Below are 72,089 nucleotides of genomic sequence, written 5' to 3'. Positions count from 1 at the left end.
ACCATGGCCATTGTAATCTAACAAGGAAAGTTACTACCTATCAGCTTTGCCTTATTCTTTTATGTGCAAGTGATACTTGAGGTCAAGGACTCCCAGAGACGTCAAGGAGGGGAGAAGGGCAGTGATGATAAAATCTTTTATAGCAAAACACTTCACCATGGGTTTGGAAAGACACCGGACGTCCCCATGAAAGCATTCTTTAAGATGAGATTAACATCTAAATAAGTAGATTTCTTCACTGATCACTTCGCAGGAAGGGGAAGGTGCCCATTCAGTTCAGTGAAGGCAGTATCTAATAATACTTTTGTACCACAGAAGATATAACACCTGACAGAAAGAGCCTGAGGGAGGAGAGGTTGAAGTTGTCTTTATTTTTAGAACGATCCCTCTACCATGGCGGGGAAGGGATGGCAGAGAACACATTCATCTGTGGCAGAGGAAGCATGAGGTAGAAGCTGTTCACATCTTGAGAGATCACGATGTAAGATACAGCTGGAATATTCAGATATCCCCTCATCACAAGACTTGGGAATCACTGAGCAAAAGTCGTTCCATTCTTTCTAAGTCGTTCCATTCTTTCTTAGCACTGCAGCTGCTACCCAAAGCATTTTTGAAAGCTGAAAACAATGGCCTGCACCTAGTATCCTTAAGACTGACAGTGGTGGTTTTATCCCTGGGAGCTCTGGGGGTACTGGGTGGATCATATTGTTGTTTCTCCTATGGCACTGCAAACCCCTTCAGCTCCTTGGTCCTTTCTCCAGCTTCTCCACTGGGGACCCTGTGCTCAGTTCAATGGTTGGCCGAGAGTGTCCCCCTCTGTGTTTGTCAGTCACTGGCATTGCCTCCCAGGTGACAGCTATATCACTCTCCTGTCAGCAAGTACTTGTTGGCATTCACAATAGTGTCTGAGTTTGGTAACTGTATATGGGACAAATCCCCAGGTGGAGCAGTCTCTGGATGGTCTTTCCCTCAGTCTCTGCTTCACACTTTGTCTCTGTTTCTCTTCCTTTGCCTGTTTTGTTCCCCCTTCTAAGAAGGACCAGAGTATCCACACTTTGTTCTTCCTCCTTCTTGAGCTTCATTTGAACTGTGAATTGTGTCTTGGGCATTCCAAGTTTCTGGGTTAAACCATCAACCAAAGGGCACACATGGAGGGAGGGACTCATGGCTCCATATGCATTTGAGTAGAGAATGGCCTTGTTGGACATCAAAGGGAGGAGAGACCCTTGGTCCTGAGAAGGCTAGATGCCCCAGTATAGGGGAATGCCAGGACAGGGAAGCAGAAGTGGGTGAATTGGTGAGCAGGGGGAGTGGGGATGGGCTAGGGGATACTTTTTGGTGGAGGGGGGGGACCAGGAAAGGGGACAACATTTGAAATGTAAATGAAGACTATATCTAATAAAAAACTATTTCAAAAAAATAAAGACTGACAGTGGTGTCAGAAAGCCTTTATATGTAGAAGAAAGCAAGAAGGCAAAATTACTCTTAAGCTGTCCTTCCTGAGGTCTAAAAAATCTTACTGTTACCTTCTCTTCAATGCACCTTAACCATCAACAGAGTATGCATCAAGATGTATAGCGCAGATACCGCTGGTGGCTCTAGAATGAAGCAAAGCTAACTGGCCATAGGAGATTGAACTTCTGACCTTGGCCTCATTACTGCCAAGCGCCAAGCAACTGTTAGGCACGCATCATATTGTTTGTCTTTAAAGCTGTGCTTGACTCTGTTATATTGCTCTCTCCTTAACATCTGGTACCCAGGAACAATTTAATTGATTTCTCCTGTGTGTGTGTGTGTGTGTTTTTAATGAGCACAGAATGTCAATGAATAAGTAGTTACAAAATTAAACTTGCATTTAAAAAAAAATATAAGGAAAGAGAAACCTCTGGCTTATGAATGTGCACTTGAGCAAATGTACCTGTGATGGGCTTTCGTGTTTATAGTTGTCCCCTGTGGTAGGCATCTCAGACTGACTTGTCAAATATTGTACTATATACCTGGTATGTGAGGCAATTTGTAGAGAGTCAGACCTTGGATTTTCTAATGCACATCAACAATAAATCCTATTGCTTCATCTTGTCCAGCCTAGGAAAAATCAATGCTTTTAGGTAAAGAATGCTGATCACAAATTATTTTGAACAGTTTTCTAAAAAATACGATATCTAAGCGATAGTGATAGTTTGCCTTAAAGCCATTTAGTCGAGGATATTAAATTAAAAAGATTGCTCTGCCCTGGTGTGAGGGCTTGCAGAGACAGGGAAATGGCCATTAGCATGCAGGGTGCCAGGTGGTTAACGTGTGCAATAACATTTAATCCTCACCACAAACTAAGAAGCAAATCTTTCTATCCACAGTGCTCACAAACTTAGGGTCAGAGTAATTCAATAACATTCCCAAGGACACACAGTTCCCAGCCCGGAGCGGGAATAAAACTCAACTCTATTAACTTCATTGCCAGCTCAAGATTTTTTTTTCTGCTGTGGTCCTCCAGATAACAGCCTCATTTAGCATATATATTATATTGTTGAATCATTTCTCTTATCATAAACCCATTCTCCTTGCTTCTCACCTCCCCTAAACCTACTCTTCCCCTGACCCCTATAGCCCCATATCTCTCTCTCTCTCTCTCTCTCTCTCTCTCTCTCTCTCTCTCTCTCTCTTTCTCATGCAGTGTATGTACACACACCATTCCCAAGCATGCCTGTCACAGAGGCCCAGGAAAAAGTAGCTATTTGGGGAGCTGCGATGCCAGCTTTTACTCTGGCGTTTTAACCAAGTCACTAGCCTCTTTGGGATTCTACTTGCCAGGAGTTTGGAAAACGTTTTATGTGGTAGCTGCTTTGTGATTTATTCTCTATTGCAGCAGTTACTAAATCCTTGGTTTTTGACATTCTATTCTCTATTATTAATTCATTGGACAGCCTCCTTATGAACACTTTACAAAGCCACCAATATTGCAGAGGACTTGTGTTATGCCTCTGTGCTAAATCTTTACTTGGAACTGGGACCCTGACATAGAAATACTTCCAGTAGTTGTCTCAAGATGCAGAGGAGTCCTACCTACTACAAGACAGCTATCCTCACACCTACTGCAGAGGCATGCCTCTCCCAAGCCTTCCTCTATGCAAAGGCCAAAGGCTAAAATTCATATTCAGAGGTTCACTTAGGAATGGAGAACAGCCCAGACATGACTTTGAATGTATACATTCAGGTAAAGTTTGGGAAATCATATTTGAAAGCAGCCATGTTTAGGAACTGATAGGATATAGCTATGAGTCGCAGATCTGAGGTAAAGTTTCTAAGTCTCATTTGGTAGTGGTATCTTTGGAATGAATGTACTCTGAATTCATTTATGAGAGAAGTGGGTTCTCAGGAACTGATCATGGATCAACCATCCAAAAATGGATCCTAAAGTAAGGTGTTTTGGGAAATCAGATGCCGAAGATCTCAGTGCTTGGAGGGTGTCATCAATGTTCTTTTAATTCAAGTGGAGATAAAACAACTCAAAGAAAGGAATTATGGATGGACAATATGGCTGGAAGAAGCTCTTTTCTTTTGTTTTCAGAAGGACATGAAGGGAACTGTTGAATTTTTGCTTTGGAAGGGGTAAGATGGCCTTGATGGGCAGTGAAGTGGTCAAATATGAAGTCATTTAAATACACACATTTTACCTTAAAAAACAAAATAAAATAAAATAAAAATGGAAATGAGCAGTATTTCACTTTTTCTCTCTCACACACTGTCAGCAAATAATTCTCACTATCAAGATATATTATAGTTGCTTTTATATATTCTTTGAAATATGCCATATATTTTACACATGCTAGTCATCTGCATTTCAAGTAACCATTTTTCTTGTACTCATTTGGCTCCTGTGGCTATATAATTTCACTTTAAGGCAGGGGTGGGGAGCTACAGTTAGGTTCGGGTGCATTCCGCACTTTCCACTTTTTTTTTTATTGTTATTTTTTTTATTCGATATAATTTATTTACATTTCAAATGATTTCCCCTTTTCTAGCCCCCCCCCACTCCCCGAAAGTCCCGTAAGCCCCCTTCTCTTCCCCTGTCCTCCCTCCCACCCCTTCCCATTTCCCCGTTCTGGTTTTGCCAAATACTGTTTCACTGAGTCTTTCCAGAACCAGGGACCACTCCTGCTTTCTTCTTGTATCTCATTTGATGTGTGGATTATGTTTTGAGTATTCCAGTTTTCTAGGTTAATATCCACTTATTAGTGAGTGCATGCCATGATTCACCTTTTGAGTCTGGGTTACCTCACTTAGTATGATGTTCTCTAGCTCCATCCATTTGCCTAAGAATTTCATGAATTCATTGTTTCTAATGGCTGAATAGTACTCCATTGTGTAGATATACCACATTTTTTGCATCCACTCTTCTGTTGAGGGATACCTGGGTTCTTTCCAGCATCTGGCAATTATAAATAGGGCTGCTATGAACATAGTAGAGCATGTATCCTTATTACATGGTGGGGAATCCTCTGGGTATATGCCCAGGAGTGGTATAGCAGGATCTTCTGGAAGTGAGGTGCCCAGTTTTCGGAGGAACCGCCAGACTGATTTCCAGAGTGGTTGTACCAATTTGCAACCCCACCAGCAGTGGAGGAGTGTTCCTCTTTCTCCGCACCCTCTCCAACACCTGCTGTCTCCTGAATTTTTAATCTTAGCCATTCTAACTGGTGTAAGATGAAATCTTAGGGTTGTTTTGATTTGCATTTCCCTAATGACTAATGAAGTTGAGCATTTTTTAAGATGCTTCTCTGCCATCCGAAGTTCTTCAGGTGAGAATTCTTTGTTTAACTCTGTACCCCATTTTTAATAGGGTTGTTCGGTTTTCTGGAGTCTAACTTCTTGAGTTCTTTATATATATTGGATATTAGCCCTCTATCTGATATAGGATTGGTGAAGATCTTTTCCCAATTTGTTGGATGCCAATCTGTCCTCTTGATGGTGTCCTTTGCCTTACAGAAACTCTGTAACCTTATGAGGTCCCATTTGTCAATTCTTGCTCTTAGAGCATACGCTATTGGTGTTCTGTTCAGAAACTTTCTCCCTGTACCGATGTCCTCAAGGGTCTTCCCCAGTTTCTTTTCTATTAGCTTCAGAGTGTCTGGCTTTATGTGGAGGTCCTTGATCCATTTGGATTTGATCTTAGTACAAGGAGACAAGGATGGATCAATTCGCATTCTTCTGCATGCTGACCTCCAGTTGAACCAGCACCATTTGTTGAAAAGGCTATCTTTTTTCCATTGGATGTTTTCAGCCTCTTTGTCGAGGATCAAGTGGCCATAGGTGTGTGGGTTCATTTCTGGATCTTCAATCCTGTTCCATTGATCCTCCTGCCTGTCACTGTACCAATACCATGCAGTTTTTAACACTATTGCTCTGTAGTATTGCTTGAGGTCAGGGATACTGATTCCCCCAGATTTTCTTTTGTTGCTGAGAATAGTTTTAGCTATCCTGGGTTTTTTGTTGTTCCAGATGAATTTGATAATTGCTCTTTCTAACTCTGTGAAGAATTGAGTTGGGATTTTGATGGGTATTGCATTGAATCTGTATAGTGCTTTAGGCAAAATGGCCATTTTAACTATATTGATTCTACCGATCCATGAGCATGGGAGGTTTTCCCATTTTTTGAGGTCTTCTTCCATTTCCTTCTTCAGAGTCTTGAAGTTCTTGTCATACAGATCTTTCGCATGTTTGGTAAGAGTCACCCCAAGATACTTTATACTGTTTGTGGCTATTGTGAAGGGGGTCATTTCCATAATTTCTGTCTCAGCCTGCTTATCCTTTGAGTATAGGAAGGCCACTGATTTGCTTGAGTTGATTTTATAACCTGCCACTTTGCTGAAGTTGTTTATCAGCTGTAGGAGCTCTCTAGTGGAGTTTTTTGGGTCACTTAGGTAGACTATCATGTCGTCTGCAAATAATGATAGTTTGACTTCCTCCTTTCCAATTTGTATCCCTTTGACCTCCTTATGTTGTCGAATTGCCCGAGCTAGTACCTCAAGTACAATATTGAAAAGATAAGGAGAAAGGGGGCAGCCTTGTCTGGTCCCTGATTTCAGTGGGATTGCTTCAAGTTTCTCTCCATTTAGTTTGATGCTGGCTACCGGTTTGCTGTATATTGCTTTTACTATGTTTAGGTATGGGCCTTGAATTCCTGTTCTCTCCAAGACTTTAAGCATGAAAGGATGCTGAATTTTGTCAAATGCTTTTTCAGCATCCAATGAAATGACCATGTGGTTTTGTTCTTTGAGTTTGTTTATGTAGGGGATTGTATTGATGGATTTCCGTATATTGAACCTACCCTGCATTCCCGGGATAAAGCCTACTTGATCATGGTGGATTATCGTTTTGATGTGTTCTTGGATTCGGTTGGCAAGAATTTTATTGAGTATTTTTGCATCGATGTTCATAAGGGAAATTGGTCTGAATTTCTCTTTCTTTGTTGGATCTTTGTGTGGCTTTGGTATCAGCGTAATTGTGGCTTCGTAGAAGGAATTGGGTAGTGTTCCTTCTGTTTCTATTTTGTGGAATAGTTTGAAGAGTATTGGTGTTAACTCTTCTTTGAAGGTCTGGTAGAATTCTGCACTGAAACCATCTGGTCCTGTGCTTTTTTTGGTTGGAAGACTTTCTATGACTCCTTCTATTTCTTTAGGCTTTATGGGACTGTTCAGATGGTCTAGTTGGTCCCGATTTAATTTTGGTATTTGGTATCTGTCAAGGAAATTGTCCATTTCCTCCAGATTCTCCAGTTGTGTTGAGTACAGGCTCTTGTAGTAGGATCTGATGATTTTTTGGATTTCCTCAGTTTCCGTTGTTATGTCTCCCTTTTCATTTCTAAGTTTGTTAATTTGGATACTTTCTCTGTGCCCTTTGGTCAGTCTGGCTAAGGGTTTATCTATCTTGTTGATTTTCTCAAAGAACCAGCTCCTGGTTTTGTTGATTTTTTGTATGGTTCTCTTTGTTTCTACTTGATTGATTTCGGCCCTGAGTTTGATGATTTCCTGCCTTCTACTCCTCCTGGGTGAAATAGCTTCTTTTTGTTCTAGGGCTTTCAGGTGTGTCATTAAGTTGGTAATGTATGCTCTCTCCATTTTCTTTTTGGAGGCACTCAGGGCTATGAGTTTTCCTCTTAGCACTGCTTTCATTGTGTCCCATAGATTTGGGTATGTTGTGTTTTCATTTTCATTGTGTTCTAAAAAGTCTTTAATTTCTTTCTTTATTTCTTCCTTGACCAAGGTATCATTGAGTAGAGTATTGTTCAATTTCCACGTGTATGTGGGTTTTCTTTTGTTTCTGTTGCTATTGAAGACCACTTTTATTCCATAGTAATCAGATAGGAGGCATGGGATTAGTTCTATCTTCTTATATTTGTTGAGGTCTGTCTTGTGACCAATTATATGGTCGATTTTGGAGAAGGTACCATGAGGAGCTGAAAAAAAGGTATATTCTTTTGTTTTAGGATAGAATGTTCTATATATATCAGTTAAATCTAATTGATCCAAAGCTTCAATTAGTTTCATTGTGTCCTTGTTTAGTTTCTGTTTTCCTGATCGGTCCATTGAGGAAAGTGCAGTGTTGAAGTCACCCACAATTATTGTGTTAGGTGCAATGTGTGCTTTGAGTTTTAATAAAGTTTCTTTTATGAAAGAGGGTGCCCTTGCATTTGGAGCATAGATGTTCAGGATTGAGAGTTCTTCTTGTTGTATTTTTCCTTTGACCAGCAAGAAGTGTCCCTCAGAGTCTCTTTTGATGACTTTAGGTTGAAAGTCAATTTTATCTGATATTAAAATGGCTACTCCAGCTTGTTTCCTGAGACCATTTGCTTGTAAAATTGTCTTCCAGCCTTTTACTCTAAGGTAGTGTTTGTCTTTGACCCTGAGGTGTGTTTCCTGTAAGCAGCAAAATGTAGGGTCCTGTTTACGTATCCAGTCAGTTAGTCTGTGTCTTTTTATTGGGGCATTGAGTCCATTGATGTTAAGAGATATTAAGGAATAGTGATTGTTACTTCCTATCATTTTTGACGTTATTTTTTAAATTTGATTGCTTAACTTCTTTTGGGTTTGATGAAAGGTTACTATCTTGCTTTTTTCAGGGTGAAGTTTCCCTCCTTGTATTGGTGTTGTCCTCCTATTATCCTTTTTAGGGCTGGGTTTGTGGATAGATATTGGGTGAACTTGGTTTTGTCATGAAATATCTTAGTTTCTCCATCTATGGTGATTGAGAGTTTTGCTGGATATAGTAGTTTTGGTTGGCATTTGTGTTCTCTTAGAGTCTGCATGAGATCTGCCCAGGACCTTCTAGCCTTCATAGTCTCAGGTGAAAAGTCTGCTGTGATTCTGATAGGTCTTCCTTTATATGTTACTTGGCCTTTTTCTCTTACTGCCTTTAATATTCTTTCTTTGTTTAGAACATTTGGTGTTTTGATTATTATGTGACGGGAAGTATTTCTGTTCTGGTCCAGTCTGTTTGGAGTTCTGTAGGCTTCTTGTATATTCATGGGCATCTCTCTCTTTAGGTTAGGGAAGTTTTCTTCCATAATTTTATTGAAGATATTTGCTGGCCCTTTAAGTTGTAAATCTTCACTCTCATCTATGCCTATAATCCTTAGGTTTGGTCTTCTCATTGTGTCCTGGATTTCCTGGAAATTTTGGGTTACAAGCTTTTTGCAATTTGCATTTTCTTTAACTGTTGAGTCCATGGTTTCTATGGAATCTTCAGCATCTGAGATTCTTTCTTCTATTTCTTGTATTCTGTTGTTGATATTTGCATCTCTGTCCCCTGATTTCTTCCCAAGGCTTTCTATCTCCAAAGTTGTCTCCTTTTGAGTTTTCTTAGTTGTTTCTACTTCTGATTTTAGATCCTGGATGGTTTTGCTTAGCTCCTTCACTTGCTTGTTTGTGCTTTCCTGTAATTCTTTAAGAGATTTTTGTGTTTTTTCTTTCATGACCTCAGCCTGTTGACCAAAGTTCTCCTGTATTTCTTTAAGAGATTTTTGTGTTTCGTCTTTCATGACCTCAGCCTGTTGACCAAAGTTCTCCTGTATTTCTTTAAGTGTTTTTTGCATTTCCTCCTTGTTGGTTTTTGTATTCTCCTGGATTTCTTTCAATGATTTTTGTGTTTCCCTTGCAAGGGCTTCTAACTTTTGATCCATTTTCTCCTGAATGTCCTTCATGTGTTCCTGTACCAGCATCATGACCAGTGATTTTAAATCCAAATCTTGTTTTACTGGTGTGATGGGGTATCCAGGACTTGCTGGTAGAGGAGAATTGGGTTCAGATGTTGCCATATTGCCTTGATTTCTGTTAGTGACGTTCCTGCGTTTGCCTTTTGCCATCTAGCTCTCACTGGTGTTACTTGGTCTTGTCAGTGCTGGACTCACCAGTGCAAGCTGCCCCTTCCCCGTTGGCCTCTGGTGCACAGCTTACACCCTGCACTGCCTGTAGACAAGGTGCTGTTGTCCAGGCTATTCAGATCCCGAAGCAGGCACCTGAAGGCTCCCGCTGGGGCCCGCAGGATTTATTGGAGCACACCGACTTCTCCCAGCTGGCCGCCCGGAAGCCCCCACTAGCCTCTTGAGGGACCTGGAGATGTGGTGCGGCCACCCAGGCTGATCTGAAGCGGAGAGAGTTGACCTGAGGGCTTCTGCCTGAGGCCTTGCCCCAGATTGTGTCTGTGGACCAGATGGAGCCCGTGTGGACCCCCAGGGAGTGCCGATGGTGTATGCTGCTGTGACCTCCCCTGTGTTCCGCTCACTCTGCTGGGCAGCCGATTTCCCCAACCGTGCTGGCGCACACTAGGTTAGCCTTGTCGCCCAGGCCCTGAGTCCAGGCAAAAGCCTGGGAGGCCAAGGTCCGAGCAAAGTTCCCCTAGGGCTATGACTGTTAATTGGGTCTGCCAGGTGACCCGGATGGCGGGCGTGCAAGTCCGTGCTCCCCGAAAGTACCGGGAGAGTCTGTTGTGCTAATAACCTCCTGGGCGGGTTGACACACAGATGGCCCACCAAGCCGCCCAGTTCTTGGGGTCAGTCCTGTGCCTTTTGGGGCCTAGACCCCCATTTTGTTAGCCTCAGGCTACGCTTGTTAGCAGTCTCTGCCCTCCCGAGCACTCTGGGTCCTGTAGGCAAATGGCGGCGCGTGCGCCGGCCAGGGCAAAAAAAACTCCTGGCTGGGTTGGCGCCCCGATGGCCACTCAAACAGCCCAGGGCCTGGGTGCAGGCCAACGCCCGTCAGGCTCAGACCCCTGCGGTGTTGGGCCTAGGATTATGTTTGTGTACCTCAGTCTGTCCGATCTCTGGAGCCCGGAATCAAGATGGAGGTGAGTCTCTCCTGACTGGTGGGAAGCCGAGTTCTGAAGTGGCTTCCGTGCAGCGAAAGGCTCCGCAGAACCGCAGCTGCTTGCCGCCCGGCTGGTCAGCGAAGGTCAGTGGTCATGGGCGCAGGGCCTAACTGGACCCTGTGTCGCCTTGGTTCCACCGCTGATGGCCCTTCAGCTGGACCAGCTACTGCTGCCGCCGCCGCCACCGCCGCTTGCCCTTTCCACTTTTGTTCTTCAACAAATTTTTAAAAAGGAAAAACCACAGCCTTGGTGAAGGGCTACACACTATCAGTTGCCTCTGAGAGAGGAGAAACTAGTGTCTTCAGCAGAGATGAGCTCTATCCTTTGTTACCCAATATTTAGTGGTCAGCCCTAAGAAACATGAGGGCAAGAAATGGGCAGTGTCAAAGGTCATGTTGATATATTTATTCATATTCACAGATGCCATGAATTTGAAAGGGACCTGATGGGGAGAAGAGAGGGTTTGGAAGTTACATTTTTAAAATTATATTTTTAAATAGCAGTTCTTAACTGTGCGCAATACCGACCCATGGTCCCTCCATCTAGACATTGGAGGGTTTGTTCTGGAGTCTGAGGCAGCAGCTCCTCTGAAGTCAATCTCATGTGTTAAACCATTCCTGCAACCTGGGCAAATAGACTTGGACTTCTGCAATCCTTCTTGTCCAGGCTGATGCAGAGGTTAAAGGAGTCCAGGTATCTCACACAGCCTAGGAGAAGCAGTGCTGGAATGGGAATTCATATCTGCTCCATTCAGAGCTCACACTTATAAACACCACACCACTGGCTTTCCACTGTTATTAATATGTTATCTAGCTGGAGTCATAAGCCTTCCTTAATCCATTCCTATTGCTTACAACTATTCATTAAATGGCTGTGATGGATAACATACAAATAATAAGGACAGTCTCTGTCCTGTATTTAAGTTCATTTTTGGAAAAAAACCCAAATTTCTTATCAATTTAATTCATGAGATACAAAATGAATTAGAAAATTGAAAATTATTTTCGTCCCTTAATGAATATCAATTGCACACCAGATAATTCAGGCTTGATCCAGTTAACCCCGACTTGGCAGAAAGACAAATATTTTATATTCTTACTCTTTTCCTCAATCAAGACATTTATTACTTTTGGACATCATAAGGAGGTATTAAAATAGGTACAGGTTCAAGCATTCATAGTCTATACCTAAATTAATAAGACAACAAAGTAGTCAGTGCTTAAGTCACAATATTAATGTACTTCCACCATACTGACTGGATTGCGTAGTTTAGAACATTATGAAACCTTTTACCTGCTTTTAGCAGCATTTTCCCAAAACCCATGGGTATGTGCGTAGACCTAAGATGATCTCACTAGGTCTTATTAAACATTACAATAATTTTTTAATAAAATATCTCATATTTTAAACTGAGTCTCCTGTAGACCAGCTCTCCATCTTTGCTAATCGCTTCTGTAATTGCAATTAGGGCACAAGCCAGGTACCAGAGATGGTACTCATTTAAAGCCTCAAGTAAATATCTTTCCTTTGAGCACCTCTACACCCTTCATTATCCAGCGTTTTCTCACCAGATAGTCTATCTCCTGTTCAACCCAGGACAGCCTACTGTCTACCTAAGGAATGCTCAAAATAGTGCCAGCAACATAGTAAAAGTTTAAGTAAAGATGTGGGAATTAAATATTGTTCAGTGTGCTAAAATGCACTTGGTTCCAGGGACTGGGCAGCACCTATTCTCTCTGGAAATATGTCAGACAATCTTAGGCAGAGGCTAAGAAGCTTCAACTCTAATTCAGTTTGTGTCAGAAGGCTTCTCACTGCATTTCTAGAAAACCAAACCCCAACAGGTACACTGATTGTGATACTGTATATCTAATCCAGATCATGTTTGTCCACCTTGAATTACTTCCTTAAAAATGTATAAAACTATAGGAGAGAAAAAACTCTGTTATTCAGAGGTTCAGAGAGGAAACTAAGAAATCTTCAAACCACTAACTAGGTGTCTGAGTCAGGTTTCTATTCCTGCACAAACATCATGGCCAAGAAGCAAGTTGGAGAGGAAAGGTTTTATTCAGCTTGCACTTTCCACATTGTTGTTCATCACCAAAGGAAGTCAGGACTGGACTCAAGCAGGTCAGGAAGCAGGAGCTGATGCAGAGGCCATGGAGGAATGTTACTTACTGGCTTTCTTCCCCTGGCTTCCTCATCTTGCTCTCTTATAGAACCCAAGACTACCAGCCAGAAATGGTACCACCCACAATGGGCCCTTCCCCCTTGATCACTAATTGAGAAAATGCCTTACAGCTGGATCTCATGGAGACATTTCCTCACCTGAAACTCTGTTCTCTGTGATAACTCCAGCCTGTGTCAAGTTGACACAGAAAACCAGCCAGTACAATTGACCTTTTGTCAACTTGACACACAAACACATCACTCATCCCTAAGACACTAGGCAAACAAGAAATAAAATCTATAGAAGATTTCCAACTCCATTATTACTCCACAAAACTATCTTATTTTATCCAAGCTTTGAAGTTAGTTCCATTGGGAATGTAGTAATTGCCAATAGCAATATGATAAGTGCTGGTTATCACTCAACAATTAAATGGTGGGACAAATGGCTTGACCTTTCAGTTTAATATGCATGGATAGTTATTCATGTGTGTATATGTATTTGAATGTATGAATATTCATATGTGTTCATATTGTGTGTATAGAAGTATACATGTGTGTGAGTGGGCATGTATTGCAGGTTAGAGTTCACCCCAGGTGTTCTTTCTCAATCCCTGTCCACTTTGTTTTTTAAGTTATTTGAGCACGATGTGTAGTTGAGTTGGCTTCCTGTATCACTATCTACTTATTTTACTCACTGTTTAGCTCAAACTGTAAAAGCCGCTTAGTCCCTGCATCTGCCTGTTTCTGCTCACCCAGCATGGGTTAGAGGTGTGAGCAACCATGTGCAGCTTTTCCATGCACCCCAAGGATCCAAAACAGACCCTCATGCTTTCCCTGCAAGCACTTTATCAACCGATCTCCCTCCCAAGCTTCTGTCTTCTTCTTGTCACCACAGGGTTCTCTCACTGGCCTGGAATGCACCAAATACACTAGGTTGTTTGGGTGACAGCCTTAGCAATCCACTGTCACTGCCTTCCTAGCACTAGTACAAACCACCAATCCGCTGTTTTTATATGGGTTTTGGATAATGAACTCCTCACATCTTTACCAACTAAGCTCCCTTTAGCCCCATAAATATACTTCTAAAGAATGTTTATACACACACATACACACACACACTGTATACAGTATATTTTGTTCATATCTATCCCTCCAGCTCTACCCATCTCTTTGGGTCCACTCTATGTCTCCTTCCTGTCTCTATCAGTGTTGCCTCTGTTCACATGTAAGACCATCCACTGGATTATAAAAAACCTATGGGGGGCCACACCCCTGAATAAAACTGATACTCTCCCTCAGCAACTATTAACTGACACATAGTCCTCTGTTAGGAACCTCTCTCCTATCCACAACCTTCATTTCTAATTAATACTGAGATATACATGAAAAGTGTGCCAATTTGAACATGTGCTTTCCTACCTTTTGATTTTGCAAGATTGGTGACATTTGAACGATTCTAAGTAGACAGGTAAGCCGTGAACTTATTTCTATGCATAATTATCCAACTGACACATTTAAGGATATATCTTGAGGCTTTTCTGTCTATTCAATTATTTTTTAATTATAGAATGAAAATGCTTGCAAATACTTTTGCAGTGTCAACTAATGGTCTCCGTGTAAATAGTGTATCTCACATTAATGTGGTGGAATATATATCATTGCCTCCTCTTGGTCACGTCTAACGACAACATGTGAACTTGAAGGGAGAGTTTTCACTGCATTAGGTATTTCTATACAAATTCTACTTCTCAGAAACTACTCATTGAATTTGTTCCCTAAAACTTGTTCCTAGTTCATCTATATTGGGAAACAGAGACTTATATAAGCTACAAAAATAACTGTTTTTTTTAATGTCACCAAGGATGGTAGGTGTAAAGGTAGGAGTAGAGCTCAAAACTGTTTTCTGCTAACCCTTTATTTAGACCAGCAGTTGTCCATGGTTGATACTAAGTTCACCCTTTGTTAATGGTAAAAGTTATTTATCAATTCTCAACATTTCTAAACATCTATAAAATTTTAAAAAGTGAACTTAAAAAAGTGATTATATTTACACATATTGCCTAAGTCAGCACTTCACAGGAAAAAAAGTAAACTTCATTAATTGTGACATGCCTTTTTTGTTAGTTTTATTAGAGAAAATGTAATTTTAAAAGCAAGAGATACATTATAAACTTGCAGAATGCATGGTTGACATATTTTTGTTAAGTTGTAAGCTTTGTTAAGTTGTAATTGAATTAAAACAAGTTTATAATCACCAAATTATTTAAAATATAATGCAACTGAATAAAAATATTCATCGTTGCTATATAGATGCCTGCTTTTTCATAACCACAGAGCTCTATGTCTCTAATAACTTTAGACATAATTCACAAAAATGATTGACATTTCCATTTTGGTAACATATTGTATAGGAAGATAGCATACACAAAATCAAAATCACTTTAATCAAGTGGTAGGCTTACAGGATTGGAAAGTAGACTGTGGTATGCTGGAATTGGCACTCAAGGTAACCAGTAGATAAACATTAGATATTACAGGCTTGTTACTAACTCATAGTCAGTTGCAATTAATTATGGCTGGATCACTTAAGCCTTGGAAATTGACAAAGCACAACCCTTGGTGTCTCTTTGTCCTACTCAGGCCTGGTTTACCAGAAACTACTAACTCAGACATGTGTACTTTAAAATGCTCTCTTGAACACTTCCTAACTTACTGCCTTTGGAAAACAATCTTGTCTTTCATACCTTCAATTAAGTCAAGGAAACATATGTGATAATGTTGCTTGGTAGATTGAGTTCCCATATGCGGTTAGAATTGTTAGAATATACTTTGCCTATTAATATTAAGCCACCAAACACAAAAGGTACAACAATCAAGAGAAAAATCAGAAATGAAAAGTGAGTGAAGAATTCCAACAGTAGCTGTTTGCCGACTTGAGGCTGCCATCGACCAGTGTGTTTAAATAGAAAATGGGAAAGAAACCCATGCATGTACCTGCCCCACTTACAATGCCGAGCTTGTTAAATGCTTGTCCTGTCTCCTTCGTTCTGCTACAGGTGCTTTCTTCTTTAGCTTGCTGTGGAATTGGCTCATATATGCTCTCCATAGAGCCTTCCTGCAGTACAGAGAGTTAAAATTATTAGATGGAAATTCTTTTTCTTGAGGAAAAAAAATACCTAATTTTTCTATGCAGATTACAAAAGTCCATCTAAATTATGCTACACATGAGGATTAAGAGTCTACAGTAACTTCCAAAATCAACAGAAGAAAGAAAACAGTTTAGACTATCATAACTTGAAATTCAAAGTATATGCGGAGCATTTAGAGGTAGTCAATAAAAGAGGGACTGCTTCCAAGAGCATGATGAAGACCTCATGTTCTAAGTACTAAGGGAAAGTTCTTGGACCCAATCATAAATGATGTTGCTCCAAGACTTTAGTAACTTCACTTCTTTAATCATTTGATTAAAGAGCCAACAGTCTTCTGGACCCAGGTTTTTTAATTTAAGAGCATGAGTTTTAGGAGCTGCAAAAACTAAAGCCATTGACAACAGTGTGTGGGAAAGTGCTTACGTGAGTGGTGGAGGAACCAGGGTCAATAGGCAGAGCTTTGATGCTGTAAATACTAGGAGACTTTGAATTTCATGAGTTTGGATTTCAAACCATTACCAACTCTACCAAGGAAGCAAATGTAACGGAAGAGTTCACTTATTTTCTGTCATTTTTTTTTTTTACTAAGAACTAGTTTACTTCTAACATCATTTATAGGCAATCTTAAAGGAGAGAAGTAGATAGTTTATTCTAGCTACATAAACTATTTCTTCAACATGATGACCTTATGCTATACAAAATAGTTACAGATAAGAATTACTTCATAATGTAGCACTGAAAATAATTTCTTCTTTAAAATGTATTTTGCTGGTCATGGAGGCACATGCCTTTAATACCAATACCCAGACTCAGGTGTATCTGCCAGGTTCTAGAGAAGACAGCCCTAGATAGTGAGAAACCATCTTAAAGGCTCTTATTCATGTAAAGTGAAGTAAAGGTTGAGTGTATTGCCTACCTTTAGAACTTATAGCTAGTGTTCTTTGTATTGTTCTTCTAAATAATGTATAGTAAATTGTTAGAAAATTTATAAAGACTTAAATAAGGAATATATTGTTCGGAAATATAGTAAGAGTGTCTGGGACGAAGGTCATTGTTAGTAGAAACACAAAGATGGAGCAGAGGGCTAATCAAGCTTCCATCCAGAAGTGGACCATGGTGATGAGAGAGTCATTAAAACCTGTGCAGAAACATACAAGCACATCCTCACATGGACTAACCCAAGGGCTACAGCATGAAGGTAAACTTTTGCTGATAGCTGCAGAAACTCTTCACACTAGATAGCAGGGGACCAGGAAACAAATGAACATAGTGCCATCAAAATGGAACATGTGACAAACTACCAATGACTCAGTGCCTGGGTAGGTGGCATATCATATTATTGTGTGTAAGTTACCCAGATTCTAAATTGGGAACGCGGAGAGACTTGAGATTTATGCCTCATACATAGACAGGTACAGGTGATGAAACCTGGAAGAGAGTATAAGTCAGGGGCCTGCTGTATAAAATCAGCCGAAGCACAGAAAGAGATGAAAAGCTGTGAGGAGAGCTACCTGAACTCACTGTCTGAAATCTAAACCATTTCTTCCCAGATGAAGTTAAACTCACAAAACACATGGAGGGATGGTTTAAGAAAGAATGTTTGTAGATGTTCATAGAGCTAAGTGAAAATGTGATATCTGACTTACAAATAAATAATGTATGATGAAACAAATTATACAGAAGTGAGAAGAGCCGTTAAATATAAACATGCTAGGTGTGACAACCAGAGAAGCAGATAGGTCAGGAATGCAGTTAGGAAATCTTCTGATCTTCACTTTCCCTGCTAATCTCCAAACCCAATCCCCAATCTCCTTCCCAGCTCTGTATCAGACAACCAGCTGTGGCCTCTCCTTCCTTTCTGCCCCTATTTAAGTCACTAAGCAGAGACCGGTGGCACATCCTGCTTTCTTTGATCCTGCAGACCCTCTCAGTACCCCATCACTTCTAGCCCATCCCCATCCCTAATTGTTAGCTGGCTAATACCAAGAAACACATTCTAACAAAAACTCTCAGTAACCACAACTGTCAAGATCTCAGAGGGAAACTGTGATAAAGCAGGACACCCCAATCAGTCTGGCGGTTCCTCAGAAAACTGGGCACGTCACTTCCGGAAGATCCTGCTATACCAGTTCTGGGCATAGCTCAGAGGATTCCCCAGCATGTAATAAGGATACGTGCTCCTCTATGTTCATAGCAGTCCTATTTATAATATCCAGAAGCTGAAAAGAACCCAGGTATCCCTCAACAGAAGAATGGATGCAAAAAATATAGTGTATATATATATATATATATATATATATGTATATATATATATATATATATACATATATATATATATATATACATACATACATACAATGGACTCTTCAGCCATTAGACACAATGAATTCATGAAATTCTTAGACAAATGGATGGAGCTGGAGAACATCATACTAAGTGAGGTAACCCAGTCTCAAAAGATCAATCATGGTATGCACTCACTAATAAGTGGCTATTAGCCTGGAAACCTGGAATACCCAAAACATAATCCACACATCAAATGAGGTACAAGAAGAATGGAGGAGTGGCCTGGTTCTGGAAAGGCTCAGTGTAGCAGTATAGGGCAATAACAGAACAGGGAAGTAGGAAGGGGTAGGTGGGAGAACAGGGGGAGGGAAGGGGGCTTCTGTGACTTTCGGGGAGTAGGGCACCAGAAAAGGGGAATTCATTTTGAAATGTAAATAAAAAATACATCGAATTAAAAAAAAAACTAGAAAAAAAAGAAATACCTTGGAGTGTATACACCACACATGGACACGCTATCTTTAACATAGAATTTGACAGCCCTTTTGACAGTAATTTGAGAGAAAAGTACAAATGCGTTTTTAGGTATATAAGAAATTTTGTGCCCGTCCATGGAAATCTAAGATCTGTTCAGAAGAGCTAAGAAAAAGCTAGCCAGTGAGAAAACAACAAACAAACAGTCAAAACAAATAGAAACCTAGACCAAAGAGTCTTGAAGTCAAATATAATCACAGAAAACTATATCAAGTAATATCAAAATTTGGATTGAATCTAGATCTCTTATGGGAGAGAATCAGAAAATGCCAAAGATGTTTTTGTAGGGGAAATACAAAAAAGAGATCACGTGAACAAGCAGGCTGAGCTGCAGGAAGTACACGGAGATGAAAATCCAAGACGAAGGGAGATTCCAGGGTGGAAGTGAAGCAATGCGCTTGTCAAGGCAGAAAAACAAGACCAATTCTACTTAACATAGTTTTAAAGATTCTGTCAGGCATGTGCAACCTTTTGACTTTGTGACAGAAATTGTTATCTACCAAGTTCATCCTCAAGACCTATGCAATTGGGTTAGGAAACTGAATCACATAAACATAAAAGCCACCAAACATTTCTATATCAAGTTTCCAATTTTGAAGTTTGGACACATTCATATTTTCACTAAGGTATATGCATGTCGCAGCACAAGTTAGACATGCTTGGATAAAAATGTCACCAGAATTAAGCTTAAGGTTTTAAATATGTATATGTATATATCTGTGTGTATATGTGTTTGCATATATATATATATAAATATATATATATATATCATAATAGTCAATGTTTCATATATAATTTAACGATGATTAAACATTTAAATGTGCATTAAATATTGAAAACAGTAATTATCTCAATACAATTTTTAAGATATTTCAGAATTTTAACATATCCATTACAAAAATCATAGCAAGTAGAAAATAAGTAAAAAAGTTTTTGTATTCTCAATACCATAAAAGAAAGAAATTGAGAATTGTATCATGGATAAGGAAGAAATTTTAAAAACTGCATGGAAAAATATCTGAGTAAATCACAGATTCCAGAAAAACATTTTAATTCAGGAAAACTATTTATTTATAATTATCAGCATATGAAAACCAATGCTCTAAGTATCTTTTAATCAATTAAGCAAAAAACAAATAATGTTGTCAGTCAAATAATACTTAGCACCCTCACCCAGTTTCCTCAAAGTTTTTGCTTTGGAGACTCTGAAAAAGTTTGTTTATTTGAAGCAATGTGATCTTGTTAACAATAAACTGCCAAGTTTGAAGAAAAAATAATTCCTAAACTTCACTGAAGGCCTTGGGAAACAATTAGGTAAAGAAAAACGATGTGTTTTGATCTGTGAAAAGACATTGCACCTTGATGTATTCATTGTCCCTTAAAATGATATAAAATTAAGCTCTATTTTAATAAAACGTCTGTTCAATGGCCAGGTAGTGGTGATACATACCTTTAATCCCAGCACAGCAGAGGCAGGCAGGTCTCTGAGTCTGAGAGAAACCTGGTCTAGAAAAGTAAAACCCTTTCTTCTTGTACCTCATTTGATGTGTAGATTATGTTTTGGGTATTCCAGTTTTCTAGGTTAATATCCACTTATTAGTGAGTGCATACCATGATTCACCAAGAGTGGCCCCTTGTTCTGGAAAGACTCAGTGAAGCAGTATTCAGCAAAACCAGAACGGGGAAGTGGGAAAGGGTGGGTGGGAGGAGAGGGGGAGAGAAGGGGGCTTACGGGACTTTCGGGGAGTGGGGGGGGGCTAGAAAAGGGGAAATCATTTGAAATGTAAATAAAAATATATCGAAAAAAATAAAGAAAGCATATTGTAAAAAAAAAAAAAAGAAAGAAAAGAAAAGTAAAATCCAGAACAGCAAGAACAATATAAAGAAAGCCTGTCTCAAAAAACAAAAAAACAAAAACAAAAACAAAATAAAAAAATCTGTTCAAGATGTTTATGTTTGTCAATATGCTCCTGCATTTATGTAAAAGAAGAACAGCTTTTAGAAGTTACAAGGACAAGGTAGGTGTATTCTTTGTTAGCAGCTTGTCTTCCTGGCATTAGAATCATCGTGGTATGTACAAGAACAGGGGAAAATCAGGGGAAAGGCATAAAACGATGATGTAGACAAGCACTCAAATAAAGACAGAGGTGGCCCTGCAAATCACATAGATGTTCATTCGGGGATAATTGATTTGAACCCAAAGTCACACCAAGCTCAATAACTGTATGAGGAGACCAACAAGATCACCTTGCTTCGAATGAACAAACTTTTTTCAGAGCCTAATCACAATAAGAAAAAAGTTGTGTGTCACAGTAGCATATTTAAAAAGGGTATTCCTGCCTCCTGGTACAAAATATAGACTCCATTTCAAGTTTATAGATCCAAATTAAGAGCAATCACCTTCAATGTACTATTTATCATGTCTGTTCATTATGGTTAATTCACTGAGATACTTGTGTATCTCACCTTAAAAACCCCATTTACTAAGAGAGTTGTTGCATTTTCACAACATTCAAATAGAATAGTTAACCCTTTCACTCTTTTCTCCATGGTAGTCCTTATAGATGTTTAATATTTAAAACCATCCACTTTCCAGAGAATGTTGGTGTATTTCTAGAGAATCCCTCCTTTTTTTTTAATTGTGTGCGCTTTTTTTCACCACATCAATGGATTTTATTCTCTTCTCCTAAATACAGTCTCCCATATGTTCACATTTTACAAGGACAGATCAAATATGCTTTGGATTATGCACAAATTCCTGGTGAAAACTGTTAAGCTACAGTGCACAACATCTCAGTCGGCTGTCACTGCACACAAATTAAACATACATACAGTAAATATTTTTCTTGAATGGTTTTGAGTTTTTTCAAATATCTTTGCACACTCTCTTAGTAAAGCAAGTAATTTTTATGGCATACAAATTTTGGGATGCTCGGGGGAAAAATAGTTTGGTGTTGATAATCATTCATTCTGTTTTTGGAGCAAAAAGCACAACTTTAAAACTAAACCACAGCAACAACAACAAAAAAAAGGGCCATGATGCTAGGTCCATAAAGCAGAACTTTGATGTGGTTTGTTTTGATCGTGCTGCTTTTCCTCACATAACAAAGACAATCATGCTCATTCCATGCATATACATCTTTAGAGTCAAGATCATAAACGCATGCCACACTGCACCAAACCCTGGTACAGAGACATTAGCATAGCGATTACATTACCATTCAAAATGATTTCAGAATGGAGTCATTTATGGCTACATACCACCTAATTCCCAGGGAGGTATATTCATATAAAACATATATAACGCTTTCAGAACAACCAGAGAAGAATGAGCAATACCACTTAAATCACTTGAAATGAGATTTCTCTCCAGTCAGACTTCCATGACATGTGGCAAAACTTGAGAGCTAGCAGTTAATTTTTAACAATGCAGGCAACTTAAACTTGATGATTCAGCCTCCTGCAACTCACAATCAGATTTTTTATTTTTCAAGATGTTCTGAAATGAAATCCCTTAGCTTGCCACAAAAAACTTCCTGTCTAGGTACTGCACTTCATGCCAGCACCATCGCTAGCAATTGTATTCATCTCCTTCGCAATTCTGAAGGAAAGCGACCATCAAAACAGAGCATTTCATTTTCCCAAGTGAGAGGCCTCCCCATCAACATCTTGAAGTACCACAGAGGATGCATGATGCCCTGCTGTAAGCACAGAAATATGAATAAAATTATTGAAACATTTTAAGACATCGGTAAAGTCATCCCAATTGCAGGATAGAATTATAAAACACTTCCAGATATGTGACTACAGGAGAAGTTTCACTGACCCATTCCAGGTTTAAAAAAAATAAAAGCAATAACGTCCAATAGAATTTGAGAAACAGAGGTGTTCACACCTCACTTGAGCACCTTTCCAAGCCTGCCTCAATCTGTTGTACCTCGTAATAAAAATATGGTCTAGCTCAGGCAACTGCCAGAATGGAAGCTTAACCTAGGCAATATTGGGTGCAATTCATTCCTCAGACAACAATGACAGAAGGGAGAAGAACCAGAGGAAAAACCAATACAAACAAACAACAACTTCAGCAACAAAAACCACGGATGCCCGGGATCACAAAGCAAAGCAAGTATATAAAATGCTGCACATTTTCATGTTTTTTCCTCATAATCATAACAAATAGAAAACAAAAACAGTTCTTCAAAAAGTAATGTTCACAGATGACACACATTAGAAAGGCAGATTTAGTATGTGAAATCAGCAATAATGATTCTGAAGTTGGTCAGTAACAGCACACAGTTTCCGTTACCTTTCATCTATGTATTTTTACAACACTGACCTCAATAAAGTCAGTCTGACTGCTCAGATGAACACATCATTTCTATTCACTGTGATGCAAACTCAGGGCACACAAGTTTAGGCTATACTTAATTTTATTGGCTTTATTTGGCACCATGTCATCAAAAAAGAATAGCATCGGAGCCTGTAGAGGTACTTACCAATGAGAAACAGAAGAGATTCATTTTGTTCAGCCTTGGTCCTTGCTGCGACGGTCACGAGTCACTGTAAATTCCCTGTAGCTCTTTCTTGCCTTCGCAGCTGTTTGGACAATTCTCCTGGGAGATTATTATAACATCAAATCCCTGCCATAATCCAGGGGATTCTGAAGCCATCAGCAAATGAGATAAGTCATTATTGAACAAATAATTTCCAAAGTTAATGAAGAACTCTAACTAATAAAATAAGAGAATGGGGTCCCCAGTGATTTCAAAGGTGGGAGAGAAAGCACCCCATGAACACCTTGTGCGTAGCTAACTGCTAACTGTACTAAAGGAATGAATCCCCCAACTAAAGAACACTGTTCATTGTTAAATAACAAGCTTCCCATCAAAAGTCAGGGACAGCCGCCCTCTCCCACATACTGTTCCTCTCACCTTCTATTTATCTTTTCTCTTGTGTTATTAAAAAAAATGTTGGGGGCCAGACCCTCCCACCAAAAATATCTGACTTCCACACAAAATAAACCAAAGACAAACACTGTCTCCCTAAATGATAGGACACAATGTAATAACAATTTCATGGTGGCAAAATATATACAAGGCAGGTATTAGCAGTGTGGCTATTGTTGGGTGTGCAACAATGTTCGCATTCGGTACATTGGACTTCTGTAAAGTGATCACTCTGTGCATCTCCCGAGCATTTCACCTTTCCTAACAGCACTTGTACCCACTAAATACCATGTATTTATTTTGTTTTGTTTTGTTTTTCCTGCTGTATGAAAAAAATATGATAGGGAAGTAGAAATTGTGTGCATTTGACATGTACCACATGATATTTGACAAGTATATACACTGTGAAATAAATACTAGTATTTCATACAGTTATATTTTTATGATGAGAACACTTGGGATATAATCTCATAATGATTTTTAAATATGCAAAACAAACACTAGTGTCCTAGTCTGTCTCTGTGGGACACAACAGGTTTCTAGAACTTCCTACCCAGAGTGCATTGCTTCTCATGTTTAGAAGACAGCTTGTTCTTTCTCCGTGTTTCCTCCCAGTGAGGCAACTCCAAAAACACATGAGGATTCCCAACCACTGTCTCCAGTGACACCAAGCTCCCTTGTCTATACTATTTACAAGGTGACAATGGACATCAACATGAGATGTCATCTGGAAATAACAACAATATGAACCCTCCAGTACCCCCAGAGCTCCCAGGGATAAACCACCAACCAAAGAGTACACATGGAGGGTCCTATGGCTCCAGCTGCATATGCAGCAGAGGATGGACTTGTTGGACACCAGTGAGAGGAGAGACCCTTGGTCCTCATAAGGCTTGATGTCCCAGTATAGAGGAATGCCAGGACAGGGAAACAGGAGTGGGTGGGTTGGTGAGCAGGGCGGGGGAGATGGGATAGGGGGTTTGGAGGGAAAACAAGGAAAGGGGATAACATTTAAAATGTAAATAAAGACAATATTCAATAAAAATATTTTTAATAGAACATTATCAATCTTCAGATGTCCCTTTCTGGCACCAAAACATGGCAAATGCTGGAGGAGAGACTTTGACCCTCTGAGACCTGACAAATTATGAAACTGTGAGAAAATGACAATACAGTGGAAATGTATCTCATTGGTTAGAGCTGTAGGTATTGTAGAGTTCAGTGAGGAGAGACAAGGGGACAGTCTCCAAGTTACTGTGTGAACTATTTTTTAATGGTATCCAGTGATGTGTCCACTCTTCTCTCCTCCCCTTTCCTTCTCCCATCTTCTTAATTATGATAGAGATGTGATAACGGGGGTCCAGCATATTTTATAAGATCTGGATTTTACTTGAGTCTATAGGAAAAAATGTGTACATGCACACTGATAATTGTTTGTTTGCTTTGAGATAACCTTCAGTGTGGAAGCCCCTCCCAATGACTGGCTCAACAGGCATGCAGGATTCACTGGCCTTGACCTTCTCTGAGCCTTCTCCGTCCTATAGACAGGCAATGACAAGAAAGAAGCAGCACTGTGGAGCTCAGACATGGGCTGAACACCTGAACAGAGGAGTGATACCACACTTTGGAGTGATCGTTAGCCTCCATTTTCCTTCACTACACAGCCCTCTGATTGAATATGAGATATACAACATGCCCTAAAGAAGCTAATACTGATTTCTCAAGTTGCTGGACCTCTGAATAGAAAACAACTCACAGGTTTACTTCCTGTTTCTTGTCTGTACAGTGGGTATCAGGGACTCTTCAGTTACTCTTGCATGCCATTGCGATGATAGGCTTGTGTGTGTGTGATGGGCTTCTTTTCCACTGGTATTTTGGAGTTTCTTGCTGCTCAGCCTTGCTCCACCATTGGCCCTTCAGTAAGAAGCCAATTCCTTGTGCTGTACTCGTTGGCTCTCTCTGATACTCAAGTCCCTATTTGAAGAGTTGTTGTTTCCCCCGCCAGAGTACAGTCCAATACATGGAAAGAGAAGAAAGCCTCGGCCTTAAAAGAAATACATACCTAACAGAAGCAAAGGACTTTGCCAAGGTAGGATCAGAAATTACTGATCACAGTTTCCTTTCCGCATGATTTCAATATAAGAAATAAGAAATTTGAAATAAGAAAAGGCACCACGATGATCAGATAAACTGCTTTTGCAAATCTAAGTTTTAAAACCTTTCCAAAACTTTATTTCTCTGCAGTTATGTTTCAACTTGAAAATTTCCTAACTTTTATGTCTGTTGTCGGCAATAAAAGCAATAAAATATCTAAATACTGTTTTTGCAAAACATCTGTGATTTGGTTGAAATTACTCCGGGGTACCCATTTACCATCGTATCCTTTATTAAGTTGAGGAGAATGGGTTCTGACAGCCAACACAAATGTCCCCTTGCCTATCCTCACACTCCTCTTTGCTCGTACACTGAGAATACATATGCCTTTCTATCACAGAATCAGTTTGTATGGAGACTTTGCACTGTCAATAAGCATGCGCCATGATATCAGAGAACAAGCTTTGGATCTAGGCAGATTCATATGGAGACTTCCTGTGAAGTCTTTGACAACACTTCCACTGGTAGTTCAGAAAGTAACAGTAAAACCCATATTGAAGTATTTTACATGAGTTGATAAATATGCAATTAAATTAATTTCCAGAAATCCAACCAGATCTTAGTGTGAATTGATTACTTACTCCTTCCCACTAACAGACATTTTAGAGAAGCCACAAAGTCCCGTTGTCTCAATATATTCCAGAATGAATCAGACAAAAGCAGAAAAAGGCTTACTCTGTGCTGCTCACTGGCCCACAAAACTCGATGGCAGAGCCTCTAAAACCCAGTTTAGTATTCTCATCTAGAAAGGAGACATATAAGTCATCATTAACATTTTACATAATAACAAGGCAACAATATGCATCTCCGCAAATACAAGGACAATCATGACACCACTAGTCTAAAATTCTAAGGATGCAATGTACACATCGTCATTCCTGGCATGTAATTGTACACTGTTGGGAAGATTTATTCTGAAACTCTGTGATGCCTGCAATGGAAATTGTAGACAGGAAGTGGTAGTCTTTGAGTGGGAACAGGAGAACCTTCACAAGTAAATGTACATAAATTGAACTTTTTATGTGAGGATAGCACAGACAATCCTTAGACCATGTCCCAAGATAGCCCTCTTTGCAGTTATATTAGAATAAGCTAGAACTATAGTCCTATAATTACAAAGGGAAAGCCTTGGCTAAATAAGTAACTATTCATTCTCTGAATTCCAGTCAAACAGGGCAGATATGAGTTGATGAATTTCAAGAAACATAATACAATTAGAAGCATAAATAATGGACACAATAAGAGCTGTGTTTTGGTTGTGAGTCACAAAAAAGACTACCATTTATGCATTGACTGCATAACACAAGAGACATTATAGCCTCATGTTAAGTATTCCATAGAGAGGGAGATAGAAACACAGAAAAATTTTAAGCTGAATACTTATTGTTACTTGCAAGATGTAATTTACCCCCTTCATATCTGTTCTGTAAGAAAGCTAGGGAGAGTTGAGTATATTGAGGTTTACAGAAACATGTTGTTTTTGAAATGCTGGCATTTCAAGCCTTAATCCTAGTAAATGGTTTACTATATCTTGCAAGTAAAGTAGAGTTGGGTAAATAATATAATATTAAAGAATTAAGAGGTGACCAAATTTGACCCATGAAGACAAAGAAAAAATGTAACTCAGAAACAAGCAATATGTTGAATCAATAATAGAATGTCTCCAAAGGAAAAGGCAGGTGGGTTTCCTGCTGGTTTTCCTGAACTGGTAAAGAGAAGCTGGCATCAATACTTCTCACCAAAAGCAGAAAGATACCACAAAAGCACAACTATGGAGTAGTATTTCTGATGGGCACAGATGGAAAAATTTTCATGAACGTGTTATCAAATTGAATCTAAGAGCACATCAAAATAATTAATAAGTTGTTCAGTGGGTAAAGGTGACTGACAGGTAAGCCTGAGAATATATGAGCTTGATTCCTAGAACCCAAGTATGGCAAATGAAAAGAACTGACTCCACCTTTATCCTCCCAACATATACCAGGGCACATATGTGCTATCCCAAACACATCAAACACACATAGCAAACACACATACACACACACACACACACACACATATACACTCTCACACACATGCACACACACATTGCCACCACCACCACCACCACCACCACCATCACCCCCATAGAAACAACAACAACAAATCTGACTAGTAACAAATCATTCATCATAATTAACTGGATTTCTTTTACAGATGTAAGAGTATGCAAGCCCATAATTGTAATATACTATATCAATTGATTACAGGACATAATCATATTCATTTAAATAGATGCAGAAAATCACTTGATAAAACTCAGTGTCCTCTTGCTGTAAGAAAACCAAATTAGTTGTGTAAAGACTGTACTTGAATATAGTAAATGCTATGTATAATAAACTAATATCCAATATTCTGTTTATGGGTGAAAATAGAAAGGATTTCCTGTTACAACTGGAATAATATATACAATTGTGTTTATTGTTTCCATGTGTGTTCAATAAAATATTGGGAATATTACCAATAAGAAATAAGCAAAAGGGATAAACACATGAAACAGAAAGGGAGAAAGTGAAATTACCTGTATTTGCCTATAATTATGTAAATATCCACCAAAGTTATTAAAAAATAAATGAATTCAACAAAATTACAGGAATAAAGTCAATGTAGAAAAATTAATAACATACCAAGGATATGTCCAGTCATAAGATAAAAGGAAGTCATTTACATCTACAATTGGTGCTTAGCTGTAAAGAAAGTCTTGTCCTTGATACTTGTCCTTCTGAATCTTGGACTGTTGATTAAAGTAAACAATAGCCATGTTTTGAAAGTTTAATAAATGAAAGTAATTTCAGTTTCTACAAAGCAGTTACTCAAGATATTAGTACAACCCAGGAAGTAAATGTCCCCTACAATGAAATCACAAAACGCTGATTAAAGAAACGAAGATGATACAAATAAAGCAATTTTGAAAAAAAAGTAATCAAGTTGACTTCAAAACCTGACCAAGGGATAGAGTGACCAGATAACATGACACTCACATAGAAAGTGACACATAGACCAGTGGAGCAGAATAGAGTCCAGAAATATATCCTCACCTCTGTGACCAGATGGTTCTTGATAAGAGTTGTAAAAAATACATACACTGAAACAAAGAAACCCTCTTCAGTTAATAGTACCAGGGAAATTGCGTGCTTGCACAAAACACTCAAACCTGGCGCTTCTCTCACTGTCTAAAAAATGTCAATTAAAAATACACTAAAGACTTAAAGTAAATGTCTGCAACTGAAAGAGTCTGGAAAGCAAACATAGGTTGAAGAATTCAAGGTCACTACAGAAAATTAATTTTCTAAGTAGCACCTTCCGCAGGCAACGGAAGTAAAAATAGACAAAAAGAAAATTTGCCAACCTCAAAGAAAACAATCAAGCATGAAGAAGCAATATACATAACAAGAGAAAAAATGGAAAACATGCATGTGAAGAAAAGATTAAAATCCACCGTTGTAAGGAACTTGCAATGCATCAATAAATCAGTTTAAAAGGTAAGATTAATTAAAAATGGGCCAATAGTTTGAGTAGATGTGTCTTTCAGTGAGAAATGTAAATGATCAAATGAGGTAAAAAAAAAAAAAATCTGCACTTTCCTGTACTGCAACTGAAACCTTTTCTTAATAAGAATTCACAGTGGTGAAGGCATGTGGTGGCCTAATGTCAATTGTTCTTTGCTTTGGCATGGTATTCAGTACAAAAATACAGCTGCCAGAGCAGACGATGTGGCTCAGTCAGGAAAGTGTGCGGGAGGGCATGAGATTGAATCAGCACTATCCACAGGAAGGTCCAGTACGGCAGTGCACCTCATAGTATTGAGAAGGCAGAGAATGGGGATTCTCAGAGGCTCACTGGTCAACTTGAAACAATGAGGGATGTCCCGGATTTGGAAGAGACCCTGTTTTAAAAGATAAGGCAAGGAGTGACTTGGAGTCTTTAGCAAAGACACCCAGTGTTCACCTCAACATGAATAAGTATGCTCACACGCATATAAACACACACACACACACACACACACACACACCACTGTGTGTGTGTCTATGTGCTGCAAAGCAGCCAACAGCCTCCTTCCTGAATTTGTATTTGCTTTCACAATCAAATTCCGCATAATGCTGATGCCGCCCTGTTTTTATAGAACTGTCTGAACCAAGTCCATAGTTCATTGATTCCTCTACAGCACTGGCAAGGTCTCAATGGCTCAAGATCATAGACTAGGCTAGTCTGACTGTGCCACAGAAGGTCAGCACTACCAGTGTGTGCTGTAAAAGAGGAGCGCTGGACCCTTGAGCAAGTACTGAAAAAGGCTAGCCAAAAAAAGGGGGGAGACAGATTTTTCCCTGTAGACTTGTAGATTCATTAAGTCCTTGACAATGTCTTTAATTGAGATGAGATATAATTTACACATTATATAATAAATATATAATATTGTTCAGTGTGTCTTTACACATAGACACATTAACCTTGCTTATATATCCAAGACATCAGTGCCTCAAAAGTTTCCAGTATATGCTCTTTCAGCTGCAACCTTCTCTACCCTCTAACTGAGAAGACATTATCCCAAATTCTATCAATGTGTTTTACTTCTCATTGGTTTCAGTTCATGAAGACAATACCATGTGACACACACATTCCTTGTGTGAGACTTGGGATTGCTAGTGTTTAATTTCCTTGTTCTGGTGATGTATCTGCAATATTGGACCTCTTTTCTTGTTTTCTGGGCAAGGTAGCCATTTATTTTCTGAGACAAGAGTTTTCTCACTGAACAGCTAAGCCAATGAACTCTAAGTATGCTTTTGTTTCTCTGCATACCAGGCACCAACCCACAGCACAGAAGTAACAGTCACGTACTGCCATGCCCAGCTTTTTGCACAGGAAGTGGGGATCAAAACTCAGATCCTCGTGTTTGAGCATCCAGCACTCTATAGTCAGAGCCATCTGCCCAGCCCTTTGGCAGTGTAATACCACTTAATTACTGTAGCTTTGCAGATAAACCATCCTTGCAGGTAAATGGAAGGCTCTAATTTTGTTTGTTCTTTGGCTGTAATATTATCTTGGCTGTTTTAAGTCCTACAGGGCCCTTTTGAAGTATTAGATTCAAAATCTAGATAGACATGTAAGCTTCATTTGACCACTGACTAATTATGATTTTGTGAGAGACATTTCCCTAACTTTTCTGTGCTTCGTCGTTTGTAAAATGAGCTGGATTTGGATTAGGCCATCCTCAAGACTTGCATTTGTGATTTTCTGGGCCGATTCACACTAAAAGGACTGGTAATTAATGCTCACAAGTAAAGGACAGAAACCCTCTTTTGGAAGAATGATGCCTCGAACGCATTCCTTTCAGACATTATTTCACAGTTAAAACTGTGTACTTTGACACTGGGTTGGAATACCTGGCTAACATAATATCAAAAGACTTACAAATTTACTGAGTTCCTACCTTGCTTCCTTAAGAATGGTGAAACATCACACCTTTAGTAGAGATATGATTTAGACAGATTGTAGCATTAGCTGAAATATTTATCTGTTTCTAGGAAAAGAATTTAAATGTGCCAGTAACCGGCACCACTATGTTTGGAAGCATGATCTTCAACGTGAACCCCATCCTTTTCAATCCCATTTCTCAGGGTAACCCCATAATGGCACACTCTGTGTGATCTCCAAAACATGTCCTATGTTTCATAGTTCCCCATCCCTAAGATCTCCCATTCTCCGTCCATTAATCTATTTGACAGTACTCTTTCCAGTCCTCTTGAATAACTCCACCACATGCATTATACACAGGACCTTTTCAACTTTTGCTCATCTACCTGTACTGAATTAAGCATCTATTTGGAGTCATCCGAGCATTGTTTCCCTAGGATATCAGGGTCTTTGGGAAGAGTTCTTTGGTTGTGAATGCCTCCTCGGGTGCAGTGTTTGCTCATTTCCAGTGTCCTTGGAAGTGAACAGCATACTTCTCGTATTTCAAATGGAAAAATAATGCAGATTAAATTTAGAAAATGGCTTCACTGTTGCTTGTAGTCGAAGATTTATTTTCCTACAGGGAACTGGAAATGGTAACAAATTGTTTAATGCACCACAGCTAGCCATCAGTGGTGGAGGACCACCCTAAAAAGCACACAGAAGGGAACAAAAGAGTTCTTCTCACCAAAGATATTGGCTGTAACTGTTGCTTAGGCTGCGTGGTCCAAGATGCAGAGTAGATTCAGAAGGGCAGAGTGGAAACTGGTCAGACCAAAGGCATCAAGTCTGCACAGGAATGTAATTGGACTGAGGAGGGGGTTGCATAGCAGCTGTAAAAATTTCAACAAATAATCACCGGGTAGACCTAAGACAGGCAGATAAAGAAGTGAATAAATAATGCACAGAAATGAGGCTCAGCAAGAAAGAGCCATCAAAACCTTATCTGGAGATACAGAACTAGAGAATCCTGGGAAGAAAATGAACACTTAGATATGACATATTGAAATGACTTTGGAACTTGTCAGGGGACAACAACAAAGGTATTCCATGACCATATGCGCGTGCACACACACACACATACACACACACACAATTCTCAGAACAGAAGTAGATGTGGAGTTTAAAGCTTACAAACTGTGTTACACCCTTCTTCTTATTATCCAAATACCTAAGGAATGAAGATTTGATATGAGGCATTAACTAGCTAGTGGGCACAGATGTTTTAGGATTTACACTCAGGATTTCATTGGTAATTGTATTACCTTGTACTACCTCTCATATAGACATGAATAAATTACTCCAAGCAAAAATAGAATGCTATATAATAACGTTCTATTTGAACATTATGATATGCCTTAACCTAATGAGCTTAGCTTCATACTGTATATGTACCACATTTTTATAATCTGTTGATTTGTTAATGGACATCTGGGCTGATTCCATTCTTATTGTCCATAGGACAGCTATGGATAAGGATAAACAAGGTCTTTGTGGGAGGATGGAGATTTCTGAAAGGTCTTAATGAAGGATAAGAGTAGGATAAAGATGGCAAAATGAGAAAAGGGGAAATGCAGGAGAGGAATGGTAGGAAATGGAAGAGGAAGATGTTGGAGGATGGATACCTGTACTAAGGATGTTAGAAAAGGCCACAATTGTACTGTTTTATAAGCCTACTAAAACTTATAACTAAAAAGAAAATTTGAATGGAGACACCATGCACAGGAGAGATATAATACTAATCCCAGAAACCATGTGAATAAACAAGAGTTTAGTACAAAGTAGAGGGCTGTTTGTCAGATTATCAGAGAGCCCCCAAATAACACATTCAAATGGGATTTAAATGGGGTTGTTGTTTACGTGGGTTGTTTACAGCCCTCAAACAAGAAGTGTTGCGATTGTTCTTGGCTGCGCATTAGAACTTGATACTAAAAGCCCATTTCTGAAGACACAAGATGATTTTGTCAAAGGAAATGGAGAGATCAAGTTGGTATTGACCTGAAAACTCCTTCCATGAGGGGAGCATTCATAGTATGAACTGGCCTTCTGAACACAACCAGTGTTCTCCTGATGTCACTGCAGCTACAGTTGTATGATCTGCACAAGATCCGGTACAAGACTGGACCCATCAGCAATTCATCAGCAGAGAGATTGCAGCCTCTCCCCTCCTGAGAGATGATTGATAGTTAATGGTATCTGGGAGAAAGGATGTCAGTTTCTTCACTATGGTGCCTGCTGCTAAGTTGCAGATGCTTCAGTAAATGATCTAGTCATTCCCATCTAAACAACAACCCCATTTAAACTCACTGGATCTCTCTCTCTCTCTCTCTCTCTCTCTCTCTCTCTCTCTCTCTCTCTCTCACACACACACACACACACACACACACACAGACACACCGCACACACACACACACCACATACATACACACATACACTATATATATATAATATATATATACACATATATATAATAAGCATTCCATACAGAAACCCATCACCTCTGTATGCTAATTTTAAAAATAACAAACATGTGGCTGGAGAACTGGCTCTACAGGTGGGAGCAGTTGTCAGTTTTTCAGAAGACCTGGGTTTAATTCCCAGCACCTATATGGTGGCAGCTATCAACTGTTTGCAAAGCTAGTTCTAGGTATCCAACACTGTCTTCGGCCTCGCAGGTACAAATGTGATGTTGAAGAGTGCTAGGGAAACACTCACACAAATAAAAGTATAAATAAATAAACCCTTTAAAAATATAAATATTAAAGGAGGAAGCTGTGTCTTATAGAGGCATGGGTGGGCTAATCTGAAGGCTCTGAAGCCAGGGGCAGTTAGGCCCTATTTTAGGCTATGTGGCCCACACATTATATAATTATTAAACTGCCCTTGTAGTAGCCTTCAATATAAGTAAATGAGGAGTGGCGATCATCCAATAAAACTTCATTTATGAGCACTGGCAAAACTGTTTGAGTGAAGCTTGTCAAATAGAAGATGACACATCTCTTGGTCAGTGATTATTTCTGGGATGGAGGGTTGCGGGATGACATAGCAGGCAGCTCCGCCCTCCTGCCAAGAAAGCAAATGTGCTTGGAGCTGTTAAATGGATTAAACTTCGTACAGCATACTAATGCTCAGTTGCATAACAAAACATCAATGTCTGCCCGAGATATTCCTCAAAACTCACTCAACATCAGAAAGGGAAGAAAAATCTCCAAGCCTTCTAAAGGCAGGCAATGCAAAACTATCTCTCCACATAGAAAAGAAGGCAGGTATGTGACACGTTAGCAAACAGCCAGAAGCAGGAATGGTGAAGGAGCCCCTGGGAATATTGTGCACTTTGTAGACTTCTCTGGGAGTTAGAAAGGAAAGGAGGGTCGTCTTTAATTATGCATTATTTATTTTCTTTTGTGGCTGAGAGTGTGTCTTTAATTCTTTCCATCTGATCCCACAAGCAATAGTACAAGGCCTCATTCTGCCTGTGAGAAGCTTTCTCACCTTTTGATGGAAGCCAAGTGGTGCCAGTGGTGTAGGTTCAGATGTCAAGAACCATCGCAGGCACGGAAGCGCTGGCTCACTACAACTCGCAGCAAGCTTGTGGACCATGAGAGACCTAACTGATCTTGTCCCACACTCTTTCTCTATTATTCTCATTACAACAACTTCTCCATACCCGCCATAACCCTTTTCCAAATTAATTTTTTGAACAACTTTAGAGGACTCTGGGGCAACTTGAGGAACAAAGTGGCATGGATTTGTTTACTATCACATCACTTGTATTACCATCAATATTTCTTGAGGTCTTCTTTTTATTGAGACTGTTTTATATATACCATAAGTTGAAAAGGATCAGAAATTGCTCGTTTGATAAAGCTAAGTAAGTGATTCTGCGTTATAAATTCTGAGCCTGTGCTGTAAATACTAAGCTGCCCATTTCATGTCCCAAATGACCCAGTTTGGCCCTAGACAGTGACCGACATTCCATGCTATAGATTAGTTTTCATCAATAATTCAAAGTGTAGAAGTGCCTTGTGTTAGAATTACTCAGATTGACTTTTAGCATAGCTTAAATTAAATGGTCAATTGCTTAATCTTCTATTGCTTCATTTGAAGCAATTTTAGTATGCCCAAACTTTAACAAAGCAGAAAGAAAATAGAGGAAGTCAGTCAACTAGCTAACATGTTGTTTCTTTAATATTCAGAAAATTGTCACCTTATTAGAAGCCTGGACTGAAAGAGAAACAAAATGCTTTGTTTGTTCTAAATAATAGAGACCAATAATGAAAACAGAAAATATTATTGGCCAGAAAGTTTTTTAAGAGTCTTGCTTGAATATTAAAATGGTTAATATTACTCTCAGTTCACTTGCAAATGTCTATATGCATGGCTATTCCATATGATACAATGCAAAAATGTTAGAAAATTGGAGTTTGGAGATTGCTTAAATACAGTCTTGCTGTGAGTAAAGCAGGCTAAGGAAATTTAGCCTCATCAATAAGAAAAAAACATGTCTTACTTAATACAAATCAAAACTACAGTGCTCTCAAGTCAGGCAAGATGGAAGGAGAGCTCAGGTCCCCATGGAACCATTGCTGTGGGAAGATGATTTTCTTAATATCTGCATGCTCAGTGTCTTAACTCTCAACTCCCCAGAGAGCTAACTGTCTCCTGGACCTCAAGAAATTAGATATTAGCGTATCCAATATATCACATCAAAAAGAATATCTGAAAAACTGAAGCCTACTAAGTCTATATATTTCATATCTAACCCAAGCAGAGCTATATTTGGGATTAATTTTGTCTAAGCAAAACCTACATAATGAGAAAATCAGTTGGTGTGCACAAAGAGATAGGGGAAGTTTCACAAGGCCTCATGCCTAGATACCGAGCTACAGGCTCAGTGGTTGCTAGGCGAGGGGGAATCATTCTTCAGTGATGAACTCAAGCAACAGAATTTCTAAGTGATCAGCCTGGAACGCATGTACATATGCACAACACATGAAACCATGTTAACAAAATGAAACCATGGGAAGTTCACACATATTTCATATGTGTATATGTGTATATGTGCATCTATATGTATAATTTGCATATTTGTATATGTGTTTGTATGTGTGTAACAATAAGATGATGACATGAAGCTGGGATGGACTCAGGGCACACAAGAGGAGTTGGAGCAGATAGAAAGGGCAGGGAAATGAATACAGTACCCGTGTGTACACTTTTCAAACAAGGTTAAGCAAACTTACAAAAAGAAAGAGAATGAAGGATGAGAGTATCTTTACCACTGCACTCTTAGAATCATTTTGAGCACATTCCTTCAAAATACTTTTTTTGACAAAAAAAATTACTTGTAGTAATTTACCCATATTACAGAATATGAATAATCATTCTTTAGTAGCAGAAATAATATAGAAAACAGAAAGATGTTTTTGCCAAGGCTCTACACTTGACATTCCTTATGTATCAAGTCAAATTTCATGCTACCTATAGATGGCCTACTTGTATAAGATAGAATTACAAAGAAAGTGTATGTCTGTTTCCAATGTACGTTTATTAATTTATACTACTGTCTGTACACTGTCTAGAGCAAAGTACAATGTATAGAGTATTGCTTTCACATGTATTTATATTAAGCCAAAATCAAATTTAAATTTTTCTCCTTTTTAAATGAGTAATTTAAATGATTATGTTATAAATTTAATTTTCCAACTCTCAAAATCAGTATGTTATTATTTAAATGAGGAGAACATAAAGATTCCTTAATGTGCTTTAAATGAAATCTGTCAAACAGTTAACTTCTCATTCAGTAACAAACTAGGGATGAGTCTGAGATGGGCGGTAGTGGTGGTCCTCCTGATGTGACTGTCAGACCAGGAGCCTGAATGAATCTTTTATAAAGAACATCCCTAAGTACCATCGTCTGGCTTTGCCAGATGTATTATTCCCACAGTAGCAATTCTTGACTCAGATTTCTTGAAATCTCTTCTATTTTTGTAAGTCCAGTGCCCATACCGTTACACATAGAAAGCTGCACTTCGGTAAATGTAGGAAAAGACAACTTACAAGCAAACATGCTGTTAGCTACCTTGTCTGATAGCCAAGGGAGATTTATGTGCTCAACACTGTCTGTTGCACAGCTGTGCTAGCCCTGAGTCAGAGCTGTCTAGATGTCTAGATAAATAGCTCATCGTGTGTGTCCATTTCTGCTTTTTGTCAAGAGTTTAAAACTAGGACCAATACCTACTATTTCAAAAAGTTGCCACATTGTAAACGAGAGGTCTGCAGCAACGAAGGCTTTGAGTTTCGCAGTCTCGGTGTAGTCAATATATCTGATCTTTGAATGTGTGGTGGTTACACTGTCCAACAGAAGATTTAATTTCAATGAGATAACTGACTCCTACTGAGCACTAGGCAGCTAGATCACAGAATTCAGAAAGAAACTCACACTCAACGATTCTAGAAAAACCGCCTGTGAAATTTATCCAGAAATCTTTAACAGAATTTCCTCAAAATAGACACCTTAAAATGTGGATCACATGGGAATGAAGCGGATGGGAAGGTGATAATGTATGACACATGTAATCGGGGAACGTCTCCAATTAGTTTGAATTAGTAAAATTAATTATAAAGTAATCATCAAAGCTGTTCCCGTTGATGGAGTTGTTGATCCCTAATTGTACACAAGGACAAAGCTCCATAGAGCCTTGGCTTAACTAATGTGTGGGTTATACATCCAATTAAGCAGAGTCAGGAATCTAAGATCAATGCAGATGGACACATTACTGATCTGAATACTGCTTTGGGCCCATGTACGCTCCCTCTCTGATACCTTAAAGTTTGTTGATCTGACACTTCTATCAGATGCTTCCTTTGCCTGCCATATCCACTGAATTGCCTTAATGCTTCCATTCCAGAAACGTGACAGCCTCACCGTCACCTTCCTAGAAGTGACCACTGTCAGGTGGCCTTCTCCACAGCTGTGCCACAGACGCGCCTCCCACTCTGCTATCTTTACCATCAAGAGATGCCTTCCTGCCCTAAAAAAATCTACAGAAGGCATTCTCTGATGTAATCCACTGCTTGGTTTTCTTCGAAATTACAGACCTGAAACTGGACACTTGAAAGCCTTCTGAAGTCAGTCGGAAGTATTCCTGTGCATGTGTATTTGGCTTTCTTTAAGAAAACCCAGTGTTTATATCAGATTGTGTCACTTTAGGAAAATACCTCGAGGACAGAGTTTATCCAGGAGTCTAAGATTGTTCATTGTCCCCAAAGATGTTTTGTGGTACCCCTCCACGCCTTCTTCCTGAATTCCTACCTCCCTTTGCTTTCTGCGATGCCCCAAGTCTCCCATCATTCCATGTTGGTACACACGCTGCCTCTTTCTTTAGAACTTGCTGGCCTCTACAGATTCACACATCCTCCAACTGCAATGACCCTTCCAAAAATCAACTTAGAAGCCCCTTTTCTATGAAGTCTGATCTGCCCCACCTCACACCATGATAACAAGCATTTGAGAATGTTTTTCTTGTTTGCTATAGCACCTGGATACGCCTGTCTATAGTGAGTAGGTTTGGTGAAAAAAAAAAAAAAAAAAACAAAGTTCGCTGACCATGGAGAAACTGAAGAGAAGACAAGACGGGAAGTTCCACAGCCACGTTCCAATCAGTAAAAACCATCCCCAGGGCAATGATTAATTAACAGCAGACATTTGGCGCAGCAAGTTGCTGAGAATAAATTGCTGGAAATGTAGGGTTTGATGGAAATAAGGATGGTGCTTAAAGTCTGCTCTGAGGCCTGACACAAGCAGAGCTAAGACTTGTCTCCTCACAGCAAAAGGAACTTGAAATGAGGAACTGATGTCCCAAAGTGGAAGCGTATGCTATCTGAAGAGTTCAGCGGAATTTGGGCACTAGAAAAACTTAACAATCGAAACTAACCCTAAATATAACTCTTTTTTTATTTTAGTTCTAGCTGACTAAATATAACCATTTACTCATAAGGCAAAAATCAAGAATTAATAGGAGAAATACCTACCAGTCCGTTTATGTGAAAATAACCGACTTTAATGTACTAAGTTGTATATATTCTTCACCGCATAGTTATTCTTAGCCAATCATGTGTACTTTTGGATACACTATAATTTAAAATAAAACGGACTTGGTACAATTCTTGATTGCCGCGAAGCAACAGCCCTCGGTGTTTATCTCTTTTAACAAGATTAATCTCTGCCACAAATCACATCAATTGGCACTCTCGAAGACCTTCTAAAGGGATTTGAAAAGCAGTAAAGTTAAATGTATAATGATCTAGGCAGCAAAGAGAATGAGCAGGTAAGGCAGGCGCGGCAGAGCTGTGGGCACAGCGGATTCCATCTGAGCTGGGGAAAGAGACGGCTGCCCTGGTGATGACAAGTGCATCCTGACTCACGACAGGAGGAAGATGCGCCAGTCTTAGAAATCCGGACTGCCCCCTTCCTTTCCTATGTCGGAGGGGGGCGGCCACAAAATCTTAAACTTGTGTGTAAATATCTCAGAGCCATGCTGATGTCTCATTAGAGAGTGTGCATAAGAGATGTTTTCCAAATGAGCATAGACTCTGCTGAGAAAAATGTAGCATAACCCTTAAAAGGAGCACTGTTCCCTGACCTAGCAGAGAGTTGATGTGCGGAGAAACTCAGGAAGTCCCTCCCCATCTGCTCAGAGGAGAAGGGAAGGGAGGTATGGTGTGGGGGGAGGGTTGTGGGAGGAGAGGAAGAGAGCAGTTAGTGGGATGTATAGTGAATAGGTGTAAATAAAAATTAAATTTATAAAAAAAAAAAAAGGAGCACTGCTAACTGGTCCACGTGCTCCAGTCTGCCTATCCACTAATCCACTACCAGGACAATGGAAGTGACCAGTCCCATTCTGGAAGTGACTTCCTATCTTGTATAGTGGTAATCCCAGGTAGGAATCATGCTTTAGATTTCTCATGTGTCTAATGGTGAAAATAGATAATAGCTCTGTCCGTGATTGCTCTGAGGGTAGTGTTAGCATTAAAGGGAAGCTTCTATACCAGTTCCTGGGACATCACAATGTACAGGATGTGTACAGGCTGAATAAATAAGTAGACCAAACTTCAGGCAAGTGAAGTGAAACACTAGAAAAGATTGTCCTTTGAGGTCTGTGAGAAAGCAATCAAGAATTCCCACCAGGTGACTTAAAACACATCTGCGCGCCTACCTCAGAAGTGCTAACAGGACGCTGTGATCATGGTGACAACCTCCATCCCCGAAATGAGGAAAATGAGCACAGAGTCCAAAGGCCATTTCCCATCCCTCATACAGAGTGAGACCCAGCTCTGACTCACACACACACACACACACACACACACACACACACACACACACACACAGAGCTTGCTCTCCACACTAGTGCTAACCAGGACTGCTCGGCTCCTCGCCGCCATGTGCAGTTCTCCACATCCAGTCACCTCAGCGGCTCGCACAGCTGGCACAGTGGAGTCCGCGCACAGAGAACTCAGTAAACAACGCGGAAAATAAGAGATGCTACTGGCTCACCCTTTACCTTTACGAATGGCAAACTGAAACAGACTTTTAGGAATTTGCTCAAACTCAAGCGATGCTTTAGAATTTGAGGCCCCGTGCAAACCCAGCCTTCATTATCAGTTTAGAGTTTTATTTATAGCAGAGTAGACACGATGGCAGAGAAAAGACCACGAGGTCGTTAGTCAGTGAAAGAGCGACCAGGAAAGGATTGGAGGCAAAATAAAGCAAGGTGGGACCGCAAGGTCTGTCAAGAAGTCTAAGATTGGACCCTGCAAACCGGACCCAGCAGGAAGGAGCACCTGCTGTTCTCACAGAGGAGCTATGTTAGAGTCTCAGCACCCACGGGATGTCACAGAGCTGTGTGTAACTCCAATCCCAGGGGATCCAATACTCTTTCCTGATTTCCATGGGTGCCTGCCTGAACGTGGAGTAAACACACACACACCTCAGCGCATACACCTAAAGAAAAAATAAATAAATAAATAAATAAATAAATAAATAAATAAATAAATAAATAAATAAAATAACAAGTTTGAGCTTCAAAGCTCCAGCCGAGACAGAGAAACGAATCGTTTGAGAATGTTTTAAGTCAACTGAATTATTTAGAGTCATTTCTTCAGTAGGAAAATACATTTGCATGTAAAGGAGCCCAAAGCAATCTGTTGAAAGTCCAGGAAGAGAGCTGCACAGTCTGCATCCCCTCCTGGCTGGTACCTCAGGAATTCTTAATTTATGGTTTTGAATTCTTCCAGTGGGTTGGTCTTATTCATTTACACTTCCGCATATAATGCTTGGATGTGGCTTGACTGTTTTAGCGTCTGTCGGTGGCCTTCGAATGAGGCTGAACCTGAGACCCACTTGGTTCAGCTCGTTAAAGAGAACACCAGCGCCACAGGAGCCTGACCCAGCAGACCTGTGGGCATTTTTAACAAGCGCCTCCTGGTTCTGTGGGAGGCAGGCTTACATAAGGCGCAAATTAGAAATATAAATAATAAGCCCGTATCAATTTGTCATCTTTTCTTAAGCTCAAGTTTCCCCCACCTACGCCAAGTCTCAGTAACATCCCTGATGTGCCATAGGGACTTCGCCAGCCTCGTTTTTTTGTTTATAATAAAATGTAAGAACAGTGTTCCCAGCTTGCCAGATGACATCCTGTCTCTCTGCTTTTTAAAGGAATGTTGAAGGGCTCTGTGGACTGTTTGCCACACGATGGAAGATTTTTAAGATTTTTATGCCTCCTGGATGAGGGACTTAGTTCATCTATCCTCATCTATTCATCTTGCTGGCTTCTACATAGTTTAAATTTCTGGTTTGGACTCCTCATCATGAGGGCACAGTGAATACAGAGTAGTTAAAACCATTCTCCTCCGGGGGCAGGTTTCTGTGAAAAGGTTGTCTAGGCCCAGTGGGAGATTTTTCTGTAAAAAGGGGCCCTGCCCCAGTCTACAGACACGGTGGAGTCTATGCTGTGCATATTCAGAGTCCCTGTGGTTCCTGGGCTCTGATCTCAGGGCATCTTTGCCCTTTATAAGATGCAACAGGAACATGACTCAAATTCAAGTCTGGAACTCCTGTGAAATTTTTTTGTCTGTTATAGTGTTTCTGTTTTGGAGAGAATCACTTACTGAAGGAACTAGCATAATTATCATGAGTAAAGAAGAGAGACCAGAAACATAGCAACATGGGGGAGTTTGGCAGTACAAACTCATCAGTGGAAAAGAGATGCTTCTGAAAGGTTGTGCAATAAGCAAAGCACAGACACAGTGGCCGTCACTGATCTTATGAATAAGTGACGATCTAACACAGGGTATGCAAACTCAGAATCACAGGTCTGGAAGGCAGCACATATATAGATTTATGACTTCCATATACTGCCCAGATTTTCGAAATCCTGACCTGGCACCTATGAATCCACTGGGTTCCCAGAAATCCCCTCTTTGTTTATTTCAAGAGCAATATGTTTAGACTTGAGATTGAAACCTCAAGAAATAAGAAATGGAAGCGATTAATCCAAGAACAGAGTAAACCACTCTGCTCAAGTTGAAGACCATAGAGTATGATACCCACCATTACATAAATATGACAATAATCACACATGGCGATGATAAATGTCATACTGGGATAATTGAAAAAAAAAGACAGCTATATGGCTTTTTTCTTACACACTTACAAACCATGGCAAAAGAATGTGCATATGGGTTAGCAAGAATCAAAAACAGGGACATATATGCAGCAGGGAATAGCTAGAATAACATTCCAAAAAATGAAATTTGAGTGAAAATGAATGACCCAGATTAATGCAGAGGGCTTTGCAAGCCACTTGAAGCGAGGGCACAGCAAGTCTCAACGTAAGAAAATAACTCGGCCTGAAAGACCTGCTGGAGGTTCCAGTAGCCCAGGGTGAACAGAGTGAGAGTCAGAACATTTTATCTGGATGTAACTTGAAACAAAGAGTTCTTTTAAAGTTATTTAAAGACAGTGAAGTAATCAAAAGGATGATTGCAAACAGCTCGTGGTAATTGGAGGCAGAAAAAGAAAGAAATACAAGTGAAAGTTTGCTGACGTTTCGAATCCATGGCATTTGAATCATCCACGCAGAACAAACTTAGTAGGTCAGAAACTTGAGCAAAGTCCGTAGATTTCCATAGGAAGCCTAGGAGGTGTTGGCAGGCAAAGGGAGGAGATTGCCTCACTTCCACCCTCTCCCCCCCCCACGCCCCCGTCCATGTCACCTGATTAAAAAGAAAAAACCTCTCCCGTGGAAACAAACGTTGTGTTCCGCTTCTGCCAAGGTCATCCTGCATCTACAGATGGCTTTGGTGGCTCAGCGTTGTTAAGTCTTTGGCAGAGAAACACAGATTCTCATCACATCCTTGCCTGCTCGCTGATATCTGGCCCCCAGCCTTGCATGAGCCTGTCAACTTTAGAAAAACCGGGTTGTCTCTCGAGCTTACCATCACGGGTCTCTCTGATCCTAATGTCTTCCCTAACAGATATTAGTGATAACGTCCAAAGGAAGTCAATTCAGCGCTAACCTGCAAGAAACGAAACTCATCACGGTCTCAGGTGCCGCAGTTAGGTGTTTGGCCAAAGTTGGCTAGCTAACACAGCTCGCCTTGGCTTCGATTCACTCCAGTGTTCCTAATTTCTCTGAAGACCCATTGAGCAACCTGGCCTGAGTTTGAGTGTGTGCAAAAAAGCCTTGAACCAGGTGAGTTGCACATTGTTTCCAGCTCATTAGAGATGTTTTGGACAACTTCTCTAATGAGGTTTGACATTTGACTACCACCACATATGTGTCCCCCCACCAAGCCCCCCTTTCCTCTTCCTGCTCTCCCTGCTTGTTCACATCTTTGTGAGTGAACTGCCAGATCTCCCGCCTTATATCAATCACTGTGCTCTAGATTGATTAAGCTCTCTCATCCCTCCTTCCTGAATCCTCTGATGAGGTCTGATCTCCTCCCTCCCCATTTGATAAAACAACAAATGCTCTTTTTGCAGCTATTCGCTATTGAAAATGATATCACTCTCCAAACATTCAAGTTGATCAGTATATACACTCTTTTGTAAAGCCTGTGGCTTCAATTAAAATGTACCAACCCCGATTAGGAAAGGGTTTACAGACATCCAGTTTTAAAATCTGTTTTGGATTTTTCTGTCACTTTGACCAAGTTGCTGGATGGGGGGAGGGGACAGATACAATATGTTTCATCAAAATGTACTTCTTCATTTTATCCTAAATGACATATGGCACTTACCAACAGATTGAGGATATGGGATTTAAATCAAATTATCAGCAGGTAACTGTGAAACATCTAGGGGTCATTCCCAAGGAGGAGTTTCTCAAATGGGTCTTTCTGATCTGAACAGTCAAAAATGCTGGTGTGGTTCAATGCTACACTTTCGTGTTTTAAGTGATAGGAATTCTTTCTCTCATTAACAATCCAATTAATGAATTGGTGAAAGGTAACTCAATAAATTAATCAGCTGTTCTATTTAAAAAGCTCAAGCACTAACCGCAATGGCTTCTCACCAATTTGTTTGAATCTGCAGAAAGTTTAGTCATGGCTCATAGATATGATCTTTAGTAAACCCTCTAATTAATTTTCTGATGGCAGTGAATTAACTGAAACCAGCTAAAATAAGGCATGTCCTTTAATAAGCTAAAATAGCCTGTGGGCCGAAGTAGGATGATGTGATAATGTAATGCCTAGTACAGCAGCTCCCATCAATAAGGAATGAAAAAAATACCCAGAGAGATCTATACTGAGTTTTCTGAGGTAGACAGCATAGAAGGTCAGTACTGACCCCACTTCAAATCTGGTGTCATGGCTTGAATATGCTTGGCCCAGGGAGTGGCACTATTCAAACATGTGGCCATGTTGCAATAGGTGTGTCATTGGGGACAGGGGCTTTACCACCCTCACCCTAGCTGCCTTGAAGTCAATCTTCCACTAACAGTCTTCAGATGTAGAACTCTCAGATCCTCCTGAGAGTTCTGCCTGCCTGAATGCTTCCATGCTCCCATCTTGATGGTGATCGACTGAACCTGTGAACTTATAAGCCAGCCCCAATTAAATGTTGTCCTTATAAGACTTGCCTTGGTCATGGTGTCTGTTCACAGCAGTAAAACTCCAACTTAGAAAACTGGCATGAACACGTAGCAGTGTGGCTAAGGAAAGCAGCATTTTTGGCTGATTCTTAGGGAAGTGGTGTGTCATGAGACACGAGGAAACTACTGTTAACATAGACAAGCAGAGTCAATGACACTCAGCAATGGAGCATACGCACACACAGAGGCAGGCATGCTTGTCTAGACTGGCCCAATCATGTAAGCTTTTAACAGATTGCATTATTGTATTTAGGGGGAAAATTGGTATTATAAAATGATATCAATTTTATTCCAATTAAAACAAAAGAATGGTAAGCATCTACAGTCCCCTGAGTTGAATGCTAAGTTGTTCTGTGGTTATACCACATATAAACACTTCCAGTTCTGAAATTCTGACTGTAGGGAAACAGCCCTAGATTTCTCAAAATAATTAATGTCACAGCTAAATCAAAATATGAATCAGGCATATGCCCTCTGTACACCTTGCATATGTACCACAGATAAAAAGTCATTTTTAAATAAAGAGGTAAAATGGTAGAATCATTTTGCCAAGAACTATGGATCTTAGTTTCTAGCATTTGCTTTTGTGCATTTCTATTCCCTGTGTGTGTGCACGCAAGCGCATATGCATATTGCAAGACTCTCCACAACAATATAAATATAAACAAATAAACCGTAAGTGAAACCTCATTATCATTCAGCAAACGAAGGCATTGGTAGAAACAGATGAAAGGCTGTATTGGGAGACATCACCAGCCTCTAGTGAACTAGTACCCTCTCAGCCATAGTCAAATTGTTGAGTGACTGCCCTAAATTTGACATCTGTGTTCACTACATTCAAGGACCAAGGCAGATCACAGATGAGAAGGCCTGTGGGAACAGAGAGTCGGGTGTAGTGCAGAGGCACCGTCTCCTTTGAATATGACATAGCTGTAGTTATCATGGATAATGCTGCCACTGTGTCTGCTTGCATGGGGCCTGACAGAAAAGAAGGAAGGAAGAGAAGGGAGCAAGAGAGAGACAGGGAGGGTCATCACTGTGGGAGGGAACTATGTGCACAGAAGGGACTCAGGTGAATGGATATATTTTAAAGGCACAGTATACAAGCCCGATACTATAAGACTTTAAAAAAAAAAAAGCAATTTAAACATTTAAAAGACATTGGGTTGTAGCACTAATATAAACATTCAATTTTATTTTTTGTTTTTTATTTTTCAATCAATATTACGCTCCCTTGAAGAGCTGATGTGTTGGGAGTGGGGAAGGGTAGCTAGCTCTATAGGTTTGAGAAAATACAGAAAGAAAGCCACAAGCATCAAGTGCTCAGGTTACACAAATCTTTACTTGCTTCTGTTTCCTCCTGTCTATATCACTAGTTAACCATATCTAAAGGAGACAAGATGAGTGGATATGGTCAGAGACATTCTCTGGCCACACACTGCTGCCCCGGCAGGGATGGTTGGAAGCTTGGGGAAGCTGTTGAAGGTTTTGTTATTGGTGGTTGGGGTGACTGCTTTTTTTTTCAAAGCTAAAGCTTCTGCAGGATGCTCCCCTAGATGGTGTAACTCATGTGCAAAGCAAACCAGAAAGTTCTCTCTCTAAAACATACAGTATTTTCATTAATTACTGGAGAATTCCAAGCATGACACTGTGGATGTCAAGTAGGGGCACTCCCCACTCCTCCCTAAATTCTCCTCATATCCTCCCCCAAACCCTCACCCTCCTCAACTACATGTTCCTCTGTAAAAAAGAAAAGTATAACCCACCTAGTCCAATTTCTTGTCTCCATACACTCATGGGTGGACGCTCCCTTGAGTCTTTCAAATTCCCAGATCAGTGTTCTCCCCAGAACTTTCTACATGCTGCCTCAGAGACGTGTTGATTAAACCAGTCTTATTAGGCTAATTGCTTCTTTAATAAGAATATAGTTCAGTATAAGAAATGGAGATCAAAGTCAATATGAAGAAAAATAGTTTATCTGACAAACATTTGGCAGCCCAATGGGCTCTCCCCAGTGGGCTCTCCCAAATTCATCCATTCATTACATAAGACTCACAAAGGCACAAGACCACTACAGAGGAGGGAGGAACAAAATCAATTCTTGTTAGTGAGAATGCAAATTTCTTTGAGAATTTTTTTTTTCTCCTTTAAGATCAGAAGGCGGTGAATGAGTGGAAGGATACGATATTTTCTAGTTAGGAACCAAGAAGTACTGAACATGGGGGATTTACTTAACAAGAAAAGTCACATTATTGAGATTAGACATCTCTTTCTCAAGGTGCTCCTGAGAGATAATGACTCTCATACCTATAATTCAGTGGAGGCACTGGTTTGTCTGCTAACATAAAAATGAATCTGAATCTGAGGACAGAAGTTAACACCTTCATCTCTACACAGCCCAGGATTTTAGGTGCAATCCTAGAATATTGCTCTCAGTTCCAATAGATTCTTCTATGGTTTGACTACATATATATAAAATATAATATTTATTATTATATAATAATATTTATAATAAATATAATTATAATATATGTATTATAATTACTATAATTACTATAATTACTATAATTAAATATATGTATTATAATTATATTTATTATAATTATATGTTATATATTATAAAATAAATATATATTTATAATATATATAATAAATAATATATATTATATATAATATTTATATGGTAAATTTTAAGACAATTTAAAAATAAAAGGTGTTAAGTATTTCCATGCAGGATTAACTTAGAATATCAGTCTCATTAATGAACAAAAAGAGTCAAAAGGAAATTAGAGTCTGACTTGGAGTGAGCACTAGAAAAGATTCTTCATTTGTTTAGTAAGTACAGTATCAACCTTGTTCCTTTATTTAAGGCAACAGACTTAAAGCCAGTTGTGTTGACACGTGCCTATAGTCCCAGAATTCAAGAGGCTGCTTCATGAGGGTTTGTGAGTTTCAAGGCCAGCCTAGTCCTCATTTCAAAATCACGCTTCAAAAAATGTCACACTTAAAAAAGTAAATTATTAGCCAGGCGGTGGTGGCACATACCTGTAATCCCAGCACTCTGGGAGGCAGAGGCAGGCAGATCTGAGTTTGAGACCAGCCTGGTCTACAGAGTAAGTTCCAGGTCAGCCAGGGATACACAGAGAAACCCTGTCTTGAAAAAAAACAAATCCAAAAAAAAAAGTAAATTATTATGAATAAATTTGATTGTGACATGGACGCCATCTTTGAACAGATCAGACGCTCATTTGAATTGCATCTAGCTTTTCCCTCAACCCTTGATGTCACCTCTCCTTTGATGTCACCTCTCATTATTAAGCCTCTTCAAAAGGCTGTCTTTAATATTGTCATAATGGAATTGCTATACCCAAACTCTAACCTCATTACTTTGACCTCACCTTGGGCAAGGGGAAGAGCTGTCACTTCTTCTTGTCCTTGACCCTAGGCATTGAGTGTCCTGGATGACACAATACTCTAGCACATGATTTCACTTTGAAAAATAGAATTTATTTGAGGCATGTCTGTGTGTGTGTGTGTGTGTGTGTGTGTTTAAGTTTGTGTATGTACCCTGATGTATGTAGATGCTTGTATGTGCATCCATGCTGGCCAAAGGATAAAATTAATTCTTTTCCTCAATTGCTCTCTGCTTTATTTTTTGAGACAGGGTCCCTGACAGAACTGGGAGCTAGGAAATTTGGCTATTCAGGCTTTCAGATAGCCATAGGTTCTACTGTTCCACTCTGACTCCTGCATCATCAGTGTGTATCATGTAGGTGATGTGCTTTGTACAGGGTGCTGCAGATACAAACTCAGGGCCTTGGGCTCACAAACCAAGTACCTATTGATTCGTCTTTCCAACCACATGGTGTCCCCTCCTTTTTGAGTTCTCATTCCAAACACTTCTCTCCATTTCTCCAACCACTATGGCTACTTCTCCAAAATCCCATCCCTGTAGATGCTGTATCACTGAAAATTTTCCCTTGCCTTTGGTATATATCACATGGCTTTACAGACTATTGTGTGTGTGTGTGTGTGTGTGTGTGTGTGTGTGTGTGTGTTATACACCTCAACTTTGCTGTTAGAATAATGGTCATTACAGATAAAAAGCTTTAGAAGCCTATCCCATCAAAAAATTCCTTAAAAGTTTTACAAAAACCCTGTAAATATATTGTTCTCCTTGTACAATCCAGATAATAAGGCATAAATGTTAAATTGCTTTTCTGACACTGTGTGGTTAACATATACAGATCTCAACTGGGGACTCTGATGGCTTCAGCTACCATTGCATTGATTGCATACCAATGGGTGAAATAAATCATTTGATGCCTAAAAAGTGGTGGGATGTGTCAGAGAATGGAAACCCATGAACACACATAAGTCTGTAGAGGAACCAGTTATGTGAAGAAAGGGTGGGTTTCTGGAATCTCTGAGCCATACTTATTTTTCAGCGCACAAATAAAATTATCAGTAAGATGCCAGTGGTTCTGGCCAGCATGTCCAGGTAGACTGTTGGAGCTCATGGGTTATAGTCACAAAATCAAATGAGGCAAAAAACCTAAGAGGAAGACAAATAAACTGAATGAGAAGAAGCCAGATATATCTACACAAGTGATAGAGTCTCTTGCAATGTTTTAATCTTAAGCATTTTGAATTTTCATCAAAATGATTTTGCTTATTGGAAACTGTTGCAATGCTAATTTTTAAATAAAATTTGTAGAATAAGTTTAATTGTATTTTTCAGTCATTTTTTATTCTTTTCTCTCCTCTGCTTGTTTGTACTCCTGTGAGGTTTTTTTTTTTTTTTTTCTCATTTCATCCATTTCTTTTCAGTCACCTGGAAAGATCACGGTCCTGTCCTACAAGATACTCTTCCTGTTTCTGAAGTGACCTCTATGTTCTCTATGTTCTCTCCAGGTACTATAGCTCTCATTCACTTGCAAATTGATAACCCTCCTGAAGCATGGTTGTCCCTCATTCCCACTTGGAGATGACAGTAATTCCAGATTTTCTGTTATATAAGCACCACACGCATTGGTCTCAGTATAAAGGTCGCTTATGCCCATAAACAGCTCTCATTCCGCCATCCCGGTACACACCCCTCATCTACTTACGTGCTGATTTTATTGCAACCAAACACATAGCCATGCTACTTATGGTTCTCCATATGATTTCTTTTATTTTTCTAATGTATTTTCTCTGTGTGTATGTGTACCTGTAATATATGTATGTTCATGTTTGTGTACATGCACACACAAGTGTGAGTGCATGTATACATGTGTGCATACGCATATGGAGGCCAGATGTGAACATTGTCTTTCTCTATTGTTTGCCTCCTCATAGTTTTTGAGGCAGGGTGTCTTGCTAAACTCAAGGCTCACTAAGTTCCTAGAGCTAGCTAACCAGTGAACCTCAAGAATCTGCCTGTCTCTGACTCTGCTCTCATCCTCATTGCTAAGGATATAGACACATATGACTATGCTCAGATTAGTACCAAGGATCCACACTCAAGCACCTGTACTTACAGAGTAGGTACTTTAACTACTTAGTCATTTGCCTGGTCCTTTCCTATGACTCCTTCATGACAAATGTCTTGAAAATGTCATGAATGAATGTTCTGTGTTCATGGTGCCCCAAACAGATCTGAATGACTACTCTAATCTAGTGAAAATGACTCCCTTAAATGCTACTTTGGGAAGGCCCACGTGACAAGCTCAGGATGAGTGAGGAGGAAGACCATGATTGATTATCACATGTCACAGGGCAATGCATAGAGAACGACTGTAATGTCTGCTCTTGGAACTTTTTGTACCTTCTTCCATTTTCAACATGTCTTGGTTAAATGACTCTCTGGGAAATCACCCCTGTAAATATCTCTTGGAACCTTCTTTCCTTTTAGAAAGGAGAACCTTTCTGTCTACAGATCCTAAAAACTGTTGGTGGAAGCGGAAACCATCTGCAGTAGCACTACTTGCAATTTGTTCCCAAACAACTGCTGTCCCAAAAGCCTTGGTTAGAAACCACCACATTACTTTGTCATTTATATTGCATCAGTGTCTATAAACCAACACATCTGCGGAAATATCTTGCCTTTCTATCAGAACAGCAGATTGTTCACCTGGCCTAAAATTCATTTATCAAGACTCAGCTTACTTATGAAGACTTTTGTAAAGAGCCCACCCACCAGGAATTTAAAGCACCAAACGCTGATTTCCACATAAGAGTCAGTACTTTCTTGTCCTTCAACGGCATGCCTTGTGATATTCCTGAGCCACCAAACCCTCTCTATTCATATTTGCCTCCTTGAGACACCATGAAGACTCAATAAGATGATGGCCTTCTGTAGTCTAGTTGTTAAATAAAGTTCTCATTCATTCACAGCACACTTTATCATTACTTTTGATGCCTGGCACATAGAATAACACATTTGAGCAAATTTATAAGACTCAGAAATCTTCAGAACAGCATCTCTTTCTGGTTCTTAAGCAGTTCTGTAAACAGCTATGATGCTTTGTCCAATAATGAGATATCATAAATGCTCCATGATCCAAGCAAGAATAGATCATTACCCTCAGGCCCTTACTGGGGGTCAAGCACACAATAGTTGGTTATACAAATGAATCATGTAGATGTTTTCAAATAATGATGACTGCAACTGTGGGGGCCTTGTTTAAAACTCTGAAAGGGACCATCTGGTTGAAGGTCTGTGGAAAGGCTCAACAAACTGTATTTCAAATGATCTGCGGATGATTGATTGTAAGGCAAGCATATCTTTGGCCACACACTTGAAGCCTACAAGAATATCTAAGTTACTCCCATCACAGGTTGATTTCCACAATTGTTTTTTGACATAAAACCCAACTTCCTTTTTCTGTTTCCTTATTCATGTGAATTTTCTTTAATTTTGAGGAAAAAAAGGAAACAGGAAAGGGTGGTATGAAAGAAAGACAGAAAGCAGAGTGACAGAAGGATGAAAATTGCACCTTATTTTTTATTTTATTTTATTTTGTTTTGTTTTGTTTTATGAATAAAGGTCAACTTTTGGGACTTACCTTGCTATATTTTATTTCATTTTTGAAATTTGATTTAACTGGGCTTAGACAGTGCTTCCTTAAAACCATAATATTTCTAACATCATTAATTTATTGATAATACATGAAACATAAATTATAATCATTACAGAGCATGCATAATGATCCGTGAGAAAAAATGTAGTAGATTTGTCAAATATTAATTTGGTTTTATTAGGGACTTTCTACTAACTGCTCATTATATGGATATATTCAGAAATAGCATTTCCTTTCCTGTAACAAACCTTTGGGTTTTCATAAGAAATGGTGATGAATAGACATTCCCTTGCCTCCGCCAGTCAAGGCATACAGTGTGCTAGAAAATGAATGAAGAGCAGAGATGAAGTGGAAAGGCATTTCAGGCTACGGAACAGCAAACTTTCCTTGCTGACAGTTCACCTTGGGCCATCACTGTGAGCCCTATTCTAACGCAGCTCTTTAAAGCTATTCTTCTTCTGGACAAATGATAAGGAAGAGTGGAATAACTCTAGGAATATTATGATCAACACACATACAGAGAGACCAGCAAAGGCCTCTGCTTTATGCTGTTCAAAAGGGAAAACATTTACACATCGAGGAGAGTACCTTTCTTGCAAAGTAGCACATTTCCCCAAATTCCCTTTTCTCCTGTTCGGATGGGATTTATATTGTCAAGTTTATTGGACAGAGGCTTTCCCAGGCGCACACCCTGTTTTATTCATTCAGCAGGAATTGTACCAATCAAACTTGCAATGTGCTTTTGCATTATAGCTGGATTTGGTGATTGGTATGAAAAATATATACTTTCTAGCTTTTATAATACATAAGCTAGATAAATTGTTAATGCTTTAGAACTCCCTATGCTGCATGAATGATAGAGATTTCTATGTTATCCCTGACGAAGTTGAGGACCCAGGAAAGCAGTTTTAATCCTCTTTTCTCACTGTGCCTGTCAAACAAGTACAGGACCTTCTTTTAAAGTAGAAAGAAAACCAAGGGGCTTAATTTTCCAAAGCCAAGAAATGGTATTGTGCCACATATTTTTAATCTATTTAAAATATTAAGTAACTAAACAAACTGACCCAGGCCAAGCATTTGTTGTTGTTAGGAGACAAATAAAAAATTTTTTTAAGGACTGAACTCAGGCCAGATGGAATTTTCATTTGCTTCTCTTGGCACTGTCCAAACTGCCAACGTTTGGTAAAATTTTAAGTTTTCATTAAAAAATAAATCACCACTTCTTATGCAGGAAGGAACAATGACAAATATAACTTGAACAAATCTTTTAGCTGTCCCCTAAACACCGCTACCCATATCTAATGTCTTCACTTCAGCCTCGTTCCTTGCATGGTGCTCAACCATATGCATTTGCTTCTAATAACAATCAGGAGGTGTCTATTAAAAGTGAAAAATGTGCGCAATTACTTAGATTGTCTTTAAAAAAATGATCAAAGCAAAATCAGCTGTCGACATCACCACGGAAAGAAGTAATTTTGAGATGAGAATTCTCTGGAATGCTTCCAGCTTTTTTTGTTTTGCTTTTGCGAATGCATTAGCTTTGTTTTTAATTTTTCATGGGTTGTAAATTTCCAGGTTTGGCTATGGGTATTTCAAATATCATCCCTGAGTGTGTTTTTATTTACAAAGATGGCAAGGTAATTTGGGCCAGTGGGCCCCTGCTTTCTGAGGAGTGAAGGCTTCCATCAGAACACAGCAAGGCTGTTTCTCATCTCTCATGGTAGTGCTAATAGAAATAAAATATTGTGGACTGGTGAGATTACCTAGAGTCATCTGAAGGGAACCTCTAAGTTGAGAAAATGCCTCCAAATTGTCCCTTCCCCCACAGCATTGAGCTGGGCTGCTCAGCCCATTCGATCAGTCTGTGACATTCCTGGCCCCCACCCCCAGCCTTCCGCTTGTGTTATCCCTGGCCTTTGTTCTTCTGAGAACCATACAGCTGCTTTCACCTGGAAATCAAGGCTGCCACAGGGCAGTCTCACCTGGAAACATCCTGGGACCTGTAAGACATGAAGTCCTTTAATCCCAGCAGGTGACCCGCTGAGAAGAGGAGCCAGCTATTTCTCAGATATCTCCTTGAGTCTGGGGGGAAGGGTTTGCCCAAACTGTTAAAAGGTCTGGCCTACATTAAAGTTTTGGCCTTGATCAGTGAAATATTGTCCTGGTCCTTCTTTCTTTACGCCCCTTCCCTATCTATCCCTCAGCTTCTGTTCCAGCAACCCAGTTCGTAATAGCTGCAGGCAGCTATGGAATACAACACCTCCATAATGTCTAACTGTAGGGCATCATCTTAATTCACGATTGATGGGGGAGGGCCCAGTCCATTGTGGGTAATGTTATCACTGGGCTGGTGGTCCCAGGTTCTACAAGAAAGCAGGCTGAGCAAGCCACGTTGAGTGCAGTTAACAGCACTCCTCCATGAACTCTGCATCAGTTCATGCCCCCAGGCTCCTCCCTTGCCTGAGGGCCTGTCCTGACTTCTCAGTGATGGACTGTTGTGAGGAAGTAATAAGCTAAAACAAACCCTTTCCTCACCAGGTTGATTTGGTCTTGGTGTTTCATCTCAGCAATAATGACTCTCCTAACCAGGACATGCATACACACACATTACACACAGTATAAAACATATTGCACAAAGAGACTCAGTTTCTCCTTTTAACATAGATAAATGTCCCCCATTGTATAATAGAAGTATAAAGGGAAAATGTTCCACTTCGCCCTATACCCTAAATATTCTGCCCTGTGCCTCTCCTACAAAAGAGGTAGGGATGAGACTGGTCTCTTTATTTTTCTGGTCCCTTTATTGCTCATTTCTTAGTCCGTTGTTTTATAGCAGGATCTGGCATTACCTAGAACATGCCAGAAGTGGCTTGGGGTTCTGCCATAAGCGTGGTGACTCTGAATTGCCTACCAAAAGGATTTCCAGAAATTAATAACTGCAACCGCTCAGAGGAACTCAGAGTTGGAGCTTCATAAAGGAAGCCTCCTTGCTGAGTGTTCTCTGGTTGAACTATGCTCCTCCAAGGGGCTGTACATACACACACTCACCTTTCTGTAATTCTTAGTGTGAGGACAGCTTACTGTTCCTGAGTAGGCTGTGCCTCAAGACCCAGGAATAGCCTTACCATATTGAATGATGCAATTCCTCATCCTAAGTGAGCAGTTGTGAAATTATGAGAATTTGGAACATGCTTAAGGCTTTCTAAGTGTGTGGAGGCCAAAGACCACATTCAGTTCATTGTCCACTTAATTTTGGGAGATGGGGGTCTCTCTCTAACCTCAAGCTGTCCCAATTAACTAGGCTGGATCACCCATAAGTCCAGAGAAACACTGATATTCAGAGCCACAAAGCAGTAATTACAAATATGGACCACTACTCCTGGGTTTTGGTTGGTTGGTTGGTTGGTTGGATTGGCTTGAGTTTTGTTTGTTTGTTTAATACAGATTCTAAGGGACAAGCTCAGGTTCCCATACTTGCAAGACAAGTGATTTACCAACTGATCCCTCTCCCCGTCCCTAGCAAAGGCTTTTAAAGTGGCTTCATAAATCATACTATATAATTGACCCTGTCGACAAGTAAGGAATGTCTTATTTACATCAGCTTTCCCTGTACAGAAAGCCAATCAATCATAACTGAGAGCCAACTATCTTACATTGTGGTCCAAACTTCACAATGTCTTACAGAGTAATCTGTTTTTTCAAAGATTGCATAATTACCAATCATGGTTTTTCTGTGCTTCACTAATTATGAAATTCTCATCAAACCATATTCTGGGTTCTTAGCCAAAATATAACTAGAGTTCTAGGGCAATAGTTTACATGAAGATCATGAAAAGTCATTATCCATTAGAAATTTGAAAATAATTCTGTGAAGAGGAATTTTTTTTCACCTTGCTTAAACTTAACAAATATAGATATCACTCAGCTTCCTTACCCAGTATCTTGATCCTTACTGAGAAGGTTATCTGTCTCTGCCTCTCTTTCTGTCTCTGTCTCTGTCTCTCTCTCTCTCTCTCTCTCTCTCTCTCTCTCTCTCTCTCATGAATTGACTCAGTGATTCCTGCTTCAAATGATAGTGCCAATGTTTTAAGGGGAAGATGGTTCCAAGTAGCAGGAAGAGCACCACAGTGAGATTCTGCTGTGGATTCAACTCTAAACACAACAAAGAAAGGTGGGAACTTAAAGCCAAGAGACAAGATGGGGGTCAATAGATGAAAAAACTACTAAGAGATAATGAAAGCATAAAGGGGAGAATTCTAGCTCTCCCCTCCTTGCACACAAGCAGGATGTTTGCTGGGCAGTCATACAATCTGTCTTGACTTGAACATGGTGGAGAACAAGGAATCACAGCAGAAGTGGCCAAGAATGAAAGAAAGCTAAGTTGACTTGCCAGCATTTCTGCTGAAATCAGACTTTGGAAAGACACACAAAGAAGTGAAAAGATTGAAACTAGTTTGCGTAAATCTGAATTTAGTCATAAATTTAGGAGGAGATATTTGTCATCTGCCCCACCCTCATCTTTCTCACTAGCTCAGTTCCTATAATTTCTGCTAAATGACAAACTCATTTGAGAGCCTTGGAATTCTTCCCTCAGACTCTGCCTATCACCCTTTCTTGTTTACCAAGCTTTCTAAAGTGTGCACATCTGACCATGCCACATGCTAAGGAAGCCAAAGAAGTTGTTAGGGCCTGGGTACTTTTAACAGGTAAGTTAGCAAAGGGGAAGAAGCATGCTACAAGTCTTTCTACAAGTTGCCATAGCAGCTGTCTGAACACTGAATTTCCCTAACTAAGAAAGAAAGAAGAATGTCGGCATAGCAGCAAACATACTTCAAAGACAGAGATCCTTGCTCTCTCTCTCTAGAATGTTTTATTAGACTCCTTTGTGTTTCTCACAACAGTTAGGATATTGTACCACACAGTGATTAATTATATGTAGGATAAATGAATCGATGAATGCATGGTCGAAAGATAATTGAAAGTGTAAGTCACCTGTCTATCCTGTAGCCATGAAAGAAATTATAGGCTTTTTTTGAATGCTGTTCTTAAGCTTGAGATCCACTGGTTTGTATAAAGATATTTTTTAATTCAAGGGAAGTACACATCACATAAACTGCCCTTAAACTAAGTGGGATCGCTAGCATTTAAGCACTGCAGTCCTTGTGTTCTGTGCCAGCTGTTGCCACAGTCCAATGGAAGCTAACATTAAATGACATAAATTTAAGGGAGCATTGCTTTTATACCTTGCATAACTGTTGCCTGAATAGAATCTGGTGTCTATATCTTTCTATTTTTTTCCACATTTATTTTATTAATTATTCTAAGCACAGTTGTTTCATTCCACAGAAATGAGTACCTTACCTTCCACCTTGGAGAAATTCCTGTTAATCATTCTTGAATAATCCCATTTAAACCATTCCCCTGTGGTTTTACAATCCCTTCTGCTTGCTAATCTAGGAAGAACAATGTGCAAAAAGGAAATTTAGGGAAGCAAATAGCTGTTCTTGTGAATCATCATAAGCCTCCTCAGCAACAGTAGAGTTTCCCAACTGTTATTTAAAAGTCCGATAAATCTGTAAACAGAGCATCTGTAGCAGTGAGCTTGAAATCCATCCAAGTGATGACAGATGCACAATATAGGATGGAAGATGCTTTTATATCCATGATTCATGCTTTGTTCTTGCATTTAGCCTATGCTGATGGATAGAACAACATGCTTAAAACTTGACAATGACAAAAGAATAATTGGCAGAGTGCCAGACAAGGAGAGAGAAGATTCACATAATTTCTTAGGAACTATATACATCTTCCTTGCTACCCTAATTTACTCAGCTAATTTAAGATCCTATGTCTTCTTGTAATTGTGAGTTAATGCATGAATGAATACTGTTAAGTACGTATATTTGATAAAGAATCCAATCAGCTACCTGGATGTTTCTTAAATATCTGGATGTTTGGGGTTATATAAGTTAAATCATCAGGTATTTTATTATAATGTATCATTGTCATGTGGCTGCATTCTATGCACATCATATCTCTTTGTGAATATTGGCCAAGTGCTTCCTATGGCCTCCAAGGAATATACATTTCTAATACAAGGTACCATACTCATATTTCTTCTTTTTATAAGCAAATGCTGTTTGTATGATTAAAGGCAGATTAATTATTGCTGAAGACAATACATGCATATCTGATTGAACATTGAAAAACATGTGTAGTACCAACCAGAGTCTTCACCCTTACTGACTAGTGTTCATTGTACCAGAAGGTACTATTCAGAGGAGAAGCATAAGCATGAATCCAGCTAAAAAGCCTGTAATCTACAATGGTGACCTGGTTGCAAACACTGAGGTAATAGTGGCACAAAAGTTGTAGGAGTAACCAAACACTCTCTGATTGGATTTAAGTCCTTCCACCATGAGATGCAATCTATGCCCGACTCTTTCAAGTAGCCAAGAACATGAGACTTAGGTCATGGGCCTAGGAGAAAACAAAGTACTGTTGCTCTGACAAAGGAATAGCAATAGATGGCTCCTAATGGCATTCTGCTATACCCAGAGATAAGTACTTAATTTAACCGTCTTAGCAAGCTTCCTCTCACAGCTGATGAGAACGCACACAAAGATCTACAACTGGACAAAATGCAAAGAACAAGCAATCTGAAGCACTCAGTCTTAAAAATGGGATGTCATCATCAAATCCTCCCCTCAGGGTTCAGAGAGCTATGCAAAGAAGAGGCATAAAGGTTGTATAGACCCGGATGTGATGGGTGACTCTGAAGAAACAGTATCCACAGAACTGATACGCAGCTCGATTTACAAAGGCCATGGCAACTTTCACTGGGTCTGCACAAATTCTAGCCAGACAAGTTTTGAGCACTAACAGGGGAAAATTATTACCATCCCCCACCCCTAACTAAGAAGCTATCTGGAAATGATACCCACTTGCAAAGGAAAAAAAATTAGTTGTTCCCATACAGTTTCACTGGGTATATTAACTACACTTAATAATAGACCAATACAAAATAAATTCAATGAAATTTTTTTATAGAATTGTTCTTAGATCTAAACTTTTGTTTGCTAATTTTTTTCTTATTGGTCTTTTGCTTATATTTTAATTTCTGTTTTTGTATTGTTATGAATTTTGTTTGAATGTGCGTTTCTTATTGATTTCTTTGTTTTTGTTTGCTTGTTTGCTTTTTAAAAAGAGAAAGAAAGGGTATGGAGTTGGGAGGGTGGGAAGGATCTTGGAGGAACTGAGAGAGAAAAGGTATGATCAGAATGTATTGTATAGTTGTTTTTTATTTAAAATGAGAATGAATTAAAGATACAAATTATAATGATAAAATGGATGGAGAGAAGAGCACTTATGGGACATATGGGGAGGGGGGAACTGGGAAAGGGAAAAGCTTTTGGATGTAAACAAAGAATATAGAAAATAAAAATATAGAAAATTAAAAAATAAGTTATTAAAATTAAAAAGAAAAAAAGAATTATAATGTGGATGTTGATCCTACATATATTATAAACCAAAACTACTAGATAACAGATCACTTTGAAGAACTGTAGTGCCTGAGAAAGAGAGTTGGAAAAGAATGTTGATGGGGGATTTGGCTTGGCTACTCACAGTCTTGGGTTATTATCTCCAACATCTCCAGTATTTTTAAGATATGAAGTAAAATAAAAGATGCAAAGATGAAATATGCTGACTGGAAAGTGAAGGCATGAATGTTGAATTCTGTGAAAATATCTCTCTTCTCACCATTGGTGAGGACAAAAGCAACCGTGGCAACTATTCCTGCCTTCTCCTCCTCAGACTTCTTAGAGCCCAGCCTTCCTACTTAGGGTCTGCGCATGGTGTCTGCCTTCTGTTCTGTCCAAGGGTGGGTGAGTAAGCAGGGAGAATATTCCCCCAATCATTTCTCTCTCTTGTGGGAATTAATAGAAAGATGTCAAGTAACATCACATTTCTCATGCTATGCCTTTGTCAGTTAGGCAGCCCACATGTATATACCATCAGGAGAAAACTGATCTGAGCATGAAATCCACAGTGACTCATTTTTGCCTTCCCTACATACTCAACAGGATGCACGCATAGACTGAAGCCCCTCTTATATCCTTATGTCCCTAATTCTGATGTCTTCTGTTAATCTAAAGTTCCTTTGTTATTAACAGTCCTGTTCTTATCTCTATTGGGATCTTTTATACACAATCACATTTTATCATTTAGCCCTCATTATAAAAATCAAGTTTCTTGTCTGTCAAAAAGAAGTCTAGCAAGCGGAGAACTAGTTCCCTGACAAACTAAGATGGCACAGCAGCCCGAAGGTACAATTTCCAAAGCAAAAATTTGGAATTATAGACACCACCTACATTCATCCATAGGGAGAAAAAGGTCTGATAATAGCACAGAGTTAATTTTTCAGTCGCACTGCAAAAAGTGTTCTAAATAGTGGTTTTGGCTTAAATTTTGACTTGTGATATTAAAATTTACCAGGACTTATTTCTTTTTTGTGCGGTTAGTATATGCTACATTTATATCACTAGAGCAAAAAAATAAGTACCAATGATTTATAAAATATAATATGGTGGTTCAGTTCTCTTCAGTTGGAAGATTAATTTTCTGAAAGCTATATTACTAATCATAATATCAGATAATCCTGTTATTCAAATGTCAAGTCTATTCATTGATCAGTTTAAGTAGCTATGTAGACATGAGTATGCAAGGCTGATTCTTTTCATCTTGAATATTTAGAAAACTTGCAAATAAATAAAAATATCACATACCAAATTTAACTGGGCCCAATCAGTTGCCTGAACTTGTCTATTGAGAAACAATTAAAAATTATACTATGGCCACAGATCACGGCTTTTATTTAATCTTCATTGTATCTGAATCAGCTCAGGTCTCTCTGCTCCATTCCCTTACTATTAGCGTCTTTTTTTTTTTCATCCATTGAATTTTTTTTATTCGATATATTTTTTATTTACATTTCCAATGGTTTCCCCTTTTCTAGCCCCCCATTCCCCGAAAGTCCCATACGCCCCCTTCTCTCCCCCTGTCCTCCCACCCACCCCTTCCCACTTCCCCGTTCTGGTTTTGCCCTATACTGATTCACTGGGTCTTTCCAGAACAAGGGGCCACTCCTCCGTTCTTGTACCTCATTTGATGTGTGGATTATGTTTTGGGTATTCCAGTTTTCTAGGTTAATATCCACTTATTAGCGAGTGCATACCATGATTCATCTTTTGAGTCTGGGTTACCTCACTTAGTATGATGTTCTCCAGCTCCATCCATTTGCCTAAGAATTTCATGAATTCATTGTTTCTAATGGCTGAATATACTCTTGTACGCTGCTTTCATGCATTCCAGAAATGCATGCAATGGCTTGATGAGCAGTCTTGACTTGATGTGTGCATGAATGAGAGGGTGTGGTGTGTCTGGCTCTGGAGACTATCAGGGTGTGTTTAAACCTGTCTCATGTGATTCCACTTTCTCCCAGGAGCCTCAGAGAGATAACTTTGTTTGGATAGAGGACTGTGTTTCCATTTGTAATGTTTTAAGCATATCGGCTGCTATTTCTGGGAACTCCGGTCAGCCACATTCTAAACAAACTTAGCATGATGTAGCAGCATGGAATATCAAGCAGTGTCAACTACACAAACAATGCTTTTTTTTTTTTATCCAAACTCTTTCTAAACAGATGCTGATTCATAAACAGTGTCTATGAACAAGATGAACTTGAGGTATTATTTTGTTATAAAACTTACATCTACTAGCAGTCTCTCAGAGCCAAAATCTCTAAACTACCATGTATACAGTGTTGTTGCTCTTGTCATGACAGTAAGGTATTTTTTGAAACATAAAGTTGTGATGTTAATATTAGTTATCAACCTGACTGGATTTATGATATTTTATTATATAATCATTAATTGTCTGTGGATCAACATTTATATTAACAAACTAGCTTGCAATATAAATAGTTATGACCAAAGATAGGAAGAGATCTTGTATTTACAGGTGCAAAGAATGGTGTATTTGGAGATGAGAAACTCTAGCAAAGTCATATTCATATCTCTAAAAGCTGCTGCATATTTTGAGCACAGCCAGAATTTAATTTTCACATATAGAACAGAATGAGAAAATAATATAATTCTTTATTTTATTATTTAAATTTTTACTTAATAACTATTAGATATTAATAAAATTTATATTTCCTTGGCTATATCACTCCCTGGCAGTAATTTGCACTCTTCAAACTTTAATTTCATTTTCCTTTTTCAGGGCCCAGGCATTCCATCAGCACTCTTGAGCAACAGCCCCATGTACTAAAGAGCAGGGATCCCTGGTGGGCCAAAGACACACAGGTCCCTGCCTACCACCATAGATCTCAGTGTGGGAAAGGAGAGATACCCACAGACCTACCTGCTGCCATGCTACATGGGCAAACTGTAAATCCCTAGAGCCCATCAGCCTCCATGCCACACAGCATGGACAAGAGGTCACACATAGGCCCGCCAGCCATTTGATCTCTCCAGCAGGAGCTACTACTATGAACGAGTGTGTGGTGGACAGATAGGAGAGAAAGAGCAAAGAACCATTTGAGCGTTATAAAGATAGAACTGGAGCTTAAAGAATGGCGAGGAAGAGCTGTGCCAGTTCTGCCACCTGAGGCTGTGGTGAAGTCCCAACCTGGGCTGCCACTTAGAGCCATGTCTTCGTCCACAGCTATTGAGCAGAAGCGGTTGGTGGTAAAAATCCGTGGCTCATATTACCATTAGATGTCATGGGGGCGTCCCTGGTCTGGACAGCCTTCAGGAGCCACATGGACGTCCATGGGTTGTGCAGAACTGGCCTCACCCCTCACTTCCAGCTGCACTCTCAAGAGCTGGCCTCAATGCTCACTGGTGGCCACACTCAGGAGAGCAGGCCCTGTGTGTCTCACCTGAACAGCACAATGGAGCTAGTCCTGGTGGAGGGGGAGCAGGCGAGCCAGCCCCGTGGATATGGGCCTGGGAGAGGTGACCCCACCACTCTGCTGTGAGGTGGCACAGCTCCCCTCCTTACACCTTATTACCTGCACCTGTGGCAGTCAGGAGGGCTGGCCTGGAGTCTTAACTGGAGAGTTAGGCCTGCTTCTCACCAGCTGCAGCACTCAGGAACCAGCCCTGCATCTTGCCTGGGCAGTATAGTAGGGCGGGCTCTGAAGGCCTGGTTGCAGGTGAGAAGACCTGACCCTGCCTCCTGCTAATGGTAGCCATGGGTGACCTAGGCAGAGCAGTGCTTGGAACGCTTGCCCTGGTGGAGTGGGTAAGGAAGAGACAGCAGGCTAAGTGCTCAGCCGCTACCCAGACCCAGATCCAGAGCTTTGAGTTAGCTCACTCCAAAATCTATACCCTCTGCAAATAGTTGGGCTGCATTAAAAAGCCAGTCCTGCTATAGAGAACTGTAGGATCTCCATGACACAGGGCGACACGAGGATAACCATGAGGAGTCCCAGTGAGGATCCAATTTTGATGGTGTCACAGAAATCAGAGATGAGTAATCAAACCAATGACTCATTACAATGAGCATTTTCAAGTGAAGATGTATAGACAGCGGGATATACTATGGGACATGCTAACATATAGCTTCTATGATGAAATGCTTCTATGTTTTGATTGTGTTCGTGTGTGTGTGTGTGTGTGTGTGTGTGTGTGTGTGTGTGTTCTTTACTGTGGAGAAAGGTTGCCAGTGCAGAGGGTAGATAACCACAGATGGAGAGATGTGAAACTCACAAAAAAATCAATAAAATGTTTTTAAAAAATAGTATGTGGCCCTCTTAATCTGGGATCTTTGCTAACAATAGTTATTTGCCACTTCTTCATGTAATTATCATGATTTCATTCTTCTTTATGATGCAATATATATACATTTAACAAGAGAACAGCAACAGGCCTACTATGGGGAAGTGGATGGCACTGGAAGGGATGAGAAATTTTAACAAAACCAAGGTATTAAGAAAAACACCATGATGAAAACCATTAGTTTGTGTAGTAATTTAAGGTCTAATGGAGTCAGATGAAAGATAGTTTCATGACATACTTTCTCATTCAGTTACCTAGTTATTTTTTTTCTTTCATGCTAGCCATTCCCTGAAAGGTGGAAAGTACTGAACATGTTTAGTCTCTCTGACAGTTATGACTCAAAGTGAACTCCAGGGTTATGTGCTGTGTATGTTCACTTTAGGATGAGGATAGCAACAAATACATTTTTTTAAAAAAAACGTATTTTTCCATTTATGTTAACCAGCTATGCTCACACATTATGTGGCGAAGCAGGCAATCACCTTAGTCGACCTTTTCTAATGAACTACATTTTTTTCCAAGTAAAGGTGAACTTGAGGAAAAGCAAGTCATCAACCTGCAAAATGCTGAGTATGACATCATTAGATTTATTTGCATGAGGACAATTGATTTTCGAAGAGGACTAGCAAAGAGCACTTTGGAGGACACCTTTAGAAACTAAACAAGAGGGGAAATAAAAGCAGCCCTACTCTTACTCTTCCGAGAGATCTAACCCAGACATTAAATATAAATCAAAGGGATTTACCTTCAACACGGAGCAACAGATGTGGCTAAATTAGATTGATGTTATTGAGGTTTCATTGAGGGAAACTGTATTTACACACTTAAGAGAATGTAAAGCAATCATGTGGAACCTAATAAAAAAAAAAAGTACCAAAAAAACAACCAACCAAGCAAACAAACAACAAGAAAACACTTAAACTTTACTTCCATAGTAACAATAACTCCTTCAGACAAGAGGTTCAGAAGTACCACATCATAATTATAATAAGCACAAAGCCAGTGAGAGGTGCTTTCTCCAAAAAAGAGAGACAGAGAGAGAGACACAGAGAGAGAGAGAGAGAGAGAGAGAGAGAGAGAAGGAGGAAGAGGAGGAGGAAAGGAAAGAGCAAAAAAAAAAAAGAAAGAAAGGTTACTGATAGTCAAACTGTTGCAAGAAGCAAGAGATTATTAAAAGCAAGGAGACCCAAGCAGCTCATCATATATAAAAGTTCTTCTTTAGAGTGAACCTTAGAAGCCAAAACATCATGGAGTGTAATATTAAATGTTGTGAGTAAAGAATGGCCAGGCAGAAATTCTATCTTCTTCAAATATAAGTTAGAAATGAATATACTCCCAGGAGTCGGTGCATGCAGTCACAACTCTTGTGAGATCCTGTGTGTGCCTGTCCTGTTGTTTAGTCACCTCCTCCCTCTGGCTCGTACAGTCTTTCTGTTCTCTCTTCCCTGATGCTTTCTGAGCCTTGGGAAAAGGAAAGATATGACTAAATGTGCCATTTCAGGATTAACAGTCCATAGACTCTTCTTCTCTTGCAAGTTGAATAGTGTGGGCCTCTTGTTTTAATTGCCACCTTATGCAAAAACAACCCTTCCCCCCAAAAAACAGCTTTTCTGAGGAAATTTAGAAAATTCAGCAATCTCTATGCGTAGCAACAGATCATTTGGAGACAAAATTCAAAATCTCAATCCAGAAAAATCCCAGAATGGGGTGCAAAGAAAGTCAGGAAGTCTGATAGCTGTTAGGTTAAGGATAGTTTGTTTACTTTAAGGGTGTGGTCTCTGGTCATTAGATCATTCTCCAGTGATAGCTATACATCTAAGAATATAGGCAACATAAATTGGGCTCATGGGTTTTTTCAAAATGAGGACACAAAGTTGGGTAATTTTGAACAGGAGGCAGACCTGGGAGAACTTAGATAGAGTAAATATGATCATAACAAAATATAAAGAATTCTCAAAAAACAAAGTATTAATAGAAAGGCATATTCTTTTTTTATTTGATATATTTTTATTTACATTTCAAATGATTTCCCCTTTTCTGCCCTCCACTCCCTGAAAGTCTCATAAGCTCCCTTCCCTCCCCCTGTTCTCCCACCCAACCCTTCCCACTTCCCTGTTCTGGTTTTGCCCTATACTGCTACACTGAGTCTTTCCAGAACAAGGGGCCATTCCTCCATTCTTCTTGTACCTCATATGATGTGTGGATTATGTTTTGGGCATTCCAGTTTTCTAGGTTAATATCTACTTATTAGTGAGTGCATACCATGATTGATCTTTTGAGACTGGGTTACCTCACTTAGTATGATGTTCTCCAGCTCCATCCATTTGCCTAAGAATTTCATGAATTCATTGTTTCTAATGGCTGAATAGTACTCCATTGTGTAGATATACCACATTTTTTGCATCCATTCTTCTGTTGAGAGATACTTGGGTTCTTTCCAGCTTCTGGCTATTATAAATATGGCTGCTATGAACATAGTGGAACATGTATCCTTATTACATGCTGGGGAATCCTCTGGGTATATGCTCAGGAGTGGTATAGCAGGATCTTCTGGAAGTGAGGTGCCCAGTTTTCTGAGGAACCACCAGACTGATTTCCAGAGTGGTTGTACCAATTTGCAACCCCACCAGCAGTGGAGGAGTGTTCCTCTTTCTCCACATCCTCGCCAACACCTGCTGTCTCCTGAATTTTTAATCTTAGAAAAGGCATATTCAAAGAAGCAAAAACTAGTAATTTTCCACTATTGGTACAATAAACAGAAAATAGCATGCTTCAGGCTGAAAAAAAAAACAAGCCCACCTCATTAGATGGTTATTTGATTCACATGAAGAAACAAAAAGTATTAGTTGAAGTAAATTAATAGGTAAATATAGACGACAACTTGACTTTTGTACTTGAAACTCTTTTGTTTCCTCGTTTTGTCTAAGAATAACTGTATAAACTGATAATTATAAAATTCTACTCTCTAACTTGCTGATAATGTAGAATTGTATAAGGTGTGCATAAATGGGTGGTTTATTTGATTGTAATACTACAAATTCAGAGCTATGTGAGGGCAGTTTTCAATGTTGAAACTATTTTAGGACTTTTCTAATCTGAGTAGTTACAAACCAATATTGCAACTCTTTAGAAAAACTACTAAATATAATTTGAACAAACTATTAAAATAAGAAAGAAAGTAAAGTAACATACTGGAAAATATTTAACACAAAGTAACACAATATATAGGAATACAGAGAAAAAAGTCTTAAGACACAGATATCTACTGGTAAATTCCCAAATATTTTTTTGCAGTCAACTATACTAAATATAGATGGGTTAATCTCTCAAACCAAAAGGCAGAGATTGGAAGACAGCAACAGGTTGAACTAACTATTTGCTCTTTGCAAGACACAGCATGGCAGGGGGAGTGAAGGGAAGTAAATAGTCTTTTGTTAAACAATAACTAATGTACAAACCTAATTCAAAATAAAGGTAAACTTGGTTACTTTAGAAATGTGACACACTCACATCACCAACATTCACTGCAAATAAAAAACAATAGAATAAACATCCCATCTTCCAATTACTATACTCTTTAAATATAAACAGAACTTCAGGGGATGTTAGTCAATATCTAATCATTATATAATATCATCATATACTACATGCTTTTTGTCTCTGGCTTCTTTCATTTGATGTATGTTCCTGTGATGTATCCATATTTGGCTGTAGTTGTCATCTACTCATTCATATTACTATATAATGTTTCATTTTGTACTTATACCATAACATAATATTCATTTTGTAACTGGTGGATAGTTGAGGAGTTTCCAGATTTGGTCTATTATAAATAATGTTCTTGTGAATATTATTGGTAAAAAATGCATATTTGTCATAAATATTTAAACTTTGGGTCTAGAATATATGTATTTTCAACCTAAATCAAATTGCAACTATTTTTCAAAGTAGTTGCACTAACTCATACATTCTCTAGAAACTTAAGACATTGGGCATTGTCTGTTTTTGATCTCAACTCTTTGGAAAGGCCAACAAGTGATTGATTATTTTGACATCACTTACCTGACCACTCGTTCACTTGTCCATTTACATTCTATGTCTGCTGTGACTTTGCTAATATTGATTTGCAAATATTTTCTCTCAGTCTGGAGATTGATTTTAGTTCTCTAAATGGTGCTTTCAATGAACATATATTCTAAATATAGTCTAATTTATGAACTTTTATAGTTATTGATTCAAAGGTCTTCTTTCAAAACTATTTTTTTAATTTAAGGTCTGAAGGTATTCTACCATGGTGGTTCTTATGAAAGACATTGTTTTACCTTTTATATGGAGATCTGTACTTCCTCCACAGTGAGTATTTTACTTATAGTGAGATGTGTGAACTGAGAGAGAGAGAGAGAGAGAGAGAGAGAATGTCGATGATGCTGATAGATGATGATGTCATGTAGATAGATTATAGATTATAGATTTATATTCTTTACAGATATCCAATTTATTCAGCATCATTCTGAAAATGATGACTCTATCCTTATTTTTTTCTTGCTCCAACATTTTTCTTCTTATTTGAACATGTTGTTTCTTTCCTTGCAACTGCCTAGGGACAGGGTTCTGATGACGTTTGCCAGGTAACCGCAGAAGCCCAGGAACAGCACCCGAAATGAAGAGCTTTGTGCTGATATTGCTGGTGATGACTCACGGCTTTTACCACAACTCTGCTGACTGTGTCTCACTCTCAAGCTGCTGCTCTGTGGTTTGCTGGATGACACTTATAAGTAAGAGATGTAATACTGATAAATCTGTGCAGATAATAAAACATAACAAGAATCAGAATCCCATCACCCCAAAGATAATTACTATAAAAATTTTATTACTTTTTTCTGTATTTTCTCTCACAGATCCATTTTTAATATTTAACTAAAAGTCAGTAATTGCATAAAATCATAGGCTTGTATACAGAAAATCTAAGGAGTGACTTCTGGTTTGTTAGAATTTACATTCAAGAAGAGTGGCAAATGAAAGAAGAAGATATCTGAATGGAATATAAGGCTAGAGCCATCCATTCATCGCTCTCCCAGCACTGTTGTTACCTCATGAGAAATAAGTGTGCCGTCGGGCTCCACTAGGGAGCTCAGTGTACTCCACAGCCTACATGTGTTTCAAATGTGCCTCTTGTGCATGAGAATTGCCCTTACCAATGAAAATATACAAATTATTCAAATTAATTAGAGACAACACAAAAAGACAGAAAACTTGCAGCGAATCACTTGAAGTACCCTAATTGTGACAAAATGTCTGAGATATAACAATCACTTCCCATAATAAAAACCAGGAATATCACAACCAGTATAAGAAATGACAGTAGATATTATCAACAACGTATTAAAATTTTCTAACAAATATCTCATCATACTCATTAAAATAGTTATTGTCACACTTGAAACAAAGGGAAAGTACGAAATCCAACAAAAATTGTAAATTTTACAATTAACAAATACATTCATTTAAATAAATATTCTTCAGATAAACTTTACAGTAGAATAAATATGACAAAGGAAAAAGATCAACACATTTGAAAGGAAGCAGCCAATTGCCCAATAAACAAGAGAAAAACAAACTAATAAATCCAGTTATTCTAAAGTTCTTAGACCAAGAAGGAATGATTCAATGTATAAGTCAACTAATTCTCCACAAGTAAAAAAAAAAAAAAGTGAGCAAAAAAAAAGTACATGAGGAAGTAATGGCTCAATATTTTCTGAATTTGATAAACTATGTGTACCTACAATTTAAAATACCGAACAAACCTCAATTAAAGTAATCTTTAAAAAAAAATCTTCTCCAAGGTAAACATAATCACAAAGCACACCCCTTGGAAGTACCTAGGGAGAAGGAAAACATTACTTTCTGCTGAACTAGCAAAGTGATTATTTCTCATCCAAATACAAGGAGACCATAAATAAGTCTGACATTTTTCAATTGTTTAATGAAAAGGAAGGAAGATGAAGATAAACAAGAGGAGGAGAAGGAAAAAAGAGAGGGAGGGGGAAGAAGAGCAGGAGGAAGAGGAAGAAGAGGAGGAGAAGGAGGAAGAGGAGAAGGAGGAGAAGGAGGAGAAGGAGGAAGAGGAGAAGGAAAGAGAAGAGGAGGAGAAGGAGGAGGAAAAGGATGAGAAGAGAAGAAGGAAGAGGAGAGAGAGACAGAGGAGAGAGAGAGAGAGAGAGAGAGAGAGAGAGAGAGAGAGAGAGAGAGAGAGAGAGATTACTCACAATGTATTTTCCAGGAATTAGAAAAATGCTGATGAGGTGGTAGAGCAGTTAAGATCTTATATAGCTTATCCAGATGATTCCAGTTTGGTTCTCAGTACTTGTATCAGGTGGTTTACAACTACTGTAACTCTAGCTCGAGGGGATCTAATATCATTTTCTTGTCTGGATAGGCACTCACCTAGATACTCACATATACAGGTAAGTCAAAACAAAATTAATCTTTAAACAAAAAGAATGGAGGGGTGAAAGACATTCACAGACAATGAAAATCTATGGTAAGGATTAAAGGAAGTTCTTTTTTTATTTTTTTATTTTCTATATTCTTTGTTTACATTCCGAATGCTTTCCCCTTTCCCGGTTCCCCCCTCCCCATCGGTCTTATATACCCTCTTCCCTCTGCCCATTTTCCAATCATCCCCCTCCCATTTCCCTGTACTCCCTTACAATGCAAGATCAACTCTTACCCTCTTCTTGGGTATCATTTGATATGCTGTGTCTTGAGAATTCAGAGCTTCTGGGCTAATTAATATCCACTTATCAGTGATTGCATTCCATGTGTATTCTTTTGTGATTGGGTTACCTCACTTAGGATGATATTTTCCAGTTCCAACCATTTGCCTAAAAATTTCATGAATTCATTGTTTTAATTGCTGAGAAGTATTCCATTGTGTAAATATACCATATTTTCTGTATCCATTCTTCCATTGAGGGACATTTGGGTTCTTTCCAGCTTCTGGCTATGATAAATAGGGCTGCTATGAACAGAGTGGAGCATGTGTCCTTATTGCATGCCGGGGAATCCTCTGGGTATATGCCCAGGAGAGGTATACCAGGATCCTCCCAGAAGTGTCATGTCCATTTTTCCGAGGAACCGCCAGACTGATTTCCAAAGTGGTTGTACCATCTTGCAATCCCACCAGCAGTGGAGGAGTGTTCCTCTTTCTCCACATCCTTGCCAACACCTGCTGTCTCCTGAGTTTTTAACCTTAGCCATTCTGACTGGTGTGAAGTGAAATCTGAGGGTTGTTTTGATTTGCATTTCCCTAATGATTAATGATGTTGAACATTTCTTAAGGTGCTTCTCAGCCATCTGAAATTCTTCATGTGAAAATTCTTTGTTTAACTCTGTACCCCACTTTTTAATAGGGTTATTTGATTCTCTGGGGTCTACCTTCTTGAGTTCTTTGTATATATTAGATATTAGCCCTCTGTCGATTTAGGGTTGGTGAAGATCCTTTCCCAATCTGTTGGTTGACGTTTTGTCCTTTTCACAGTGTCCTTTGCCTTACAGAAACTTTGTAATTTTATGAAGTCCCATTTGTCAATTCTTGATCTTAGAGCATAAACTATTGGTGCTCTGTTCAGGAACTTTTCCCCTGTGTCCATGTCCTCAAGGGATTTCCCCAGTTTCTTTTCTATTAGTTTGAGTGTGTCAGGTTTTATGTGGAGGTCCTTGATCCACTTGGAGTTGAGTTTAGTACAGGGAGATAAGAATGGATCAATTTGCATTCTTCTGCATGCTGACCTCCAATTGATCCAGCAACATTTGTTGAAAAGGCTATCTTTTTTCCACTGGATGTTTTCAGCTCCTTTGTTGAAGATCAAGTGACCCTAGGTGTGTGGGTTCATTTCTGGGTCTTCAATACTATTCCATTGATCTGCTTGCCAGA

The sequence above is a fragment of the Apodemus sylvaticus genome, chromosome 15 (assembly GCF_947179515.1).
Source record: "Apodemus sylvaticus chromosome 15, mApoSyl1.1, whole genome shotgun sequence".
NCBI classification, from domain to species: domain Eukaryota; kingdom Metazoa; phylum Chordata; class Mammalia; order Rodentia; family Muridae; genus Apodemus; species Apodemus sylvaticus.
The sequence above is the reverse complement of the archived record's forward strand: the minus strand, read 5'-3'. Positions refer to the sequence as shown.